A 72,089-nucleotide genomic window follows, 5' to 3' on the forward strand; every position below is an offset into this window, starting at 1 on the left:
ATCAAACAATATATAAAAAATAATATTAATATAAATAATATTAGCATTACTAATATAAATATTACTAATACATTTTACTTAATATTATTCTTATACACTATATCAAACGATCCATATATTCACTGACTTTTCCACGCAATAAAAAGAACACAAATGTTTTGTTTCTAAATCAAGTGGATCCATACTTCTTTAAAATGATGATGAGGGTAATTGGAATCCAAAGAGTGAAGTCTGAACAATTTTGAATAGGGTGCATTACATGAACTATCCCGTTTCATTTTTATTTGGGATAATACTCACAAGAATATTTGAACTTTGATCGGATTTTCAGTTGAGCATACTAAACTTTGCGGGAAGAGGGGGTTATTACCCCCTAGACTTTTTAAAGTGGATTTAATCCCCCCCCCCCCCCCCCCCCACCCAAATTGCGTTGTAATACACGCGTCAATCTCATTTTTACACGTACACACGCCAACCTCATAGTTACACGTGTCTAAGTGGGCAGATTTATGCCATTAAAATACGAAAAAGAAAGTATAGGGGGTAATAGGACCCCGCAAAGTTCAGTATGCTCAACTGAAAATTTGGTCAAAGTTCAAATATTTTTGTAAGTATTATCCCTTTTTATTTCATTCTTATATTTACAAAGAAATTAAAAAACGTTTTACTTGTTCATCTTAATAAATTAAAAAATATACATAAGTTCTTTCAATAATACTTTTGTCATTAAATTATCACATAAAAAACTACTAATCAAATTTAAATATTCAAAGCATAAACAAGAAAATTAATTTAATAAAATAAACTTCTAACAAATTTGTATCTATCTATCTATATCTATAATTTATATCTATAATCTATACTATATTAAAAGTGTGAAGGCCCTTAGAAAGTGATTTGAATTTTTTGCACGTCATTAAAACACACTACTATAGACAAAATCGTCTTTTCAGCTTTTTTCTTTAATTATTATATTATTAAATTAAAGACTTCTAAAGTATATGAAAGGAACCTGATAAAATAAATATATGAAAAGAAATAAGAATCTTAAACTACTTAAAAATACATGAAATTCTAAAATATATGAAAAAAAATTAACAGTCCTAAAATATATGTAAAGAATCACATTTTATTGTGATTGAATATATATACTTGACATATAAGTTTCAACCCGGTAGAATCCAAATATTTTTTTTACCTATGTCCATGCTTTTTTTTGGTCAAAATTGAGCTTTTCCCTCAGAAGATTTTTAAGCTTTGTTTGATGCTTTTTTTTTGTTTTAAATATATATACATTTTCAAAATAAGTTTCCATTCTGTTGTTGGTTAAAATCAGATTTAGTAAAATTGAAGATCAAGATATTTTTTTTCATAATTTTAAATATTTGTATTTGTCGAAGTTTTTATTCTTTTGTTGTTGGTTTGAATTATATTTAGTAAAACTGAAGATCCTTTTATTTTTAAGATATTTTTTAATCATAATTTTAAATATTTAAATCATTATTGGTTGATTCTCTAATATATTAGTATAGATGAAGAGAGATTTATGTGAAGCGTGTGGACGAGACTTCATACCGATTACGAGTGAATTTAAGATATATTTTTTCTGTTTTAAATTTTGTTTATTATTCATATTAGTTTTATTTCTTATTAAGGCATAATTCAAGTTAATATTCTTTTGTCAAAATCATACTTACATAAGAAAAAATATTGAGAGAAAAATAAAATAAAATTATAATTTATCATGATAACAAACAAATTATAGAGTCAAAGGAGTATTAAACAAAATCATTAGTTAGCTAGAAGATAAAAACAAAATAGGGATTAGATATTTCATGAGTTAGCAAACAAAATTTATATTCGATTTCATTCTTCTATCAGGTTTTTATAGATGGACGCTACGAATAATTTGAATCGCTCAATTTATGTTTTAGTGTCGTCATCAAGGCTCTAAAATATTTTTTGTCAAAGTATAATATTATATAATTGATATTTCAACGCATCATTTACAAAAAAATTGTCCATATATTTGTTTCATAAATTATAATTATTAGTCTTGGATGAGAAGATTCATGACATGAAAGTGTGATTTAATGTGATTATACCTGCCTTGGCGTGGGTGGTATGAAAAGATAGAAATAGAAGATCTTTTGAAAAGCTAACTTTTCTCTATCAATAAATTAGCCTCAAGTGACTATAAATGGACCCGATTCATAATAGCAGGATTTTTTTAAGGCGAATTAAGTATATTGTTTGATATAAAGAATAATAATTTATTCATTTATATATACTTATTATTATCATTGTATCCACGTGCGAAGCACGTACACTTAACTAGTATTTTAGAAGAATGACAGGTTAATATGAACCAAATATAATGAAATGAAGGGGTAATCTCATTATAAATTAGATTATTATTAGGAAAAATTACATATATACACAAGGTAATTTTACCTTATTACATAAAGTCCCATATTAGAAAAGAAATTATAAAAATCCCAAAGTAATTATTTAAATCACTGTTTTTTTTACTTTCTCTCTCATATCCCCTATACATCCCAAAATACCGTGTTTTTCTCCAACTTTGTGCTCCATATTTTTCGCCTAAAACCTTGCTACCGTAATTTGGGGTTTTCAAATTTCTTTTACTTATCAAGCATTAACTGATCAAGTAATTAACTTCATTACTTTCTTCATTTAAATAAAAAATTATTCTGTTTTTTTCTTTATTGCGTATGTAGTTCTCAAATTCTCCACTACCACCACCACCACTCCGCCCCACACCCACTAAGACTAAACTTTCCGCGATACATGATATATTGACCTGTCGTCTTTGCTTCGGATACTCATAAGGTAAACATCAGAAAAAATTAAGTTCCCAAACCAGTATCAGCCTCAACTTTCTTTTCAGATTTGTACATCTGTTAATTCAAAATCCCTCCTCCAATTTCGCCTCCTCTTTTCGACACATAAGCTTTGTTGGTTTTATGGTCACATTATACTTCAGATATATACATTATACATTAGAAAATACTTTTATACGTTGTTGGTTTTATGGTCACATTATACTTTAGATATTTACATTATACATTAGAAAGGTATATTTTTTATAATACTTTATTTACTTCAATAAATGATTTCTTATACATTAATATTTTTTTATAATACTTTACGTTGATATATTTTGATATACGTTGGGTACATTATACTTTACAATTGTAACCTTATACAATATAATTATAATACATTTATTTCGATTGTGTTCACCTCATACATTTATGATCACATTATACTTTAGATATTTATAGGCCAAAGTCATCGATAGGCACTCAAACTTGTGGCCAAAATTCACTTAGACACCTAAACTAAGGCCTATTCCTATCAGACCCTTAAACCCCCCACATTTTGTTTCAATTGGGCATTTTTGGCCTACGCGGCACTCCGCATGTTGTTTAGTCGTGGGTGGTACGTGACTTGTGAAAAAGATGTCTATGTGGCAAAAGTTAACGCTATTTAACGTTACTTTTGCCATACCCTTCAATTTTCCTCTATTTTTAACCTAATTCATCTTCTTCTTTCTTTATTCTCTCCTCCATAGCTGATTTTCCTCTCAACTTCTCTCATCTCACTATCAAATTTATCTCATAATTTCTCTTAAATTAATTTTTTCTTTCATTTTTCATGAGAATGTCGAAAAATTTCGTTAACATTGAGGTTCCCGATTTGTGTTATTGTTCCGAATTTTGTCAATTAAGAACTTCAAGGACTTTATCAAATCCTGGTCGTAGATTTTTTGGATGTAAAGTTTCAAAGGTTTGTATCATTTTGACAGATTTTAATTTTATTTTTTTGGTAATTTTTTTATTATTCTTCGATTTTTGCATTTTAGGAAAATGGTGGATATGGGTACTTTAGATGGATTGATCCAAAACCTTCAATTTTTGTGCATCAATATCCTGAGGTAGAATCGAGCTTAGTGATAAAATGCAAAGGTGGTGAAAATTCTATGATCAATTGAAGCAAAAGCTCAAAGACGTTGAACAAGAGAGGGACACTTTGTGTGAGAAATTGAAAGATAGTGAAGAGAAGTTGATTTCATTGAGGCAAAAACTCAAAAAAGTTAAACTTGAAAGAGAATGTGCTAAGCTCAAATTGAATAAACTTGTTCTACTTCTTCGCATTGTTCTTACTGTAAAGTGATTCTTTAATATAGAGTAATGGTTAGTTTATTGTAGTTGTTTGGTTAGTTTAGTTCGTAATGGATTTGTAATGGTTAGTTTGTAGTAGTAGTAGTTTGTTGTAGTTGCTTGGTTAGTTTGTAGCAGCAGTAGTAGTAGTTTGTAGTAGTAGTTTGTTGTAGTTGCTTGGTTTGTAGTAGTAGTAGTAGTTTGTTGAAGTTGCTTGGTTAGTTTGTAGCAGTAGTAGTAGTTTGTAGTAGTAGTTTGTTGTAGTTGTTTAGTTAGTTTGTAGTAGTAGTAGTTTGTAGTAGTTGTTTAAATGAATCAACATGTTTTGTATGACAATTTCATTGTCAATTGGCTACTTTGTGTCTAGTTATGCAGCTACTTAACCATATAGCCTATTTGTAACTACTGGAGGTATTGATAAAAATGAACTATATTAGAAGCAGCACATCCATCTTATTAAAATTGCTCAAGATTGAACTAAAAGTGCAAGCAGCTAGATATCATATTAATATAGCTCAAAATTGAGCTAAAAACTGCATACAGTAAACAAGGTATTCAAATAAAGCTCAACATTGAGCATAATAGTGTTCAACTACAGCACACCAAAATCATTAACTGCTACCTAAGAAAAAGTTGTTCATAAACTAGTAACACAATTTGTTCAAAGTCATTAACCCTGATTACAGTACAAATCATTTCTGAATGAACTACTTCTTTGAAGATCCAACTAATGAAGAAGACTTGGATGCATTCACTTTTTTTCTCTTATTTGCTTTCATTTGTTGCAATTGTGTGTTGGTGACTGCATCTTTTCCATTTCATTTTAGGCCAGTAGGTTTAAAACCAATATCTATATTGGTTGGTGAAACACTATTTAAATTTATACCCCCTTAAAGAACCCTCTCAGTTGATGTACTAGGCTGCAAAATTAGAAATAATTGTAAGACAATAAACATTGAAAACTTGAATGAAAACATTGTTATAGGTAAATAATGAGACAGAGAGAAATACATTGTACACTTGGGTTCCAGTTATTGGATCAGAGTAAACACAAAAACCAGTTGCAGGCCTTTTGTATGCAGTAGCAGCAGCAAATGAGGTAGCATTGTATGGCCTCTTGTTGGTTGACAAAAGTGGTACTTGACTAGAAGAAGTATTTCTTCCACTTTCAAATGGGGTCCCTCTTGCATTGGCTATTTTTCTTGTCAATCCTCTACCAATCCCTTCTTGACCTCTACCAGAACCACCTCCCCTCTCAATACCATATTGACCCCTACCAGAACTACCTCCCCTATCAGCACCACATTGACCCCGACCAGAACCACCTTCCCTATCAACACCACATTAACCCCAACCAGAATTACCTCCCCTATCAACATCACATTGACCCCTACCAGAACCACCTCTCATGTCAACACCACATTGGCCCCTACCAGAACTACCTCCTCTATCAGCACCACATTGACCCCTACCAGAATCACACTTACCTCTACTAGCAGCACCTTGACCTCTACCAGCAGCACTTGGTACCTTTTTTTAAGGTGGTCTTGGCACAGCAGCTGTGTCAGCACAAATAGATCCCGATTGATTTAATTGTGTAGTTGCATATGAATGAAAGGTGGAGCTTGATTATGAATAAATGCAACACAATATTTTCAACAGTTTTAATAATAATATTAAGTAGGATAGGAATATTAAGGTAGCAGGACATATATAACTTACTCTCGTTGTCTGAATTTGAGTGTAGGTATCTCTTGCCATTGCACTGGTCTCACCACAAATAGAACTTGATTGTGATGGTGGTGGATTTTATGAAGCTGCAGGCTGAGTTCTAGGTTGACTACTATTACTGCTTTCCATACCATTCTAACATACAAACATAAATATAAAAAGTTAAGAAATATGTTAACTTTACAAAGTATTATGAAAATTCATTTAAGGCTTACCATTTTGGCATACATAGTCTTGTTATGGCCAACTTGCATGCACCTTGAACAGGTGATCTTGACACCTTTTTTTGAGAGTTTGCCCCACTCTTTTGGCTCATCCTTGCTCTTTCTTCTGTTTTTGCCAGGTCTGTCTGGCATCTTTCTTGGTTTTGGAGATTCAATTGATGGGATTGGGGTTTTCGGCCATATTCTCATGTTGGTAATTGGTTACATGAAATGGTTATAAGACTTAAGAAAGGTTTCTTTACTATACCAGTGCTTGCTCTACATGTTGATCAGGATCTTCATTCAAGTAATAATAAGCACAAATGGCATGAGGACAAGGGATACCTCTTAACATCCATAACCTACAATCATAATACTTCTTGTCCAAGTGAACAACAAATGTGTAACCCCTATCCCCAATTTCAAAACCATTAACTCCATTCCATAATACTCTACACCTATTTGAATATTCCTTATTAGCTTTTAAAATAGTTCTTGCCATAGGTGCAATGTCTGAAATTCATGTTTCTGCAAATTTGATCATATCTACATGTTTATTCATCATTTTATGCCTGATATCCTCTAACATTGTGATTATGGATTTATGTCCAAAAGCCAAGATCCAAGAATTGAAAGTCCCACATATGTTATTTTCTACAACATCACATTTGGAATGTGTTTTGAAATATGCCATACACCAAGAAGTAGGAGAATTAATTAACATGTCCTCAGTTATTTCTTTCTACCTAGATTTGACATTGCTTGCATCTTCTCTCTAAACTTTACTTCAAATCTTGTTTTTGCACATCTCCAAAACTGCTTTCTTCTCTCTTCTCTCTTCTCCTCTTCAGTACACATGCTAATTGCTCCAAATATGTTTAGCGCACATTCTTCTCTCAGCATTTGGTAACAGATCCATCAAAACAGGAACAAGACCCTGTAATAAGTATTAAGTATTATTAAAACAGGAATATTATTGGAAAATAAAGTCAAGTTATGAGAAAAATAATTAAGTAATAGTACCTTTTATTGGTCTGACATTACAGTCAACCCTTCACCAGTTTCCAGATTTAGATCACCAATCAGATGCCTTATAAACCAATCCCAGCTATGTGTTGTTTCTGTATCCACAACTGCCCATGCAATAGGATACATTTGATTATTGTCATTTTTCCCCACAGCAACCAATAACTCACCCTTACAAGCTCCTTTTAGAAAGCATCCATCAAAACCAATAATTTTCCTACACCCATCTAACCATCCTTGCTTGAAGGCATGAAAGCACACATAGAAATAAACAAAGAGGTTTTTCCCTGGTTCAGTTTCTTTGTCAATTTTTATCCAACAAGATCTTCCAGGATTTGTTGTCTTGATCATATCTGCATAGTCACATAATCTGGCAAATTCCAGCTTTCAATCTCCCATATTATCCCTCATAACAATCTGTTTAGCCCTAAAACAAATAGTTTTACCTACATAAAAACTCAACACCTCTCTTACCAAATCCTAAATTTCCCAAATCCTAATGTATAGCTGAGAAACAATTCTCTCCTTGAACTTTCTAGCAACCAACTTTGAATCACACATCTTGTTCTTGTTTAGAGGTATACACTTGTGAATAGGGTTATAGTTTTTCACAATAAAATCACCTAAATCCCTATCAGTAGAAGCAAACAGCAACCAGTTGCAATTGGCTGCAATGCACTTCACCCTTCTATTTTTTTCATTAGGTTTTAACTTCAACTGTCTTCTATACTCTACATCATAATCTGCAACAGCTTTTCTAAATTGTTTTACACCCTCAAAAATCATCCCAAGCTCAAACACGGAAAACTCACAATTTTCATCATATCTAGTTTTCTTACTTCTTCTTCTTTTAGGTAGATCTACTCCTCTAACAGCATCCACATCTATATCTTCACTATCTTCACTCCAACAATCAGAACTATCAAGATATTCCTCATCTCCACCCAACTTTCCAGAATATTTGCTAGCCTTATTTTTACCAATATCCCCAAAGCCTCTATCTACACAACCAGCAACTCCCACAAGTACTTGTTCAGTTTCAACAGCCTTTTTTCTTGCTTTTTGATTCTTTCTTTCTTAGTGGCTTTGTTTTTTCTTCTTTCTTGTCTAAATGCCCTCAACTCCTCATCAATATCTGAGTCATCTTCTGAAATAATATCTCCAAGATCTGAATCACTACTCAAGTAATCTGACAACTCATTTGCTAGCCTATTAACATCTTCTGCATGAACATCATGTACATCAACCTTATCACCTCATTCTACACCAAAATCTTCTACGTTAATATCTTCTACATGGATACTTTCTATATTAGCCTTATCACCTTCTTCTACACCAACATCTTCTACATGAGTCTCCCTCTCTTTACCTAAGCTATCATTCTCTATCTCAACATCTTCTTGGTTAAAATCTTCTATATCAACCTCTCTCTCTTTCTCTACTCTAATATATTTTCTCTCTATGTTAGCACTATCATCAACACCAACATTTTTTCTTTCTAGGTCTGCACACTCAATAATATCAGGTGCAGGTAAAAATTCAGTGGGACCATCAAGGTCAAGAATTGGTTCATCGAAAACATGAGACATAAAAATCAATAGAGTCCTCATGTTTTAAGTCTTTAACTAGTTCAACAAGATATCTGTCACTCTTCACTAAGTTGAACTGCTTAGTTACTGCATCTTGATAATAAAACTCCCTAACAGTGTCATAACCTAATTCTTTAGTATAAAATAACAATTCCAGCATGAAAAAATGGTCTTTGTCAATATACCTTAGCTCTGGCACACAACTTGCAACATATGTAGGGACAACCTTGTTGTAAAAAGATCCCCCATGGTGAAATTTTGTGAATATCATCTCCATTTGTTACGTCACCTGCAACAAAAGGGTAAGAATTCCAAGTTAGTTAACGGAATATACTCAAAGTACACACCAATAAGCTAAAAGCTACCACCTTTAATGCATGTTAAGAAAGAGATGGAATATTCCCAAAATCACAGCCCTAACAGTAAAATTTTAAAACCCTAAAAACTGAAATATGCTAAAATTCAACAAAATTTAACAAACATAAATCATAACAACACTTACACGAGGAAGATCTGTGGAAAACCCCCAAATTTCTCCTTCGATTTGAGTGGAATTTTTGTTAAATTAAGGTTAATTTTAAGGTTATCTGAGAGAGAGTTAACAGGGCAGAGAGTGAGTTAACGGGGCAGAGAGAGAGTTAACAGGGAGAGAGAAACAAACGGCCAAAATAATTTTTTACATTTAAAATGTAATAGTATATGTGGATTTAGTTTATCCACGTGGAGAGTTTTATGTGGACAACTTTCCACATCAGCTGCATTTGGAGATGCGAGCGAACAAGCTAATGAGAACAGTGAAAAAAATGCCCAATTGGAACAAAATGTTGGGGGTTTAGGGGTTTGATAGGAACAGGCCTTAGTTTAAGTATCTAAGTGAATTTTGACAACAAGTTTGAGTGCCTATCGATGACTTTGGCCATATTTATATTATACATTAGAAAATTTACATTAAACATTAGTCTTCATGACATCCTTATAATATGTATAAAGTTACATTATACATTTAGAAAGCTTATATTTTACATTAGTTTTCATGATAACATTATATATAGACGAACTATGTATAAGGCGTACACATACATGTTGAATTATTGTATAAGGTTATGCTGATATGTTGCACCCTTTTTTTGTTTTTTATTTTTTTTCGTTGTAACTTGATTTTTTCGTGATAGTTCTGATAACTTTGCAAATATATTATTGCCTCAGGGCATGAAATATCGTATTGACAAAGTTCCGACTCACTCGTTGCATATTGATAGCCATGTAACCAGAAATTTGGAGAAGTTATGAAGAATTATTTTGGGGAAGAAATAATTTGGGCATTTAGAACAAAAAATGCAATTGCAAGGAAAACAATTGTGGTGATGTTTCAAAAAAATTTTGAATTTATATTGCGTAATTTCAAGCCTCCATGAAAATCAGCACATTTATTACTGGAGTTGATTGTGTGAGAAAAATAATGATATCTGATTTTACTTCCATAATTGTAGGCAAAACGGTTACCTCATACATTATAATAATGTAATGGGCAATGAGTAATGTATATTTATTTTTCTAAAGTTGGGAGAGAGAAAGTACATCCGCGATTCTATGTAATTACTTTCATTAAGGATGAGATTTATATTGTTTATACTTATTATTATTGAGAATGTCCATACCTTTTAGGTGTAATTCCTACCATTACTTTGCTAATTATCTCCCACACCTTCATGTCATTTCCCATGATCTTCTACACCTCCATGATCATCTTTCGTGAGCTCATATTTAATAGTATGCCTCTACGTACACCACAAATCGAGACATAAAAACTCATATTATACACATTTGAGATTATACTTAAAATACACTTGAAAGCATATGAAAAAAAAAATTCAAAAAAAGATCTTGTTTCTACTTGGATCTTTTGATTATTAAGGCGCTTTTAAAGGAAAGGCTGAAGTGATAGAAGTCAATAAACGAACTTTCTGTAGAAACAGAACTTGCACACGTGAGAGAACTGGAAAGTTAACAAGAACTGAGAAATCACCACTACATCCAATTTCACAAGAAAGAATTGATATTCCCACCAGTGAAACATTAGAACTTCGCAGTGCCAACCAAAAAGGAACAAGTCCATTGACTGAAATTACATCTCTGAATTCTACACTTTATATGGATTGACATCAAGCATACAAACAAAAAAACCACATATATGCCAAACCTCACTTGCCTAAAGAGAGAACACACAAACTAACAAATAGAATAAAGATATTGAAGGGACTTCTTCCGGCAATACAATACCAGCCCTTGGTGTTGACAGCGATGCTATAACCCAGACTCAATACCAAGTTTGGGACATAGATAACCAACCATTTTTAGTTCTTTTTATCTGATCCTTTGAGGTTAAGGTTGAACCATCTTTTCTTTGACGACTTCTCCTTGGAGTCTGAGATGCCATATTCCCCTGGAACATCAGTTTTATAATCTTCACCGAGGACTTTACTGCTACTTCCATTACTGAAATGCCCGCTTCCACTGCCACTTAGATTAGCAATTGACCTTGCAACTGTGAATGCAGAGTGGATGCTGTCTCTTTGTTTCAGCATCTCATCGACCTTTACAAATAGTGGTACGTAATCAGTGCTAGGAACTATCAGTCAGATAATACTTAATAGGATCAAAGTGAACTAAACAATAAATATATTCATTAATGATGGCTAACTCTTGAAGGGGAGCCTTGGAGTAACTAGTAAAGTTGCTGTCATGTGACCAGGAGGTCACGGGTTCAAGCCTTGGAAACAGCTTCGGGCAGAAATGCAAGGTACAATACACCCTTGTGGTGGGGTCCTTCCCCGAACCCTGCGCATAGTGAGAGGCTTTAGTGCACCGGGCTGCCCATTTTTTCTTTTTGATGATTGCTAGCTTTGGGAAGATCTATTGCTCTAATGGACACTTCCCAAGTCACTAATTCATGAGAAATAAACTTGCAAGTACTTCAAGAGGAATCAGGAACTAGATAAATATTATGAGTTGGACATACCATCTCCATACGAGGACATTTAAGTAAAATGATATCTAAACCATGAGACTTGCAGCAGAAAAACTTACAGATTGCTTCTCTTGGGTGTATCTATTGGTCACTTCCTGGAAATGTGCCAATGCCTGTGAACATCACATGGAAAGTTGTACAATAAGGATATCTGAATAATCAATCTCACATGATAAATATTGTCTAGAAGCAGGTTAACAACCTTTCTATATTCGATTTCGAACTGCCGAAGCTCATTTCTCTTCCTCAAAATCTGAGCCTCAATATCCTTGAGCTTAACAGTAGTATCTTCATATGACTTGGCACAAAGAGCCTCAATTATATAAGTAGCAGGCTTAAAGAAATTATCTCCTGCAGAAATCAGATCAAAATTCAGCCTTACGGATTTTGCATTGGACAATCAATAGGGGATCAGATGGGATTTTGCAGCAACAAAAACAAGTAGCAATATAAGTAGCTCCAACCATAAACAGCAAATATGTGAGAGCCAGCTTTTAGTTCTGAGACCTCACAAGGTTGAAGGCCCTCCAGCTTCTTAAAGAAAGCAGCTTCAGGGTCCTTAGCCATTGCTAACTACAATAGTTCAAATTAATTATTAGTTCTGAGTTCTGACAATACTGATGGATTAGACCAATCGGTGGATATGCACATACCGCATTTACAGTTGAATCTATTCTGTACACCTGAAAATGCAAGAAATACATTCCTGCTGACGTTACCTTACCCGTTTTCTCACTATCTTCCTGTATACAGAGACACTCATCAGGTTCATTAAGAAACTTTTGATCAGTCAATTGCCTGGTCAGAGCAAACAAGACATGCACAACATGTCCATATAAAATACAGTGCACTTGCTCACAAATCAAAGCATCAAAACTGAGTGGCAAAGAACAACTTGAAAGCTAATTGTGACCAAAAGAAACCCGGTTTGCAGGCACATTTAATGTAATTTCTGAACATGTTGAACTTATATATCTGAAGATAAAGAATAAGTCCAGTATCTGCTCTATAAAAGTGAGTTCACTTGTATATGGAAGTCTCACAGCTGATGCAGATTGCAGACCATGAAGAGCTTCAAAATCAGCAAACTTCAAGAATGAGGTCTAGTTTCCAAAGCAGCTGATTCATACTGTCAATTCATTACTTTAGTGAACTGAGATCTCTCAAATATACAGCATCAACTACACTGGCCCTGACCATAACTTCCTACTCCCTCATATAAGTCATGACTTATGAGCCATATGGCTAAAAGATTACATAACCAAGTATGCTTTGTTCTGAAAATTATCAAGCAAAATTCAACCTGATAAGCACTTGCAGGAAAATATAGATACTAAGATGGCATCACGGACACAATGCGAAAATAGTTACTATTTCCCTTTATACTACAGGGAAAATCATAAGCTTTTTGGATCAACTGGCAAAATAAACTTTTCCGAAAAAAGGAATTGGATACTTCTGGAAAATTTCATAAGCATCATCTTTTGTCAACATTATGAAAACTGAAAGAAATGAGAGGTGCATCACAAGATGTTATTTAAGACATCACATTTGATCAGTAAATGTGGGGAAGCTTTTTAAACATTAAAAGTTAAGTTGATCAGGAATTCATATCAAGTATGTAAATCCCATAGAGTGCATGTATAAAGAAACCGTCCGGCCTTGTTGTATGGAGCGGAGTGTTGGCCAGTTAAGAACTCCCACATTCAAAAAATGAAGGTGGCAGAAATGCGGATGTTGCGCTGGATGTGTGGACTGACTAGAGGGGATAGAGTTCGGAATGAGACTATCCGGGAGAAGGTTGGTGTGACTTCAGTGGAGTGCAAGATGCGGGAAGCACGATTGAGATAGTTCGGACACGTGAAGAGGAGGAGCATGGATGCCCCGGTCCGTAGGTGTGAGAGGCTAGCGTTGGATGGTTTTAGGCGGGGTAGGGGTAGGCCGAAGAAGTACTGGGGTGAGGTGGTTAGGCGGGACATGGAACAGTTACAGCTCACCGAGGACATGACCCTAGATAGGAAGGTCTGGAGGACGCGAATTACGGCAGAGGATTAGGGCCAGTTCGGGTCGCTAGTGTAGGGAATTACTTGGTGGAGGTTTTATTCTTGTCATGATTCCGTGTTCCGTGTTCTATGTTGTATTACGAATCTGTGTGCTTTCCCCTGCTTTCCTCTGCTTTATATTACTTATGGGTGCCGTATTTATGTTATGTAATCTGCTTCTGTGCTGCACTATGTGTTTGTGTGGTATCTCGTGCCTTGAGCCGGGGGTCTATCGGAAACAGCCTTTCTACTTCATCAGAGGTAGAGGTATGGACTGCGTACATCTTACCCCCCCAGACCCCACTAGGTGGGAATACACTGGGTTTGTTGTTGTTGTTGTTGTTGTCACTAGAGTGACAGCAGTAGTAGGAGATAAAAAGGAGTTTATCATAACAGTGAATTCCGGAATAAGCATGGACCCACATTTAATTAACCTAGTTATGGATGAGTTAACCAACAAAAATACAAGATAAACTCGGATGGTGCATGATATTTGTCAAATTGACAAAAACGAGCAAAGGTGCCCACCAAAAGCTTGAACTATGGAGAAGCACTCTGGGTAAGGATTTTAGGATAACTAGAAGTACAGCTGAATATGACTGCAAGTTAAGTCAGCATAAGAAGAGAGATGTTGAGGTGAGATTTAACAAGATAATGGTTACTAAATGCAAACAATTCAGACTTTTAGGTTCGTTGTTCCATGAGAATAAAATGATAGAGAAAAAGGTTACGCATGATCAAAATTGGATGACGGATGCTGAGAAGTGCTATCGGTGTGTAACGTGATAGGAGGCCTACCAAAAGAAAATGTAAGTTCTATAGAACAATTATAAGATTAGCAAATGTTATATGAGAATAATCTTGCATTGTTGAGATCGAAAACATCAACAACATCAACAAGATAAGGGCATAGAGATACGAATGCTAAGATAGATGTGCGTTCAGATTCAAGATTATACAAGATTAATGCTGATCACATTCGCAAGAATGAGCAAGTAGTACACATTGAGGGTAAGTCATTGAGATGGCTTGGTCATGTCCTGCGTCAATTTCTAGATGCACTGGTCTGTAGGTGTAAAACCATGGTGGTGGAGGCGTTAGAAGAGACTACGTAACCTAAAATCACATGAAAAGTATTGTCTTGAAAGACATACAATTTGAGACACAACAAAAGATAAGGCACAATGGAAGAGAGATCTAGAAAGGCAATAGCAATTAGCTAGGACTAAGGAATATGTCTTACTCAAGTTAACACTTTTACTTTAGATTTTGTGCATTTTAGGAAGTTTTTTTTGGCCCTATCTGGGATTTTTGTGCCAATCGAGATTATAGCAAAATTTGAGTATTTCTAATTTTTATTTGTGTATATTGGTCTGAGATGAATTTCAATTGGAAAATATAGTTAGTGAGAATTCAAATAGCAGACCCTGCTTGTTTGGTTGAGATTTAGAGGCCGTTTGTTTTTACCAAGATTAAAATGTATGGATGTGGATAATCCTCTGAATATTAAGATGTTGTCTTCATATTGAACACTGAATGAGATAGATGTGCGTTCAAATTCAAGATTATACAAGATTAATGCTGATCACATTCGCAAGAATGAGCAAGTAGTACACATTGAGGGTAAGTCTTTGAGATGGCTTGGTCATGTCCTGCGTCAATTTCTAGATGCACTGGTCTGTAGGTGTAAAACCATGGCGGTGGAGGCGTTAGAAGAGACTACGTAAACCTAAAATCACATGAAAAATATTGTCTTGAAAGACATGCAATTTGAGACACAACAAAAGATAAGGCACAATGGAAGAGAGATCTAAAGAGGCAATAGCAATTAGCTAGGACTAAGGAATATGTCTTACTCAAGTTAACACTTTTACTTTAGATTTTGTGCATTTTAGGAAGTTTTTTTTGGCCCTATCTGGGATTTTTGTGCCAATCATGAATATAGCAAAATTTGAGTATTTCTAATTTTTATTTGTGTATATTGGTCTGAGATGAATTTCAATTGGAAAATATAGTTAGTGAGAATTCAAATAACAGACCCTGCTTGTTTGGTTGAGATTTAGAGGCCGTTTGTTTTTACTAAGATTAAAATGTATGGATGTGGATAATCCTCTGAGTATTAAGATGTTGTCTTCATATTTGAAGACTGAATGACTAAGACTGTTTGTTTTCCAGTATGTGAATATATATATATATGAAGGTTAATTACTATGGGACAGTTTATTCCTTCCTTAAAGGTGGATTTAACCGTTATTTGGATTCCTCCAAGATGAACATAATTCATCTTTTTCCTATTCCTTTCTGGAATTTTTCTAAAAATTTGTTCGATCATAGGCTTTGTTAATTAGTTGAGCTTATGTCTGCTAGTAGTTTGAGTGATTTCAATCGCCTTTTCAAGTACTGAACATATAAATTCTAAAGCTAAATTCATGCCGAATAGACTCCGAGTAGGAGACACTGGATCCACCCAATTTCAGAACCAGGAGAATTTCTAGAATTATGGGCTAAAAACCTAGAACTATTCTTCATCTTAGGGAAAGGAACCAATTACAGCAGTGACGAAAAATACTCAATAGCCACAAACACCTTTACTGGAAAGGTAGACAATTGGTTTAGAAAAATATCAGAAGAAACTGAAAAAATATTCATATTAGAAGCTATAGAACAATTTAGCAAATCAATTCGAGCAGAAATAGATCACATAGTAAGATATGTAGGAGTTGAATTCCTAGCAAGTCAAGGAGATAATTTCTAAAGGAAAAGAAAAGCAAAAGTTGCTAGCCGCAGAATGGCTAAAAAAACTACAAATTTGTAAAATGAGTTATATTCAAAAATATACTTGCGAATTTGAAACATACTACTACAATTTATTTGATAGTAGTAAGGACATGACTCCATACTTGGATAAATACTATCAAAGCTATCAGGATATTGGGCTAGCTATTTTAGAAAAGAATATGCTAAAGAAGATCAGACGCATGACTCTCAAGGAAGAAGGATAGCCTTCCTTAACCAGCTTTGTATGTTACATAATATGCAAAGAAAAGCTAAAAGAAATCTGTAAAGACACAGAAGTAGCATCTCAGTGGGGATGTCATGAAAGAAAATTCTTTAAAAAGAAAAAGAAAAATCAAAGGATTAATTAAAAGGAAAAACATTTCCAAGAAAAAGGTACTCTAAAAAACGAAGAAATTTTAAAAAGAAATTTACTGATAAATGCAAGTGCTATAATTGTGGAGAAGAAGGCCACAAAAGTAATGAATTTAACAAGAAGGGAGTAAAAATATCAAAAATAGATAGAGAAGAAATTGAGTCAGACCTAGAGTCAGTTTCATCTATTAAAAATGAAGACTTTTGTATAGAACTCTATGAAGAATTCTCATAATCAAGTACTGATTCAGAAGAATGAATCAAGTTATTAAGAACATAGAAGAAACCACTCAGGTTATAGAGGTTGAAGAATATCAGCGAGGATATGCATCAAAGGCAACATTCAATGGAGAATTGCTACGAAAAATCCAAGGATTAAAATTTAATCTTCGAGCAGAAGATAGTATATTCAGCAGACTACAAAGAACTTTCTCAAGAAATAAAATCTCTTATCATGAATACCAAGAGATTAAAAAGGCGATTGAAAGCACTCAAACTACTGGCAAACAGAAGCTCAACTTATTAAAAGCCTATGATCGAACAAATTTTAAGAAATATTCCAGGAAGAAATAGGAAAGAGATGAATTATGTTCATCTTGGGGAATCCAAATAATGGTTAAATCCACCTTTAAGGAAGGAATAAACTGTCCTATAGTAATTAACCTTTCGAACGAAAGATTTATTAATACCAGAGTAGGAAATCTAGGTATTGTTGAAGAAAATTTAGCTTATAACAAATTACTATTCACCTACTACCCCAGGTATTGTATGTCATTAAAAGATGCAAATTTTAACGAAGCCTTAAATTTGCACTTTCAGGTAAAAAGAGAGGATTTATTCAAACCAGACAATCATATTATGAGCATCTATTATCAAGCTCTATATACGGTTACCAATTCAAATTATGGAAATGTCTACAAAAAACAAAAGCCTGGTCGAAATTGACCAAGAAAGCACAGGAATAGCCAGAATAGTTAAAGCAAAAATTCAACAACCAATTATTCCTAATGAATATGAAATTCAGGTGGGAAGAGCTATAGAAATATGAAGCTCCACTACTTTGAATCCAAGACTCTCAATAGAATATGGGAGAAACTCCATACGAAAAGGTAATTCCATGAGATTTAACAATGAAATTCAGGAAGATTCTTTAATGGAAGCGACTAGAACAAACAAGCAATCCTAATACAGTCAGGATCATCAGCAAATCATGTCAAGAAAACCTAGACGGATTAATTAGCTTTGAAGGTAAGTCTTATATTTACAAAACATTTGAAGAAAATAGCTACGAATGTTCGAAAATGGTAAAATTACCAATACAACTAGGAATAATTAAAATAAGAGTTCCTTGTTATATTAGCAATCATGAAAATGATTACAACATAATTCTGGGAGGAACATTTCTTAATAGCTTGGATCAATATAATATCCAAAAAAGAAGGAATCCAAATAACCTTACGAGATGAAACTTGTTTTATTCCTAAAATTTAATGCCTAAAGAAACCTCCTTTAGAATATCAGTATTCGTAGAATTTACAACCTACGGAACAAAACTGACTTCATTTTATCAAATAGATAACGGTTCCGAAGCCAATTTAGCAAAATCTTTTTTAATAAAAAATTGGGATATTAATAATGTTAATACCTCTGTTATTGGTATTACAGGTGACAAGGAAAAATTAACGCATGAAAAAGAAAATATAGAAATAATTTTAGGATCTAATATTGTTTCTATAAAACATGTTTTTGCATATGATAAACTTGAAACTGATTTATTACTAGGAAATGACTTTATTCAACAGTTTCAAAATTATCACCAAACAATATACATGGTAAGTTTTAAAACCCCATATAATCACTTTATAAATATCCCAAGAAAACATAATCCTTATATTTTAATAAAAGAAACGGGAATCTTTAAAATGTAATTTTTAGATACCCCTAAAAACTACTCTTGTAAATGTCTCAATCTCGAGAAAATAAAACAAGATTTACAAGCCCCTTATGGAGAAAATCCATTAGAAAAATGAAATAATAATCATGAAAAGACAGTCTTAATTCTTAAAGATCCTAGTATCATCATAAGAGTTAAGCCCATGCTTTATAACGAGGAAGATAAAACTAAATTTAAAATTCAGATACAAGAACTCCTTAACCTCAATTTAATAAGAGGAAGCAAGAGTTCACACAGTAATCTTGCATTTATGGTCAGAAACCATGCCGAATATGTGTGCTTTCCTCCGCTGTATATTCCTGCATTCCTGCTTTACTCTGTTTTATATTCCTTATGGGTGCCGTATCTATGTTATGTCATCTGCTTCTGTGCTGTACTATGTGTTTGTGTGATATCTCGTGACTTGAGCCGGGGGTCTTTCGGAAACAGCCTTTCTACTTCATCAGAGGTAGAGGTATGGACTGCGTACATCTTACCCCCCCCAGACCCCACTAAGTGGGAATACACTGGGTTTGTTGTTGTTGTTGTTGTTGTTGTTGAACCATGCCGAACAAAAAAGAGGAAAAGCTCGAATGGTTATAAACTATAAAGAGCTAAATAAAAATTGTGTTTTTGATGGATATTTTATCCCAAATAAAAAAAAATTAGTTAACCTTGCTAAAGGAAAAACCTACTTCTCAAAATTTGATTATAAAAGTGGTTTTTGGCAAATTAAACTTTCAGAGAAATCAGTCCCTCTAACAACATTTAGCACTCCTAATGGACATTATGAATGATTAGTAATGTCATTTGGGTTAAAAAATGCACCACAAATTTTTCAACGAAAAATGGATAGAATATTTTCTGAGAAAAATTTCCTAATTGTTTACATAGATGATATTTTGGTATGTTAAGAAACTATCAAGAACACTTATCACATCCATATGTGTTAAAAATGGAATTGTTTTAAGCCAAAAGAAAGCTGAAATAAGCAAAAATGAAATAGAGTTCTTAGGAATGATAATTTCAAAAAATGGAGTAGAATTACAAAGTCATATTTCTAAGAAAATAACCAAATTTCCTGACAAACTAACAATGAAACAAGAAATACAAAAGTTTCTTGGTTGTTTGAAGTATGCAGGTGAATTTATCCCAGATCTTGCAAAAAAAAAAAAAAATCCTTTGCAAAAACTCATTCGAAAGTCAAATCGACTTGGATGGACTAATGAACATACTCTGTGTTCAAAAATAAAAAAAAGAATGTGCTAAGCTACCAAAGCTTAGACTTCCAGAACTAGAAGACAACTTAGTCCTACAAATAGATGCCTCCGATTATCATTGGAGAGCATTATTACAAACAAATTTAAATAAAATCTGTAGATACACCAGTGGAATATTTAACGAAGCCGAAGTTAATTACTCCACAAATGAAAAAGAATAATTAGCGGTAATAAAAGGAATACGAAAGTTTTCCACATTTTTATTACCAAAACCATTTGTTGTTAAAACAGATAATACACAAATATCAGGATTGATATTTAGTAAACTACCATCAGAACCACAGTACAGAAGGTTACACAAATGGCAGGTAATATTGTCATTTTATACTTTAAAAATTAAGAATATTAAAGGATCTGACAATGTTTTTGCAGATTTTCTTTCAAGAAACGTCCAATAGAACTCAGGTGTTGATTAACAGAATATGGAGAAAAATGAGTAGCATTGACGACGCCATAAATGAAAAAATCATGATGTTGTTTAGCATCAGAGACGAACTTGTATCCTTGTCTGAAAAGACAAAGAAATTACAATTTGAATTAAGTCGGCTTAACACTGATCAAGCTGAAAATATGACAGAATTCTAACTTCTTTGCGAGCATCTGGAAACCAGACCCAAGGGATGAGAATTCCCTAACATAGTGGCAGGAGATGTTCCACTAGCACCTAGTGCCAAAAACATCTCAACGGTAAGCTCGGATATGCCAATGGCGGAGTCTTTGAACAAAGCCAAAAGTCGAGCACAAGGAAAATTCCTTAACAAAGTGGAAGGAGATATCCCATTAGCACCTAGTGCCAAAAACATCTCGACAGTAAGCCCAGATATGCCAATAGCGGAGTCTTCGGACAAAGCTAAAAGCCGAGCATAGAGAAAATTCTCTGAAGTAGTGAAATCAGTGAAAACTGAAATAACTTCTGATAAATCAGAAAAAAGAACTAATTTTTCTTCAGAAAAACAGTTTGCTTCTTTTTAGGTAAGAAAAATCCATCCTAAAGAAAAGAGTATCTGACATTCACAAAACAAATCTACCAGAAGTCTCCACCATTGGCATATTCGGGCTTACCGTCGAGATGTTTTTGACACTAGGTGCTAGTAGGACATCTCCTGCCACTTTGTTAGGGAATTCTTGTCCCTTGGGTCTGGTTTCCAGATGTTCGCAGAGAAATTGGAATTCTGTCATATTTTCAGCTTGATCAGTGTTAAGCAGACTTAATTCAAATTGTAATTTCTTTGCCTTTTCAGACAAGGATACAAGTTCGTCTCTGATGCTAAACATGTTTTTTTTCATTTATGGTGTCTTCAATGCTATTCATTTTTCTCCATATTCTGTTGATCAACACCTGAGTTCTATTGTCCATATTGGACGTTTCTTGATAGAAAATCTGCATAAACATTGTCAGATCATTTAATATTCTTAATTTTTAAAATATAAAATGACAATAATACCTGTCATCCGTGTAACTTCTGTATTATGGTTCTGATGGTAGTTTATTAAATATCAATCGTGATATTTGTGTATTATCTGTTTTAACAACAAATTATTTTGGTAATAAAAATGTGGAAAACTTTCGTATTTCTTTTATTACCGCTAATACAACAACAACAACAACAAACCCAGTATATTCCCACCTAGTAGGGTATAGGGAGGGTAGAATGTACGCAGTACATACCACTACCTCTAAAGAAGTAGAGAGGCTGTTTTCGATAGACCCCCGGCTCAAGACACAGGACAATATACAAAAACATCCAAAGCATGAGACATGATAAAACTAACATAGATACAATATCCACAAAATAATGTACATTACCAAACAAAAGACACCAAAACCTTCCTAACTACGGACTATGATTCATCCACCCACCTTATCCCTCTAACCTAGTATTTTTCCTCCAGACCTTCCTATCCAAGGTCATGTCCTCAGTGAGCTGTAACTGTTCCATGTCACGTTTAATCACTTCTTTCCAGTATTTCTTCGGTCTATCCCTACCCCGCTTCAAACCATCAACACTAGTCTCTCACACCTATGAACTGGGGCGTCTGTGCCCCCTCCTCATCACATGACCAAACCATCTCAACCTAACTTCCCGCATTTTTTCCTCCACCGATACCACGCCCACCTTCTCCCGAATAATCTCATTCTTAACCCTGTCAGCCCTTGTAAGACCACACATCCAACGCAACATCCTCATTTCTGCCACCTTCAACTTTTGAATATGGAAATTCTTAACTGGCCAATACTCCACTCCATACAACATAGCCAGCCATAAAATTTGCCTTTAAGCTTGGGAGGCACCTTCTTATCGCATAAAATCCCCAAAGCGAGCCTCCATTTCGTCCAACCTAACCCAATACGGTGCGAGACATCCTCATCTATCTCTCCATTATACTTAAAACTATCCCTCCTGCAAGCTGCCTGAGAATCCAACTTCACCACCACTTCCTCATCTTGCCTCGAGTCACTAAACTTGCACTCCAAATACTCTGTCTTGGTCCTACTCAATCTGAAACCTTTAGACTCCAGGGTTTGTCTCCAAACCTCCAGCTTATCAATAACACCTTGCCGCGACTCATCAATCAAAACTACATCATCAGCAAAAAGCATACACCAAGGCACTTTGCCTTGTATACTCCGCGTCAACACATCCATCACTACGGCAAATAAAAACGGACTAAGAGTTGATCCCTAGTGCAACCCTGTCAAGATCGGAAAATGCTCAGAATCTTCTCCCACCGTCCTTACTTGAGTCTTCACCCCCTCATACATATCCTTAATCGCTCTGATGTACACCACCGGAACCCTTTTCGCCTCCAAGTATCTCCAAAGAACATCTCTAGGGACCTCGTCATATGCCTTTTCCAAGTCAATAAACACCATGTGCAGATCCCTCTTCCTCTCTCTATACTGTTCTACCAGTCTCCGCACTAGGTGAATTGCCTCAGTCGTTAAACGATCAGGCATAAATCCAAATTGATTCTCTGAAATAGACACAATCTTTCTCAACCTCCACTCCACCACCCTCTTCCAAATCTTCATTGTGTGACTCAACAACTTAATACCCCGGTAGTTGCTGCAACTCTGAATGTCACCCTTGTTTTTATATAGTGGAATCATCGTGCTCCATCTCCACGCCTCAGGCATCTTCGCGGACTTGAAAATGTTGTTAAACAGGTTGGTCAACCACCTCAACCCAGCCCCGCTAAAAAACTTCCAAAAATCCACCGAAATCTCGTCGGACCCCGTCGCCCTGCCCCTTCGCATCTTGCGAACAGCCTCACTGACCTCCTCTACTTTAAAACACCGACAATAGCTGAAATCGCGACACTCCCCGGTGTGCTCCAACTCCCCTAACACACCTCCTCTGTCCCCCTCATCATTCAAAAGCTTATGAAAATACGACTGCCATCTTTTCTTAATGAGAGCATCCTCCACCAATACTCTGTCATCTTCCCCCTTAATGCACTTCACTTGATCCAGATCCCGACCCTTCCGCTCCCTAGCCTTGGCAAGCCTAAACAACCTCTTTTCCCTGCCTTTCTCCTTTAACCCCTTATACGAACTCTCAAAAGCTACTGTCTTAGCAGCTGTAACTGCTAACTTAGCCTCCTTTTTAGCTAACTTATACTCCTCCCTGCTTACCCGTTTCTCCTCTTCATCTTTACTCTCCACCAACTTAACATAAGCCGCCTTCTTCATCTCCACCTTCTTCTTAACATCTTAATTCCACCACCAATCCCCCCGATACCGGCCAAACCAGCCCCTCGAGACACCCAATACCTCTCTAGCCGACTCTTGGATGCATCCCGCTGCCCTATCCCACATACTATCCACGTCCCCCTATCCTCCCAAACCCCCATCCCCTCCAACTTTGTCCCTTTCTCCAAGGCACTAGCTGGAGTTAGGCCACCCCACCTAACTCTAGGACAACCCACCCCACCCCGTCTCTTCTTGCCCTTCTTGATAACCAAGTCCATCACAAGAAGTCTATGCTGGGTCGCAAGATTCTCACCCGGAATTACCCTACAATCCTTACACATTGCTCTATCCCCTTTCCTAAGCAGCAAAAAGTCAATTTGAGTCTTGGCTAGCCTACTACGAAAAGTAACCAGATGCTCCTCCTTCTTCAGAAAGCTAGAATTCACTACCACTAACCCAAAGGCCCTCGCAAACTCTAAAAGAGCCACTCCCTCAACATTCCTATCCCCGAACCCGAAACCTCTATGCACATCATCATAACCCATCAGCAAAGACCCGATGTGCCCATTAAAATCCCCTCCTATGAAAAACATCTCTGAACTAGGCACGCCTCTTACCACCTCATCCAAAACCTCCCAAAATCTCTTCTTCTCCTCCTCGTCCAGACCCGTCTGTGGCTCATACACACTACAGATGTTCACAGAAGACCCCCCAATGATTAACTTAATAGTCATCACCCTATCACTAACCCTTTTAACCTCCACTACCTGCCCCAAAGTACCACAACTTGTACCCATCTACATCCCTAGCCTTAGAACCTACCCACTTGGTCTCCTGGACACAAAGCAATATTGATCAATCTCTTCCTAAGAATCTTTACCAGTTCTATCGACTTACCCTGAAGGGTCCCTATGTTCCACGACCCTACCCTCAACCTATCATCTCTCTTATCCCCTTCCTTAATACCTCGCACTCCGCATCTCCAACCTAATCCAATCCCGGACCCCGACCCCACCCCCAGCCCCCCAGGACATGACCCTACTCCTCCATTAGCCACCCAAGCCACCACTCACGAAAAACACAGAGAAGGCTAAAAACAGCAATAACTATAAAAGGCAAACGCAAAGCACACAATGCAACACAATTTCAAGAACATATGCTAGAAATAACTAGTGAAATTCTTTTTTATTTGTGGAGTAATTAACTTCGGCTTCGTTAAATGTTCCACTGGTGTATCTACAGATTTTATTTAAATCTGTTTGTAATAATGCTCCCCAAACCTCACTATGTGGGAATACAGTGGGTTTGTTGTTGTTGTTGTTGTAATAATGCTCCCCAATGATAATCGGAGGCATCTGTTTGTAGGACTAAGTTGTCTTCTAGTTCTGGAAGTCTAAGCTTTGGTAGCTTAGCACATTCTTCTTTTAATTTTTGAACACAAAGAGTATGTTCATTAGTCCATCCAAGTCGATTTGACTTTCGAATGAGTTTTTGCAAAGGATTTCTCTTTTTTGCAAGATCTGAGATAAATTCACCTAAATAATTCAAACCAAGAAACTTTTGTATTTCTTGTTTCGTTGTTAGTATGTCAGGAAATTCGGTTATTTTCTTAGAAATATGACTTTGTAATTTTATTCCATTTTTTGAAATCATCATTCCTAAGAACACTTTCATTTTTGCTTATTTCAGCTTTCTTTTGGCTTAAAACAATTCCATTTTTAACACAAATAGATGTGATAAGTGTTCTTGGTAGTTTTCTGAACATACCAAAATATCATTTATGTAAACAATCAGGAAATTTTTCTCAGAAAATATTCTATCCATTTTTCGTTGAAAAATATGTGGTGCATTTTTAACCTAAATGGCATAACCAACCATTCATAATGTCCATTAGGAGTGCTAAATGTTGTTAGAGGGATTGATTCCTCTGAAAGTATAATTTGCCATAAACCGCTTTTACAATCAAATTTTGAGAAGTAGGTTTTCCCTTTAGCAAGGTTAATTAAATTGTTTTTATTTGGGATAAAATATCCATCAAAAACACAATTTTTATTTACCTCCTTATAGTTTATAACCATTCCAGCTTTTCCTCTTTTTTGTTCAGCATGGTTTCTTACCATAAATACAGGCCTGCTGTGTGGACTCTTGCTTCCTCTTATTAAATTGAGGTTAAGAACTTCTTGTATCCGAATTTTAAATTCAGTTTTATCTTCCTCATTATAAAGCATGGGTTTAACTCTTATGATGATAGTAAGATCTTTAAGAATTAAGACTGCTTGTTCATGATTCAACAACAACAACAAGCCCAGTATATTCCCACACAGTGGGGTCTGGGGAGGGTAAAATATACACAGTCCATACCACTACCTCCGGAGAGGTTGATTTTTCATGATTATTATTCCATTTTTCTAATGGATTTTCTCCATAAGAGGCTTGTAAATCTTGTTTTATTTTCTCGAGATTGAGACATTTACAAGAGTAGTTTTTAGGGGTATCTAAAAATTTCTTTTTAAAGATTTCCTTTTCTTTTATTAAAATATAAGTATTATGTTTTCTTGGGATTTTTATAAAGTGATTACATGGGGTTTTAAAACTTACCATGTATATTGTTTAGTGATAATTTTGAAACTGTTGGATAAAGTCATTTCCTAGCAATAAATCAGTTTCAAGTTTATCATATGCAAAAACATGTTTTATAGAAACAATTTTAGATCCTAAAATTATTTCTATATTTTCTTTTTCATGCCTTAATTTTTTCTTGTCACCTGTAATACAAATAACAGAGATATTAGCATTATTAATATCCCAATTTTTTTATTAAAAAGGATTTTGTTAAACTAGCTTCGAAACCATTATATATTTGACAACATGAAGTCAGTTTTGTTTCGTAGGTTGTAAATTCTACGAATACTGATACTCTAAAAGAGGTTTCTTTAGGCATTAAATTTTAGGAATAAAACAAATTTCATCTCCTAAGGTTATTTGGATTCCTTCTTTTGGATATTATATTGATCCAAGCTATTAAGAAATGTTACTCCCAGAATTATGTTGTAATCATTTTCATGAATGCTAATATAACAAGGAACTCGTATTCTAATTGTTCCTAGTTGTATCGGTAAGTTTACCATTTTCGAATATTCATAGCTATTTTCTTCAAATGTTTTGTAAATATAAGGCTTACTTTCAAAGCTAATTAATCCGTCTAGGATATTTTCCTTGACATGATTTGCTGATGATCCTGACTGTATTAGGATTGTTTGTTTGTTCCAGTCGTTTCCATTAAAGAATCTTCCTGAAACTTCTGTAACATTGTTAGAGTTTTCATAGTTAAATCTCATGGAATTACCTTTTCGTATGGAGTTTCTCCCATATTCTATTGAGAGTCTTGGATTTGAAGTAGTGGAGCTTCATATTTCTATAGCTCTTCCCACCTGAATTTCATATTCATTAGGAATATTTGGTTGTTGAATCTCTGCTTCAACTATTCTGGCTATTCCTGTGCTTTCTTGGTTAATTTCGACCAAGCTTTTGTTTTTGTAGACATTTCCATAATTTGAATTGGTAACTGTATATAGAGCTTGATAATAAATGCTAATAATATGATTGTCTGGTTTAAATAAATCCTCTCTTTTTACCTGCAAGTGCAAACTTAAGGCTTCGTTAAAATTTGCATCTTTTAATGATATACATTACCTGGGGTAGTAGGTGAATAGTAATTTGGTATAAGCCAAATTTTCTTCAACAATACCTAGATTTCCTACTATGGTATTAATAAATCTTTCGTTCAAAAGGTTAATTACTATAGGACAGTTTATTCCTTCCTTAAAGGTGGATTTAACCATTATTTGGATTCCCCAAGATGAACATAATTCATCTCTTTCCTATTCCTTCCTGGAATATTTCTTAAAATTTGTTCGATCATAGGCTTTTAATAAGTTGAGCTTCTGTTTGCCAGTAGTTTGAGTGATTTCAATCGCCTTTTCAATCTCTTGGTATTCATGATAAGAGATTTTATTTCTTGAGAAAGTTCTTTGTAGTCTGCTGAATATACTATCTTCTGCTCGAAGATTAAATTTTAATCCTTGGATTTTTCTTAGCAATTCTCCATCGAATGTTGCCTTTGATGCATATCCTCGCTGATATTCTTCAACCTCTATAACCTGAGTGGTTTCTTCTATGCTCTCAAAAACTTGATTCATTCTTCTGAATCAGTACTTGATTCTGAGAATTCTTCATAGAGTTCTATATAAAAGTCTTCACTTTTAATAGATGAAACTGACTCTAGGTCTGACTCAATTTCTTCTCTATCTATTTTAGATATTTTTACTCTCTTCTTGTTACATTCATAACTTTTGTGGCCTTCTTCTCCACAATTATAGCACTTGCATTTATCAGTAAATTTCTTTTTGAAATTTCTTCATTTTTTAAAGTACTTTTTTCTTGGTACATAATTTTTCTTGGAAATGTTTTTCCTTTTAATTAATCCTTTGATTCTTATTTTTCTTTTTAAAGAATTTCTTTCATGACATCCCCACTGAGATGTTGCTTCTGTGTCTTCACAGTAAATCTGGGTATTAATTCTTTTAGCTTTTCTTTACATATTATGTAACATACAAAGCTAGCTAAGCCTTTGGTTAAGGAAGGCTATCCTTCTTCCTAGAGAGTCATGCGTCTGATCTTCTTTAGCATATTCTTCTCTAAAATAGCTAGCCCAATATCCTGGTAGCTTTTGATAGTATTTATCCAAGTATGGAGTCATGTCCTTACTACTATCAAATAAATTGTAGTAGTATGTTTCAAATTCGCAAGTATATTCTTTCAAGAAATGTCCAATTGGACAATAGAACTTAGGTGTTGATCAACAAAATATGGCAAAAAATGAATAGCATTGACGACGCCATAAATGAAAAAAGCAACATGTTGTTTAGCATCAGAGACGAACTTGTGTCCTTGTTTGAAAAGGCAAAGAAATTATCAGTATTCGTAGAATTTACAACCTACGAAACAAAACTGACTTCATGTGGTCAAATAGATAACGGTTCCGAAGCCAGTGTAGCAAAATCCTTTTTAATAAAAAATTGGGCTATTAATAATGTTAATACCTTTGTTATTGGTATTAACAGGTGACAAGGAAAAATCAACGCATGAAAAAGAAAATGTAGAAATAATTTTATTTCTACATTATAGCTCACCAGCTAAAATAAGCAATTTTATTGAAAAGGCTGATAATCTTAATAAAGAATTAGGAATGGAATCTTCATTCCAAGAATTTCCAATAAAGGAATCTATCAGAGAGTTAGTCTTGATGAAAAATTATATCTAATTTTCTCGAAAAAAGACAGAGAAGAATTAGAAAAAATTTCTAAAACTAAAGAATTAGAAGAAGCTTCTACTTTGTATATATATATATACAACAACAACAACAACAAACCCAGTGTATTACCACATCATGAAGTCTGGGGAGGGTAAGATGTACGCAATCCGTACCACTACCTCCGGAGAAGTAGCAAGGTTGTTTCCGATAGACCCCGGCTCAAGATAAGGAATAGTAATGAAATCCGTACAAAAGGCATGGAACAAGATGAAAAGGCAGTAAATACGCCACGTATAGAGAATAGTGAACAAAGAATAGTAAGGAATCGTAACACAACATGCAACAAGGTATCATAACAAGAATAATACACCGACCAAGTAAAGCCCTACCCTACCGAACCAAACTGGCACTAACCTTCTACCCTAATATGCGTCCTCCAGATCTTCTTATCATGTCCTCAGTAAGCTGAAACTGCTCCATGTCCCGCCTAATCACCTCTCTCCAGTATTTCTTCGGCCTACCCCTGCCCCGCCTGAAACCATCCAAAGCAAGCCTCTCACATCTACGAACCGATGCATCCGTGCCCCTTCTCGTCACGTGTCCGAATCATCTCAAACGAACTTCTCGAATCTTGTCCTCCACCGAAGCCACTCCAACCTTCTCCCGAATAGTTTCATTCCGAGCTCTATCACCCCTAGTAAGCCCACACATCCAACGTAACATCCATCATCTTCAATTTTTGAATGTGAGAGTTCTTGACTGGCCAACACTCCGCTCCATACAACCTGGCCGGACGGACCGCCACCCTGTAGAATTTGCCTTTAAGCTTGGGCGGCACCTTCTTATCACACAGCACCCCCGAGACGAACTTCCACTTCATCCATCCCGCCCCAATACGGTGAGAGACATCCTCGTCAATCTCACCATTCCACTGCATATATATATATATATATATATATATATATATATATATAATTTATTAAACAAAGTAATCTATAATTCTCAAAATGCAAATTTGTAGTACAATCTTATATAACCTAAATCTAACCTAAAATGTAAAGAACACAAATCTCTGCAAAATCTCTCATCTTCATGTTATCACCTGATGCAACCACTCCCCTTCCACAACTAATCCTAATTCTCTGCATCACTTTCCACAAATCTTGAAGGGGAGGCCTTGGAGTAACCGATAAAGTTGTTGCCATGTGACCAGGAGGTCACGAGTTCAAGCCTTGAAAACAGTCTCTGGCAAAAATGCAAGCGAAAGGCTGCGTACAATAGACCCTTAAGGTCAAATCCTTCCCGAACCTTGCGCATACCTTGCGCATAGTGGGAGCTTTAATGCATTAGGCTGTCCTTCTTTTTTTTTTTACATTCCACAAACCCCACCCCAGCAAACAATCCAAGTTCATCCTTCTTTCTACCTGAAAAATCCTCTTGTACCACCCCTCCTAGCACCACTACTATCTACTAACCAACCTCACAATTTCTGGAACTCCTTTAGGATGGAAAATGCATAATCCTGCTTATTCACCATCACAAAGTGGAGCTATCAGCCCATTTCAAAAACACCCAGATAATTTCCTCCCTACTTTCTGATGCCCCAAATTATCCAAATGTTGTCCCTCTTTGGTTGGTTCAATATTTTTGAATTCAACCTCAACAAACAACTAAACATTTCCCCAGGTCACCTACTTCACTAGGAATAGCCACCACAGCAAAATTGGCATTGTCAATTCCTCAGGAGATTTCAGCAAATGCAAGACACATGATGTTTTTTATGTAACGTCTGAGTCGTGAGGTTTTTTAGCATAAAGAAATACAGGCATGACTTTTGCTTTAAAAAAAAAGAAATTTAAGACCATGGTGTTAGACTTGATTATAGAACTGATTCATTCAGACCCATTTAACTCCATTAAGAGATTTTGAAACACGAAACAAAAATGCACTACAACAACATACCTATTGTATTCCCACATAGTGGGGTCTGGGGAGGGTAATGTGTACGCATTCAATACCACTACCTTAGATGAAATAGAGAGGTTATTTCCGATAGACCCCCGGGCTTAGGACAGATAAAAATATAACAAACAAAAAATATAAAAGCACACAACAAAATGGGATAACACACTACTAGCTAACACAGGAAACAACCACAAGATAATACTATAAATTATCTATTCGAAATCATAGACATAATCAAAACACCACAAACAAGAAACTCCAGATGCAGACAAAGCACTTTTCCCTACTTCCCTACTGTTACGGACGAACTCCTACCTACTAATCCGTTCCCTCCACACCTTCCTATCACGAGTCATGTCTTCCGTAAGTTGTAACTATCTATATCATTCCTAATCACCTCTCTCCAATATTTCTTCGGCCTACCTCTACCTTGAACGAGCCTCCATTTCAACCCCCCTACACCAATACGGTGAGTGACATCCTCGTCCATTTCAACCACCTGCACCAATACGGTGTGCAACATCCTCGTCAATCGCACCATTCCCCTAAAACATAGACCCAAGATACTTACTCTCCCTCTTTTGAATGACCTGAGAATCTAACTTCACTACCACGTCAGCCACATGTGACACATCACCAAACTTACATTCCAAGTACTCCGTCTTTGTCCTGCTCAACCGAAATCCTTTAGACTCAAGGTTACGTCTCCAAATCTCCAACTTATCATTTACTTCTCCCCGAGTCTCATCAATCAGTAAAACATCATTAGCAAATAACATACACCAAGGCACCTCCTCTTGAATAAGCCGCATCAAAACATCCATCACCAAGACAAATAAAAATGGGCTAAGAGTCTATCTCTGGTGCAACCCTGTCAAAACAAGAAAGTGCTACGAATCTCCTCCGATCGTCCTCACACGAGTCTTTGTGTCATTGTACATGTCCTAAATCGACCTAGTATTTGCCACAGGCACCCCTCTAGCCTCTAAGAACCCCCACAAAATCTCCCTGAAGACTTTGACATATGCCTTCTCAAGATCAATGAACACCATGTGCAAGTCCTTCCTCTCACAAAACTGCCTCACTAATCTTCCTCACGGGGTGAATGACCTCAATAGTCGAACGTAATCGAACAACCTGGCATGAAACCAAATTGATTTACCACCCTTTTCTAAACCTTCATAGTATGACTCAACAACTTGACACCCCTATAATTGTTGCAACTCTGAATGTCCCCCTTGTTCTTATATAATGGAATCATCGTACTCCATCTCCAAGCTTCGAACATCTTCGCCTCCCTAAAAATGATGTTAAACAACCTAGTCAGCCACTCCAAAACTGCCCCGCCAGTGCTCTTCCAAAAATCCACCGAAATCTAATCTCTTCTGCCAGTCGGCTTGCCTCTACGCATCTTAGGAATAGCCCCTACGCAAGCAATAGGACCTTAGTAGTAGTAGTTCATAAAAGTTAATGTTGGTCAAAACAAAAACATTGCAATTCAAGACTAAGCTTCAACTTCTCAACGTAAGTTTTAACTTGAGTTTAAAACAAAAAAATCACGAGACTAATTTCAATCCCGGGAATATCCCATTCAAGCCACAGAGGTACATCAAAACAAGTGCTTAACCAAAGAGGAACTAAAGTTGCTATTCAAGAGCACTACTTTATTACAATTTAAGGAGTGTTATTTTCTGATTCATTTTTTATTTTTGAGAAAACAATAGGTGCTTCTTCCATCAATGCATAGATACTAATCAAGCAACAATCCTAGAGAAAGGTATATTTGCACGCTCAAAATTTCTCGCAAAATGAAGTATGGGACGAAGAGTACATTTTTTTACTAATTAAAGTCATCTTTCCTTCGGTGATAATTTCTTGTTTAATGGGTTGATCCCATCCACTTCCCTAAGCTGGACTAACTCGCTTTGATTTTGTTTCCAAAATAAATGTTTTTATTAGAAGCTGAATGAATCAGTAACAACCCTGCCACTTCAAATCAACCAGGACTCTAGATCAATTAAAAATATCTTGAATTCTCAATGGAAACGAAAACTGTAAAATGCAGTACCTGCAAAGCCAGGCCATAACCCCCATTTGCATCTTGTTCAAAATAGAGTAACTGAAATTGCATAAAATTAAGTTTTAACATCGCAAGTCATGGAAAGGTAGAAAACACAAAAACCATGAGACATACATGCACTGCTTACAAAGTATAAAAATAGGACGCACAACTACCATTAAAATTCTATAGATCTGGATTCTGGAGTGTACCTTAAACTTGCTTTGAGCCGCTGAAGTAACTCTAACTACAAGTCCTGCCTCCGCTAGTTCATTGCTAATCGTTACACCAAAAAAATGGGCAGTTTGCTTTTCAACCTGCAGCAAAACCAAGCTAAAAACCGATATATTTTATCCTGCTAATTGAAAGAGGAAATCAAATGCTACCTTTCCACTAAGTGATGTCCCAATTGGTAGAGGCCGGATTGTGACAGTTCCATTCAAAGCTTCTTCAAGAACATTAGCAGACACAGTTGTTTTGATGGGAACGCCCAACTTGCTATCAGAGAGGAGGAAATTCAAACACCAATAATCTACTAGAAATACAAAGCTGTGTATGATGATTACCTGAACAATGCTGCAAACATTGTGTTGACAGTTCCAAGATTAGACAAATCAATTTCCATATCTGTTCCTTCAGCATCAAGAGCCTTACAATTTTTATGATCAAATGTCAGATATAGGTGAACACTACATGCTTCTGAGCAGTTATCTAGGAACTATAATCAGTTAATGGTTGCCACAAGCATTAGTCAATTGGGAGTGTGTCTAATACACAAATCATTTGATCTCTCATTAAATGATTTTGATACAATGGACATTTAGAGTTTATTTTATTTGACTTCTTGAATGACCCCACAAAGTTTGCTTTCAAACTTCGAACAACAGATGCCCATTTTCATTTTTGTTTGAGACAGTTAAAAAATCCATGAACATGGTAGCTCAAAACATAATAAAAAGACGTCTATTTAAAGTCATTAATCTAGTAATAAACCACTTTGCATGAGAATTATGTAATTGACAGTGGATGTGACAAAGTACCTCAAAACCTGCCATATCATACTGCCTCCTTTTTTCTGGATCAGATAGAATACCATAGGAATATGCAACCTCCTTGAAGAGTTCTGATGCCTCAGGATTATTAGAATTCTTGTCAGGATGATACCTGCCAATAAGTCAGGTTGTGTATGGCTACTGTATTAAAGATTTTTTTTTCTAAAGCAACTAATATATAAGAGACTATTAAATCAAGAAACTTCCCTCTTTATCATAATTCTTTTTTAGCTAATGCATAGAGGCAGGCAAGAAATCAACAACTTACACACCCAATTATATTGCCTAGTGGTCAATGAAGTGGGTTGAGCACCACGAGATCTCAGGTTCTCAGTTAATTTCTTTCCATCTTTTCTAGCCTTGGTGGACAGAGTTACCTGCACCGAGTGTCCAGGGAAGCGTGCATATGCAGAAAAAAAGTGACAAAGCTCCACATAACGCCTTACATGAAGCGATGCGAGTGCATCATTGAAGTGAAGCAATGAAGAAGAAGAAGTTGTCGTAGTGGTAGCCACACAGTGAAGAAGAAGTTGCAACAGTGGACTTCAACTTCAAAGTAACCTTAGAAAATTGCAGCAATCACTGCAATAGACTCTTTTTTTCTTAATGTAAAATTGACCCTAAATATAAAATCAACATGAAGTGACTCTTTTTAAATTTAAAATTTACCCTAAAAATAAAATCAACATGATGCGCTCACATCATCTACATGCCGCGAGAGGGTTCTCGCATTTAATGAGATGATGCGAGCGCATTCCTGGACACTGCTTGCACCTAATACCTATTGTTGGTGGGAGGTGGCACGTATCCTGTGGAATTATTCCATGTGCACAGGAGCTACCCTGGAAACCATGATTAATTAAAAAAATCAACAAACTTCCCCACACCTTCACCCTTAAAAGCCATGGGTTCCCAACCCAACCTAGCTTCCATCACAATTAAACTTTCCATGTAAGAAATTCTAGATTCCAATGAAATAACTTCCATAAACTATTACACAAGCATAGCCATCATATATCTACTACTCAATTCTCACACCACGTCAACCTTCAAACTACTAACTTCATTTCTTGGATAGCTAATAACGAATTTCACGCTAAAGCTAACTTTATCCTCAAAATTCCTGATAAGTCAAAATATAAATCCTAAATACGTACATAGAGGAACACGTCACATTTCTATTTAGGTACACCACATGTAAGTACATACATGCAAAATTAGCACCACAACAGCTCAATTAACCAATCAACTACACCTCATAACCACATTTAAGTACAATAACATATACAATATAATCCCTCACACTACAGCATTTACCCCTACCTCAGAGGTATAGAACCAGAAACTACAACTACTAGTATGGCCAGATAACAAGACAACGCATTGCTAACTACTAACCTTCTACCTTAATCCGTGTCCTCCAAAACCTCTTAACTGAGGTCATGAACTCAATAAGCTAGAACTGCATCATGTCCTGTCTAATCACTTGTCCCCACTACTTCTTCGGTCTACCTCTACCTCTTCTAAAACCATCCATAGCCTGTACATTGTCATAGTATAACTTCAATCAATCAACTAAACCTCCATGCAAAACTATCCAAGGTCACCTATATGAATCCCCTGGATACTTATTCCAATCTATGCAAGTCCATATCACAGCTCTATTTGAATCTATGACAATCAAGAGCAAATATCTAATGACACTATCAACATTTTATCCACATTGGATCCTACTTATTTAGCAAAAAGTCCATAAAGGTGTACTCTTCCACTTAAAAAATTAATTTATATTAAAGGTAGCTTTGGAATACTGCAAAGTCTTCCCAAATTTCTTAAAACTCCATGTCCAGTCATAAATTGAGACGGACAGAGTATAAAACAAAATTCTTTCGAGTAGGGCAGGGATGACTTACTTGAGAGCAAGCTTTCTGTAAGCACTTTTAATCTCCTGATCAGATGAATCCTTCCTCACAGACAGTACCTCGTACGGGTCTCGCCTTACAGCTGGAGCCGATGACCCTTCCATTTTCGAAGGTGCGATAACTCCTCCTAATCACTGTTATAACGCGAATAGATATCTATTGTATTGTTTTAAAAAGTTTTCTTGTCTGCAATATAGAGGCAGGAGGAAGCTTATACACGCAAAACAACTTTCAAAAAGTCACAAACCCATCAAAGTAATTGAGGGGAATTATGAAGATTTTTCACAGAATTCAAAGAATTGGATCGTCTTTTCATCTTTATTGGGATTAGTGCAAACTGTGTAACAAAAAATTGGGAAAAACTAGTGGGAAATTAGCAAAAATTGGGAAAACTGGATCTAATAGAAGGATTTTGAATAAATAAAGGTGTCGGAAAAGGGAGAAAAGTGGGGGTTTGGGGGGAAATTTAGAGGATGTTATGGGAAAAAGGAAGTGTTGTCAGAGAGAAAGCAAGGCTCAACACAAGGGAGTTTTGATTTGCTAATGACTTCTGAGTTCCAATAAAATTACTAACTCCCCCCCTTCAGCAGTCGCTCCCGTCCAATTTATATATATATATATATATATATTTTTTTTTTTTTTCATACAACCTTCGACCTCTCTGAACAAGGGAATAAGGGTGAAGCAGTCCATTCGGTGCAACATAATTTATATTATTTATTTTTTTTAATTTTGAAATATTTAATACTAGTATTTATCTAATTTATTAAATCAATTAAAAAATTATTTATTTTATTTATTTTATTCTTAATATTAAATATAATTATTATTTATTATATAATGATTCTGTATATTTTAATACTCAACCAAATTTACAAGTATCTTTGACTGATGTAAACATTCTTCATGCTCTAACATTAAATGTTAAAACCCATGGATATGATTATACCCCTGGATCTGAACTTATAGGATTATCTTACCGCATATATTATCGATTATTATCAACTCTAAATCCTCGATGTAAGTTGATTGATGATAATTCTGACTGCACTATGCTTATTGAAACAAATTTTATAAAATCTAGGGTTACTACCCGAAAGCCTATTAGATGGGATGAAATTGATTTTCCCCAAACTTGGATATTAAATTCAGTCACTTCCCTAAAACAATTGGCGGAGGACGTGACTAATTCAGAGTTAACCCAAGTAACTCAAAACTCTGATGGGCGAGTTTGTCTACAATTCGATAGCAATCCTCCTGTCTATAGAAATTCTTTTTCTTTACCACGAAGGCTCCCTTCAATACATCATATTTCTCCGATTGAACCTGCTGAACCCACTTATGGACCGGCTAGGAATCGAGCGGCATCTTTGCATACTATTAATTCTGCAGATTCGCATATTACACCTAAAGGTGTAGAAAAGATAAAAATCAATTCAAAAACTAACATAGTTCAAGATTTTGATAATGAAAATCCTACTCCATCCGAAATGGATTTTGACATAAATTCTGTTTAACCATGATGACACAACTTATTGATTTTAGTCCTGGTTCTCAGGCAAGAAAATATATTCAAAAGGAATTTTTTTCTGAGAAATGGAAAACCTTTAGGACATGGTTTTTTGAAACCTATACTTCTGATAAATTAAAAAATATTTCAGAAGAATTCTATGAAATTTGTGCTTTACATAATAAAATCATTTTCTTTGTCCCATGGTTCATGTCTGCATATTTACCGTCCTATGTCAAAATAATCAAAAAATCTTATCAAAATTCTGATGGATCGATTACTCAAGCACTCTACCCTCCTCAGTCTTCCTTTATCTTACCCAATAATACTGGCATGACTTTTTCTGCTTTTCAAAAGTTTGTTAGTGAGGATGTGGGAAAGATTACTGTTTCTGAAATAAATAACCTTATTGCCCAAAACAATTATTTAAGTCTTTATGTTAAGGTTTTAGGCGAACACATTTCCTCTCTTGATAAAAAACTTGACGAATTAATTGAGCTAATAAACAAACTTAGCTCTCAGATGAATTCCTCTAACATTCCTTCTACTTCCAAAATCACTGATAAAGACGAATATATTCTATCTAAACCTTGTATTCAAAGACCTCCTGAAATAGACGGATTTGAAAAGGTTTCTCAATTAGACCAATTAGAGAAACTCTTAGATAAAAAATTTTCTCGTTTAAATATTACACCCCTCAATATTTCTGATGATTTTGTACAAAATCTTGAGTCTAATTTTGCTGAGAATATTGATTCTGCTGAAAATCCTGGCATTATAATCTCTTCCGAGCTTAATAAGCTCAAAGGTTTGATTAAAAAACAACCTGGAAAGAGGTACGCTGATATTCCCCGTATGTCTACTGCATATTATCCACGCCCAACTCCTCAAGATGTTCTGATAGAGGAAAGAGAATGGAATCAGACAAATACTTCTTATAGCGGAGAAGCCATTTATGAATGGAACATTGACGGATTATCTGACTGACAAATCTCCATTCTTATTCATCGAATGTCTATGTATGCTACTATTGCCACAGCCACTACTTCGCCAGAAAATAGGGCCACTCGTACTGACCGAACAATTTGTAAAATGATTGTTGCGGGATTTATTGGCCAACTTCGCGGCTGGTGGGATAATTTCCTTGATGATACTAAACGCGAGGCTATTTTTAACGCCACCAATGATCAACCCGGAAAAGACAATCTAGGGCGACCTCTTCGGGCAGGACGTTCGGATGCTGTCTACACCCTTATGCTGACGATTATTGAACATTTTGGAGGAAGATTTACCAATCAATATGAAAACATTAGAACTCTGCTTAATGGTTTAAAATGTCGTCACTTAGGTGAATTTAGATGGTATAAAGACACCTTTCTTAGTAGGGTTTTGGATTTACCCGAAAGTAAATATGACCATTGGAAAGCTAAATTCATTGATGGTCTTCCCCCTTTATTTGCTGAAAGAGTTAGAAAAACCCTTCAAGGATCTTATGGAGAAGTCCAGTATTCAGAAAAAACTTACGGTCAGCTTATTGTAGCTTGTATTCAAGAAGGCTTAGCCCTCTGTAACGAGTTGAAATTAGCTAGACAAATTAAGCTTGACAAACTCAGAGAAAAATCTCAATTAGGAGACTTTTGCGAGCAATTTGGTATGGATAAACCCTTTGTACGAAAACCCCAAAAGTATTCTAAGTCCTCAAAATCCTATAGAAATAAACGTTTCAGGCATAGAAGCAAGGAAGAACGTGAGGCTAGAAAATCCTTCCGTAAGTCTACTAGATTCACCAAAAATCGATCAAAAAGAGATTTAGCCAAAATTAAATGCTATAAGTGTAACCAGTATGGTCATATTGCTCCAAATTGCAAATTACAAAAACTCAAGTCCTTAGGACTTTCTGAAGAAGTTCATGACCAAGTCTATAATTTGTTATAATCCTCTGCTTCCGAATCTGATTCTACTTCTGCAAATGATTTTGAATTACCTAATTCGGATAGTGAGCTCGATCAGGATAATAAATGTAATGATTGTGATAATGATGTTTGCAATTGTGATGAAATGATGTATAAACTGCAAGCGCAATTCGAAGATCTTGATTTGAATGTTCAAACTCTTACTGCTGAAAATGTCCTTGAATTACTAAAAGAAGTTACTGATGAAAAACTACGTGAAAAAATCCTCAAGTTTGCTACTCAAAAGACTTCTGCTAATACTAGTACTTCTAAAGATAACTCTTTTGATAATCATCCCATGTCTTATTCCCTAGCTGAAGTTAATAGACATCTTGCTTTAAATAAAACCCCCGGTAGAGATACCACCTTTAATGATTTAAAAATCGAAGTTGAGCAATTGAAAAAGGAGATTATTTCCTTAAAGCAAAACCAGATGATTTCAGATCATAGAATTTTAAAAATTGAAGAAAAAATTATTGATGTTCCCGAAGTATCTTTTGCTTCAAAAGGAAAAGAAAAAGATTTTGAACACTCTGAAAATTCTGAAATTGATAAATTCAGTCCAGCAGAAGATTTGAAAAAAGATTATTTCTTGGGAATGATGCAAATTGTTACTGCTCATAAGTGGTATATAAACTGCACTATTTTGATAAATAAGGAATTTTCTGTTACCAATATTGCTATGATTGATAGTGGTGCTGATGTTAGTTGTATTCAAGAAGGATTAATCCCAACTAGATATTTTGAAAAAACCACTCATATAATAAAATCTGCATCTGGTCATGCTCTTGATATTAATTATAAATTACCAAATACTCATATCTGCCGAGACAAAGTTTGCATTCCACATTTTTTCTTTTTAGTAAAAAATCAGCTTTATCCTCCTATTATTTTAGGAACACCTTTTATAAATACTATTTATCCTTATACTCATATTGATGCAAATGGTTTTAAGGCTACGTACAAGGATAAACAAATTTCTTATCTTTTTGTTACTCGGCCAGTAACCAGAGATATAAATGCCCTTATCAATATGAAACAAAATCAGCTTAATTTCTTACAATTAGAATTAATGAGTATTAACAACTTTGATACCATTTACAGGATCTCTTAGGCTGGGGTATGCCACTCAGCCTACTAGACCATATAATAATATCGGATTAAGCCAAAGTCGGAAGACCTAACCAAAGCACCAACCGAAATAGAAAAGAATCATAAGTAATTTTATGACTGTATGGACGATTTTTTTTACCCAAACATGGGGCCTGTCAGAGATTTAATTAACCTTATGTTGAACCTGCGTGTCTAGAAGTTCTAATTGTGCGGAAATTCGCCCTTTCCTCATCATCAATACGGGCTTAGAAAGGCACAACTTACTAGACGGCGTCACAGAGACAAGGTTAACATAAGTCTATTGAACTCGACTGTACCTCCATTTTGGAACTAAGTCAAGAAATTAAAAAGATTCTTTCATATTTTGATAGAGTCTGGAGCTTTCATAGTTAACTTGTCAGCGAAGTTAGATCTTCAGCATAGATATAAGATACTTGTTTAGCCGGACATAGTCACGGCCAGATTATGGTAGAAGTGTGTAATGAATGACTTCAATTAAGTAAAAAGATATGTACCTGAGTCGCCGGGAACCCAACGGAAATAATAGTAAACAAGTAGCTTCTTCTTTATTTATTACGGGAATGGATTACAAAGAGAGAGAGAAAAATAAAGGAGAGAATTTTAAAAAACTTGATGCCTCTCTTCTGAGAATGAGGCTTCTATAAATAATAGAAAAGAGAATCTTGCACAGTAATATGTGGGGTCCTGTGCATAGTGTTTTTTACTGTTATAACTTACTGTTACAACAGAGAGTTTTATCAACTAGTCATATCTTGTCTTGTCATGTCTTGTCTTTTCCTTTCCATTTTTTGATGAATGCTTCGGCCTTTTCAATCTCTTCTTCTTCTATCAGAGCTTCGGGTGGTTGTGAATCGGTAATATCTTCGGTATTTGCGTCTGTGCTATTCATTGAAGCATCCGAATTTTGCTCAACAGTTTAAAGTAATTTATCTCGAACTTCTGATAGATATTCTTCTATTAATTGCATTTTATTACCCTCATGAGCTGAAATTCTTCTGGAAACATAATTAAGATTTTTGTCTTCAACTAAAATTGATTTTTTGGGAGTTTTTTCATATTCGGCAATCTTCTGTATTATTTCCTCCCGTTGATCATGGCCATAGGCGAGCTTTGTTTTCGGATCTCTGCGAAGCAGCTTATCCCAAAAATTACAGTAAAATGTTCGGTATAGAGCAGGAATTTGGTGGGTGTCATAACCGATTTCTACGGACCATCGATGAATCCATGGAATAGAAAATTCGATATAAAAATACATTTGATCAATAGTGTCAATTTTACAAATGTGATCAGAAAGATATAGTTCTGTTAGGAAAGGGGAGGCTTTTTTCCATGAATAATATAAAGAGGAATACTCTGGTGGTAATATTTTAACCGTAGGCCCGTGATGAGTCCACCACTGAACGAACCAGTTTGGAATAGGTTTTTCAAATACTTTAGAACAAATCTTGATGAACCAGGTGTGTTTGTGTTTATAGTTGTTATAATATAAGACTTGAGTAAAGGCTTTGATGTAATCCCAATAAGTGAAATTGGCAAGAGTTTGTCCCATCGGCCCCATTGGTATAGATCGTTGTGTCATGGACGAAATGCCCCATTCTTCAATAGGAATAAGTTTTTTGATGACCATCTTGGAATATCCATGTACACCCGGGGTACTTTCGCCGAGGGGGCTGTGGTCAAAAGTGGCACTGAATGTTTGTACGAGAATGTGCTCATAATAAGTGCGAGTTTTGTAAGATTCTCCAGTAAAATAGACATTAGCAGTAAGATAGTTCTTAAGTATTCGCCAGGCTTCTTCTGAATTTTCTTGCGCAGGAATATGCTGATTTTTAATATGTAAAATAAGTTCTCTAGCCTCTAGTTTTTCATATGAAGGCTTATCGTCAGTGTTTTTTTGAACCATGGATGCAAAGGAATCTGCAGTTTTTTGTTGATCAGATAAATAAGATTGTAATTGTTTGAATAATGGATGAGTTTCAGGGATATCTTCTAGATGTATAGAGGAACCAATATTCGGAGCTTTTGATGAGGATGATACATCACCATGAATTTTTGAATTGATCAAAGTTCTATTTCCTTGTTGTAAAACAGGAAAATTAGAACTGGCAGAGCTATATGCAGAGTTTTGTCGATCAAAATATGAAGGGTTTGTTCTTCTACCTCGATATGAAGAATTTTGATTTCTGCCACCTCGTCCTCTACCTTTGGCAATTTGCCAAGGAGGATCCATACTGCATTAATTAAGAAATTGGATCAGGAATTGGATCAGCATACCATGACATATATTCGATGAGATCTTCATAAAGTGTATCTGTTGTAATAAGATCGTCAATAACTTTCCGTAAGATGAGCATGTGTAAATCCCTATTCAGAGGAACTGCCTTTATAAAGGTGAGTAAGAACTTTGCAGAGAAGAAGTGTAGAAAGAGTTTCATGATATCTGTAAACATTAGTCACTTAAGTCAATGTCAAACCAATAGATTTCGTTATCAATGAATTCATTATGATTTGCAAAAAATTCTTCTTCTATTAAGCGATGAATTAGAGTTTCTAAGATAAGAAAATGAATATCTTCCTTCAAAGGAATGCATTTGATGATAGTTATAATAATTTTTTTAGAGAGGAAATATGTGTAAAAACTCATATCAAATATTCTCGAGATAAAAAATCTGGCAAAGAATTTTCACTACCCCTTTTATATTGTATTTCATAAACAAACGGGGCTAATTGAGCTTGCCACCGCGCAAATATTAATTTAGAAGCATCATATTTGAAGTCTTTATTAAACATAAATTTAACTCATTGAGCATCAGTACGAATTATAAATTTTTGGTTATACAAATCATCTTGGAATTTTAAAACACATTTTACAATAGTTAGCATTTCATGGGCTACCGTTGCGTATTTTTTCTGACTTTCTGTCCATTTACCAGAATAAAATCGAATCAAACATTCGGTCTTTGTATGGGGATTAACTTGTTTAAGTATTCCTCCATAGCCGATATTTGAAGCGTCAGTTTCAATAATTTTTAACCAGTTAGGGTTTGCAAGAGAAGTACAAGGAAAGATTTGAACTCTATTTTTTATTAATTTTACTAAATCAGTGTGTGCTTGAGTCCAAGGAGTTTTGTGATCCTTTTTTAGTCTATCATATAAAGGAGCTAAGTCTCTAGACAAATTCTTGTAAAAAGGGGAAATATAGTTAAGACTACCGAGAAATCTTTGAAGCTGTTTTTTATCAGTAATAACATCAGGGAATTTTTTAGCAAATTCTAGAACTCGTTGTATAGGTTCAATAGAACCTTGAGAAATATTATGTCCTAAAAATCTAATGCTTGTCTGAAATAAACTTATCTTAGGTTTAGAGATCACTAAACCGTTTTGAATAATTATTTGTTTAAACGTATGTAAGTGTTTAAAATGAGATTCGAGGGTTTTTGAAAATACTAAAATGTCATCAATATAGACAATGATAAAGTCCATATAGGGATTAAAAATATCATTCATAATTTTTTGAAATTCGGAAGGAGCATTCTTCAAACCGAATGGCATGACATTCCATTCATACTGTCCGAAAGGAACATTAAAAGCAGTTCTATAAGTATGATTTTTATCAATTTGAATTTGCCAATATCCATATTTTAAATCAAATTTAGAAAATATATTAGCATCATATAATCTGGAAAGTAAGTCCCTTTTATTTGGTATAGGGTATCGAATCCATTTTAAAACTTTATTTAGAGGTTTATAGTTGATAACTAGTCGAGGTATGCCTCGTTCCTTTTCAGCAGCATTATTGACATAAAAAGCGGTACAAGACCAAGGAGATTTTGAGGGTTTTATAAGACCTTTCTGTAGAAGATTATCAATTTCTGTCTTACAGAATTCTACTAATTCTGTATTCATTTGACAAGGTCGAGATTTTGTAGGAATCTTTTCTTCACTGAAGTCATCTTCATAAGGGAGAGAAACAATATGCTTTTTTCGATTCCAGAAAGCATTTGGATGATCCGCGCAAATATCCAGAATCAATTGATTAGAAATTATTTTTATTTTTTCTTGGACCTTTACTGACTTTATTTTTCAAACCATTAAATTTATTATATTCAAAGAGTAATATGTTAAAATTACTCATATCCTTCTTGATTCTTTATAGTAAATAAATATAGTGAATAAAAAAGAAGTAAAAGTAGAATGGTTATTGATTATCAAAATTTAAATGCAAAAATTATGACATATAATTATCCAATACCAAATAGGATATTAAAAATAAGATAAATACAAGGATATAACTATTTTAGTAAATTTGATTGTAAATCGGGATTTTACCACTTAAAGTTAGATGAAAATTCTAAAGAATTAACTGCATTTACGGTACCACAAGGATTTTATGAATGGAATGTATTAACATTTGGATATAAAAATGCACCAAGTAGATATCAACATTTTATGGATAGTTATTTTAAACAATTATCTAATTATATAATATACATAGATGATATACATATACAAAAACTAAAGAGGAACATTTAAAATTATTAGAACAATTTACAGATATAATAGAAAAATCGGGAATAAATTTAAGTGAAAAGAAAGTCGAAATGATGAAAAACCAGATAGAATTTTTAGGAATACAAATAGATAAAAGTGGAGTAAAATGCAACAACATATATTACAAAAAATAATAAATTCAAAAAAAGAATTAGATACAAAAAAAAAATTACAATCATTTTTAGGATTAGTAAACCAAGTAAGAGAATATATACCAAAATTAGCAGAGAGAGTACAATAATTGTCCGCTATTGAATTAGACATATTCATCTCACATTGCTTGACATATTTATTTATTTTTTCACAATTCTTAAAGAGAAATTAATATGAATGGCAAGCTGGCGTTATCTATTTAAATTAATTACTGTTCCATTAAATTACTAAAGGTAAAATTAAAATAAAATATTTAATTGTCTCATTATTCGTTAAACATGCCAACTATTTGGAGATAAATTTTTTTTAACAAACATACTAAGCAATATGAGGCAAAGGGTGTAGTAAGGATAAAATAAATATAAAAAGGGTAAATTATCTATTAATTTTTAAAAATAAACAAATATAATTATATATTTATTTTTAGTACCCTTACACAAGTATTGCTAAAAGCAGTACTACAAAGGTTTTTTGAAGAGGAAATTAAGTTTTATGCAAATTCGAAAGGGTCAATTTTGTACAAATATGAAATTGTTAAGAAATATAATGGATATCATGTGTCTAAAAGTAATGTCATGTGGCTTATTTTAGATTGGCTCATCGCCAAGTCATTACTCACCCCTTAAGTTAAATAAGTTTACACTTTGACTATAAATAACCTTGTTTCCTTAAAGAAATATTAAGAATAGATACAATATTATATTATCCCGTTTATATTTTTACTCTTTATTACCTTTTTTTAGATAATTTTATCTCAAAAATTGCTATTTCCTGATATTCATTATTCCACCTCTAAGTTGAGGAAGTAGTCTCTTATCATTACTTATAATCCAAATAAAGGAACATAAAGAGTTAAATTTATTCCTATATTAGGTAAAATAAAATAAATTTATTCTTCATTAATAGTTCAGATCAACTATATATTTATCATTACTAATTGAAGTCACAATTGAAAGGAATAAAATTGCTTTTATTTTTAAATAGTATTAAGAAAAAGGTAAAGTTTAGGAAAAAAGACACCACATGACTACTTTGAAAAATTATTTCCACTGAAAAACCATTTTAAAGTTATCCCACACTATGACCAGTCGGCCTTTTTAATTACTTGGTTGATCATTTTTAATTTTGTGTCATTTCGGCCTATTTTTTAAAAGATAGTTTAATTTTTTTTTTGTTTCGCTTCATTTTTTTGGATTAAAAAAATCTATTATGTATACATATATATATATATATATATATATATACACATATATGTATATATATGGGAGTAGTTGAACATTCACATTTTTTTTCCGGCGAGTTCTAGTATGGAATCCCGATCTGCGGTTTTTGTTTGTAAGAATCTTTTGCATTTGTTGATTTCTCCGGTTGCTTTGCTTATTTTTCGACAACTAAGTACAATACTGATTTTTTCGATGATTGATTCTCCATTGTCGCCGTTATTCATATTTTTCAAACATCCAACTTCAACCACCGCAATCGTCGACTGATTTTCATCGGAAGCCACTACTTTGCCGAAAAACTTCATCTTTTTTCAGTCTCCAGTTAGTTTCTTGAATACCCCCGGCGACATTATATTTTTCAAAACAGACCTTTATTTCGTTCGGCGATGTCATATTTTTCACCAACGTCATATATTCTGACGATCAGTTTTTTTAGGAGCAGATCTGAACATTAAACCGTCCTCCAGCAACCTTGCCGGCGATTAGATCTGCATTTCTCTTTCTTTTTCTTTTTTGTTTTGCTCCTTTTTGATTTGAAGGGTTTGAAAAACATTATTTTTCAACTTTTTAAACTATTTTGAAACCTTAAAGAAAAGTTCGAAACAATTTAAGAAATTTCAGAGTCGCCACTTGATTTTTGAGAAAATATCAAGAAAAACTAAAAATATTATTTAAAAGATTCAAAACAGAAAAAACCTTTTAAGTTTAAACATTCCGAGTAAGTGATTCCTATTAATACTCTTGAAAGGTTGTTAAGGCACCAAGAGTATCTGCTAACTTGCGGTTATCCGGACTTTGAAAACAACTTTCTGACTAACTTTAAATGAAAAAGTTGATTTTTGAAAAGAAATCAATTAAGAAAAAATTTATTTTCAAGATTTATGCAAAACGAGTTCTGACGACTTAGCAAAAATTTAACAAAGTCTAAGAAAATTAAAAACAACAACAACAACTAGCATATAAAGGAGAAAAAGGGAGACTAAAAGACGTAGGTCATTAGGCCCAAATCATTCAAATGAACTTGTCCTAATCTAATTGGGCTTTTGGCCCACAACCTATCATAATCTAATCATTTAAGCTTTTGGCCCATAACCTGTCCTAAGCTAGTTTTTGGACCTTGAAGGCCCAAATTTACTTCACCTGTATTAAATTACAACTTTGTCTTCGAGGCCAAAATGAATGAATAAATAGATAAATAAATAAATGAATGAATAAAGAATAAGACAATAATAAAAATTGAGACTTTCAAGTCTCTTAGCGACCTGATCAATAGGTTTTGACCCATTTTCCTTCTTCATTCATCTTCTTGCACCCGAACGTCATATAATTGACTTTGACTTTAAACTCCAAACTTGACTAGAAGAGGTGGGCCTCATTGGCCTATTACGAAATGTAAGAGGAAAGGAGTCTATTTGGACTCCAAAACAGATTCATGCAAAGAAAAAAATAACAGAAAAAGAATTAATATGTGTTCGAAAATTCTACACTTAATAAATAAATAATGAGATGAAAAATAGTATTCTCAAGCATAAAGAAATAGTATACTATGATATCAAAAACAAATCAAATTATCCAACAAAAAGGAAATTAACCCATTTCTCAAACAATAAAAAAAAATCGAACCTAGCACAATATAATCAATTAATTCTTGAAAAGAAGATATTGACCCACAAGAGTAGTTGCTTAAAATTTGGACAAATATTTTCTATAGATTAACACATATTTGTACCAAATACTATGATATGATATAGCCTAAGACATGTTTTCATTAAAGAAAGAAAAGGGGAATGAGCATAAGATGAGAAAATCTTTTTGTGACATCTCAAATATGAAATACAAGACATACTAATGCAACAATACTTTTTTAATACCAAATAGAGTCAATCAACATATTTGAAGAAAAATTCATAGTAGTATGTGAATAACAATGATACGTCTAAATGCACAAAAATACTTCAAGAAATGCACAAAAGTGTCCAATTATGCCAACTCCTATTTTAGTTTTACATTGTTTCAACAAAATCTATAACCCTAACAATTTTTCAATCTAAACAAGAGAAAATCAAAGACAGTTTTGACCACGAAAATGAGTAAATCATGGCTGCAAATATATATCAAAAGAACTTAGCATTTCATCGTGTCATATAATCATGGATAAAAATAACTCTTCAATCAAAAGAATTAAGGATCGATAAAGGAGTTAGATCTTAAAAGTAGCTCTTGAATTACAATTTCTACTTGTGAATGAACCAACTATCATGTGTATGCCAAAGTGGTCAACTTCAACCTTAAACAATGATTTTGCAAATTGCTAGGCCACAAACATAACACGCTATGATATGTCTTTCAAAAATAACACCAAATTCCTAAATGCGGGTAGCTCGCTACTTCAAATTGAGAAACAATTTCACAAACCCTTAACAATGGTAACTATTATTTTCGACATAAAGGAAACAACTTTACATGCTAAAGGCAAAAATATCCACCAACAACGAATTTAAACAAGGCATGAGTACGTATTTTAATCAAGCAAAGGTCGAAATTTATTCATCTAATCATAATAATCAAAGAATAAAGCCAAAGAAACACGTTCAACTATTGTTAGCTCATTTTATAATAAAAATAGCCATAATATTGATATCACAAAATCCTATGGCCTTTATGGCCGTCTACAGCAAATAATTAAAGCAAACAAAATTACAACTATGAAACTACAAAGAAGGAGATGAAGAAGAAATTGATAACAAAACTAAAAGGAAAATATGTGTTTACCTTTTTCAGAGCAGCAAAATGGGACTTCAAGCTTTCTTTGAAGTCTTGATCACCAACAGAAAGCGATCTTTTGAGAACCTCGATTAGCCTACCGCTTGAAAAAAATTTACTAAAAAAATTTAACTTTTTGCTCAAAAGTTTTTCCACTCCTTGAGACTTGCTTTCCACTAAAATGGTAGTAGTATTTAAAGGAAAAGATAGAGATTGAATTCTTTGAATCCACCAATGTGGGAGAAAGAACTTAAGGGTGTTTTTGAAATTTTAAAATTGAGGATAAGGTTTGTTGGAGGATAAGGTGAGGTAGAATTGTACAATCTAGTACAAATTTTGAATTTCAAAAATGAAAAAAGGACAAGATTGAGGTGGAATTGTACAATATAGTATAAATTTTGAATTTCAAAATGAAAAAAGAACAAGGTTGAGGTAAATTTGTACTATCTAGTACAAAGTTTGAATTTTAAAATTTAAATTTTTGATTTTTGAATTTTCGGTGTGGGTTGAAGGTTATTTTGGATTAGGACTTAGTAAATTAAATTTAAATTTTGGTCAAATTGAATATAATTGGCCAATTGTATTACAATTGTGGCCAATTTCATTTTAATTGTGGCCAAATTTAATATTTTGACTAAATTGAGTCGCAATTCGAGACAAATTAAAATCCAATTTATTTTTGAGCTTCTTGATTTAATAAAACCAAACAAACATATTTCCAAATAAATTATTTTGAGGCAAAATTATATTTGAATCAAGATTTTAACCATTTGAATCATTTTTCAAGAAAACCCTTGATTAAATATAATCGTCACTTAAAATGACAAAATTGTCCATATAAATACTTTAGAAAGCTTTTATCCGGATAACATAAATGTTATAATTTTATTTAAAATTGAATAAACTCAAAATTAAACTTAGTCGTGGAGGGAAAAAATTAAGCGTCAACATTTTAACCCCTTTTCAGATATTTCAAGTCCAGTGAATATTACATTCTCCGGCGACCAATACATTTTTTGATGATCAGTATATTTTTTCGGCAATCAAGTTCAGGGACTTTATCAGCAGTAGGGAAAGGTGACGACAATAAAATTTTAGCGATTAATTTCTCCACCAACTTTTCAAAATCTGACAAACCGATCAAGAGACCGGTATCACTCCATCTTCTCCATAGATTAAGTGCACTTATTTCATCCCCTCTAGATTATCTGGTCTAGGTTGCCTCACTATTTCTATCTTCTTTGTTGGTGTCTTATCTGATTATCTTGGTTGTTCTTGCGGGATTACTGATTCTTATTTCTTTGTTATGTGATAGGAGTTAGTTGAGATTAGCATATCTATTTACAGTGGGGTGTTATATTTTTTTCACTTGTGGGTAGTCAAAAACTTATTGCGACTCAGACGCACAAGCAAGTACACGTGATCGTATAAGTAATATAGTGATTAGACAATCAGATATCGTTCCCACGAGGACTAACCAACTAGAAATTTAACCAACTTTTAGCTTCAGACGATGAGTATTAGGTGTTGTATAGTATCAAGATGATCTTGAAATTGAGAATAAAAATGTAAATTAATAAACAAGAAATAAAATTTTATGACTAAAGCAAAGCAAGCAATGGTTGTAAACAATTATAATAAGAATTCTAGGGTTGAGGCTTCTCGAACAATCATACAAATCTCTATTCTTATAGTAGTCTAATTGGTTATCGGGTTGTTGGTTCGCAAGGTTTAGGCAACGATCTTGGTCTGCCGACCTAAAATCTTTTATCTATTTAATATTGCAGCTACAACTCCCACGGAGATACAACAATTCTTCTAGATTCATAAAGTTATCTTCTTACAATTAAACCAAACAGGGCTTCTAGGTATATCTTTATCCTAGATGCTAATTCAAACCCCTTATTTTATAAAAGGATAAGAACCTTGCTCCTTAATTTCCTTATTCTAATCTATGATTCTCATCCCGGATTCACATAGAAATATAAATTTATTCTAATGGAGGCTAAGCATTAAAATAGTAAGCTCAAGAAATTAAGAACAACCCAGGTGATAATCCAAAAAGAAACTACTATAAAGAATATCAAAGAGTAATCATGTTCTTGGCCTCAACCCCAGAACAAGGGTATTTAGCCACTCATATTTGAATTCAACATCCAAAATAAGCAATTAATCATACCAAGAATGAATGTTGAAGTAAAAAAGTTGAAAAGAATCTCTAAGAACCCTAAAAGAGAGAACTTTTTGCTTTTCCACCGGTGCTATGCTTGCCAAAAAGTCCCCAAAATTGTTCTGGATTTTTCCTTTTATAGTTGGGACAAAACACTAAAAATCTTCCCATTTTTGCCAAGCGGCGCGTCGCGCCATGCCTTCAAATGCCATTTCCTATCAAAATCTGGTCAATCACGGAATTTAATTATTTAGTGAAAATTTGTGAAATACACCATCACCGTGATGCGCCACTATCACGGTGAGCCACTGGATTTAGGCACTTGTGAAATATCCTTCATCCGCGACGTGCTAAACTTCCAGGTCGCATAAATTAACAATTGGGACTGCACCGCGACGCGGTGGTATCGCGAACCTACACTGAAAAGTGATATCTGTGATTTCCTTCCTCTCCGCGACGTGCCATAATCGCGGACCTTCACTAGAATTTGATCAATGTCATTTTGTTGGTTGGCGCCACGCGGTCTCTCCAAATGAGAATTCCTGACTTCCAACTTGCTTTTTTGAGCTATATTTTAATACCTTGTATTCCTTCCATCTTTCCATATCATTAGTGTATCCAATTGCGTCTAATTCTTCAAGATTTTAGCCTGAAAGCACTAATCATTTTCATTAGGCATGAAACGGAATTAAAGTTGAAATATACTTAAGAATTTATACAAAAGTTCTTAAAGCAAGTCTAAATCTGGGTGCATATTGGTGCTTTGAGCATATAAATATGCCCAAGATCACCACCCCACACTTAAAACCTTGTTCGTCCTGAAACAATTTAATTCAAAAGCACAATCACTTTCTCTTTACACCACAATCTAAAAGTTATGTTACAATAGGCTCTTACACTTTGCAATATTGTATACTTACCTAAGCATGTCATTACAATTTTAGCACATGGGATAAGTTGGTTCAATTTTTTCTATCTCAATAATGGATTTCTAATGTGTCGGTGAACTCAATCAAAGTACTCAATCCAAAAAAAACATAATAAGTAATCCGACTTTCATCCGTATGCATTCTCACACAAAGAAAACTTCCCCATGTTAACTCACAATGATATCTATGCAAACATAGGGGAGTATGAAAATCAAATCATTCTTTCTCAACAAAGAATTCATACATGCTAGTGAATGAACCATAAGCTTGCTCTTAGTGTACTCATCCACTAATAGTCGGATGTTGAGGTGAAGGATCAACTAGGTCTTTTCGGGTTGTAATGAAGGCTAGGGGACAGGTAGGTACTACTTAGGAAATAGTGACTATTGCTCCTAAGCGATTTAATACAAGAACTATCAATTAAATTGATTCTCCAGCACCAATTTACCCTACTATTATCTCCCCATTCTTTTATTTTTCAACTCCTCTTTCAATTAGCCTATTCACTTAAACCATGGTGGGAGTATAAATTTTTCTTCCAAAATACTTTTCTTTTTTCCGCACCAATTTTATGCTATGCACCCCTATTATAGCAACTCTTAACTTAAGCAACTTGCCTTTGTTAAGGTGCATATTATCCAACTGGACCAGGGCCAAAACAGGTTCATTGTAATATTTTTGGCTCAAATTAGAAACTTTTTAAAGAAGAATTTCATTTTTACTAACTTCCAACCATACCAAGAACTTTCAAAAACCAATAACCACTATTTTGGGGCTTTAATTTCACCTTTTCCTTCTTCTTTTCAAAATCCTAATCACCTCTTAATTTTATATTAAAACACTTAGGAGCTTTTGGATCAAATTAAGATTTATCAACGAAAGGATAGGGCTACATATATGGCTACTAAAGAAATAGGCTAAAGGCTCAACGGGGCTGACTAGGACTATGCACCATGGTAGGTATATTTAGGCTAGTAACACGGTTATCAAAGAAATGCCTACATCACTTCCTATACCCAACACCTTTTATTGTGCTTTATAAGAACACCGGACAACTTCTAGACATTTCTATTCATGTAAAATATACACAAATCCTCACACTCAAAGTGCATGCACGGAATCAAATCTAGTCCTTACGGTTCCCGATCTTGTTTTTTATTGAATTCAAAATTAAGCCAACACATCAGATTTCACTTATTAAGATTAAATCATCTGTACTTAAATCCCTTCTTAAAATCAAGACGCTTTTATGCTTTTTAAATCCAATTTAATTCACATTACTACAAAGATGGTCTATTCCACACACTCCTCTAAGATAGTGATTAGGTTCTTGTTTATTATTTACTTTCTACGACCACTCCCCTTAAGATGGTCGTCATCCATCTGTCATAGGGGATGGCAACTAACTATGACTTTTTTATTCCTAATCGCCAAAAAGGGAAAAAGTAAGTACTTAAAACTAAAACTTGCCAATGAGGGCGAAAATGGCAATAAAAACATACTATGAACTAAAAGCAACATGCGATAAATGCCAAAAAAAGTAAATTGCAATCCATAAAGTTACTAACTATTACTGAACAGTGTTTCGAATAGCTAGAACTTGTAAAAATCAACAAAAAAAAATAAAAATTATTCAGCTAGAAAAAAAGTAAGATGAAATAGCAAAATACGAACCCACCACCCACACTTAAATAAAGCACTCTCCCTAGTGCTTTTAAATAAGCCTATGGTAGGGTAGCAGTATACTCCCTGGTCACTCAAATAGAACTATGGCATTCATGTCCTCAGTAGTCCCATCCACGTCATCAGCATCATCATCAGCTACATCATTAGACTGGTCCTCCTCATCCGACTCCATATCTGAATCCCTGTACCTCCGCTCTTCATCAATCGGCATATCATCATCAATCGGCTTAACAAAATTTGGGCCAATCTGCAATAATGTCCTAGCATGGTGCCCGAGTGGGTAATCTAACTCTACAACATGGTGCTCTTCTAGTGTAGCTGGTCTGCCTCCAGTAGTCCACTGCAACATCTGAAGGCCATACATCCTAGTCAAAATCTCATCATCCCGATTTTTTCGCTCAACCATGGTCAAAATGGGGCCATTTACCCCAGATGCGGTCCTAGCGGTAGTGATATCCACCGGGGAAGTAATAACTCCAGGCTTATAGTCCAGCTCCTCTTCATCAACCTTGTGCCTTTGTAAAAAACTGGTGACCAATCCTCTAAAACCAAAGCTACGTCCTGCCTGGGTACGCACCTTTTTTATAGCAGAAAAAATTACATGCCCCATATTAATATCAACATCATCACACATCAGCGTATAAATCATACATACCCTATCCCGAGTAACCTCCATCATATGCTTGCCCTGAATCAAGCAAGAATAGAAAATGTAACCCCACATCCTGGCTTTCTCGTCCATCTGAGCATAAGGAAAAGAAGAGTGCAGGCCAGTGACACGATGCCTAGTCCAACGAGCTGAGAAGCGGGTACCACACAACAGATGTCTGATATGTACATAAGAAGGTAAAATAATAAACTGCTTCAAGAAATTCGGGTTTACCTCTGGTATACCCAATAATTCATTAATATTAGCAGCAGTGAAATGAATTAACTTCCCACAAACCTTCAACTCATGATCAGGGTTATTTGGGTCCCAATTGGCATAAAATTCCCGAATTAAGTGCAAATTGGACTCAGTAGGCTCATGGAAGATGAAATTTATATTTATTGCCTTAATTCTTTGTACCATGGATGGAAATTCTCTCAGTAGACTTGCACGATCAATAAACACCTCAGGAATATTGTAATACCCCGTACTTTTTCCTAGCTTGAAATCGTCTAAACAATATTAGGATCTTTCTTTGAAAGATTAATTAACTTTTGTACACGTGGTATTTTTAAGATTTTCACTTTTTGTCATGTGGGAAATTCAAATAGTTTTCCATTGATATAAAATTTGCCTAAATCCAATAACCAGGTAAGAAGTGCTGACTATTTTAAGTTTCTACCGTAAAATAACTCCATATTGGTCAGTGGCGCGCCGAGCCAAAAGCTAAAATGGCAATTGTCCTTTTCAAGTATCTCAGCGTGATTTCTTCTGCGTCGCGCCAAAGTTCCAGGTCGCAAAAGAAGGGGCAACACGATGGCTCCACATTGCGCCATCCCTCAGTTTCCCAATTGTCAAATTCCAGTGACATGGCGTGATAGCGCCGCGTCGCGCTGAGGGTCCGATTCAGAAATTTTTTACTGAAATTACAAAACACGTCCAGGGTTAAAATGGTCAATTTCCTACCCTAATTTAAGCCCTTTAACACGTGATTCATCCACTTTTCACCAAATACTCTCTCTTCTCTAAAAAATTTCTCAAGAACAACCTAGGACTTTTCATAGAAGATTCAGAATCAAGAATTTCCTCCGTCAATCTTTGTGTATTTACTAACCAAGGTATGCATAGTGTTCATTCATGGACTCCTTTTGTCCATGAAACCCAAGAATCCCTTTTCTAAATTCAAGTTTATGGATTTTTATATGAATTTCGTGATTGGGATGCTCTTGTTCATGTGGATAATGAGAAATTGAATTCTACTCCATGTTGGGTGATAAATTCTATGTGAGTTAAATTATTATAGATATAGATTCATGCAAACCAATGACTAAACCCTTGAATGATGAAATTAGAATTGAACCATGATGTTTAATTATTGTACAATGATGTTTACATGTACCATACCTACAATATGTTTGATTAAATGGCTAGATGAAGGAAAAGTGCCTAACTAGCATGATGCTATGAAATTCCCATGTATGTACAAGTTATGCCTATCATATGTTTTGATGAAATGCTTCTATAAATGTATTATGGATTATGATGTTAGTTATATGTTCAAGTAAGTTATGTTTGGTCAGTTTCCTTTTATCGAGTCCTGGGGGTGCTCGTACCCGAAATATTAGCTGTGTGCCTAGAGCCATGTTATGTTTTCACGATACTCTCAGTCAAGCTATGAATCCTTAGATTTCAGACAGTCATATGACATAAGAAATCTCCATGATCACATGAACTCAGTCATTTATCAGGTATCAGTAGTATTCCGTCAGTCAATGGAATTCAATAACTCAGCCCATGTTCAGTTTAGTAAATCATGTTCAGAGTCTATTAAGATGGGAGTAGGAATTAACATCGAGTAAACCCAAAGATGGAATCACACACTATCAGATGAGGGTGTGATTCTTAGAAGTCATCCTTATGTTTCAGAACTATGTAGTCAACATAGGTTGAGACGTCAACACTGTCTGATGAGGGTTGATGAGGTAGATAAGCACTGTTAGATAAAGGCCTCACCATTCTTTTTTGGGGACACAATCAGATGAGGGTCACCCACAACTTGTCCTTACCAGTGGTACGATATTGATACCCTTCCAATTTAGGTGACAAATTGGACCCCAACTCAGCCATAATGGTATATTAGGGGCATATCAGTTAGATAACTACTTGCCATAGTTTTATGTTACAGAATCAGGACTATCAGACACAGTCAATCAGTCTCAGTAATAGAAATCAGATAGTTCTTTAGATTTCAGGACTGTCAGATATAGTCAACTCAGATACAGTACGGGACTCAGCTAGTTCTATTAGATTTAGAACTGTCAGATACAGTCACTCCTGTTATCAGTTATATCAGCATCAATATGTCATGTTATCAGTATTCAGATTCAGTAATCATGTTTTCACGGTATCAGTGTCAGTTATTATATCTCATGCATATATTCTCACAATCATGATAGTCAGTCTGCTATTGTTATTGTTCATGCATATGAACCCATGCATTTAGCCTACCTTACATGCATACCAGTACATTCAAAGTACTGACATATTTGTGCTATGGTGTCTTATACCATAGGTTTAGAGACACGAGCTCCAGAGCTTCAGTAGATTCCAGTCTCAGCTATCAGAGTTAGTAGTCAGTCCTCATTTTTCGAGGACATGATTATCATTTTATTATCTCAGTAATTAGTTTATTAGTTAGAGTTAGTTGGGGATATGTCCCAATAACTTCTTATTCAGACAGTTATATTTTAGAGGCTTTCCAGACTACAGTATGTTCAGATAGCTTATTTAAGTTATTTTGGGTTTTTTATACCCCTTCCAGATATTACATTTTTATCAGATACTATTTCTCAGTTTTGAACCTTATGGCCTTTCAGTTCATGTTTTCCCGTTATAAAATATTTTATGTAGTATACAGGTATAAATCTCAGCCATGGGTTAGCTTGTGGTCCTTCAGAGTCATGAGTACCGTGTAGCATTTCGAGTATTAGATTTGGGGCGTTACAAACTAAGTATCAGAGCCTAAGGTTCAATAGAGTCCTAGGAAGTCTAAAAGCCGTATCTAGTAAAGTTTTGTACATGAGTGTGTTGCGTGCCACATTTATGTACAGGAGGCTATAAGATGTTTTAGGAATAGTTTCCCCAATTTCAGTATTCATGTCGTACCAGTAAGCATAATCTCAAGTCAATCTCTCAGTCTAATCTGTTTCTCCCTTTCTTCTACAGAACATGCCTCCTCAAAGAAGAAATAGAAATCAGCCAGCCTCTCAGCCCAAAGAACCTTTGGGTGAACATGTTTCTCATACAGAGTTCCAAGCTGCATTCACTACTTTTGCTAACTCAGTTACTGCTCAGAATAAATGACCAACTATCATTCTAGCCAATCTAGTGGCCAATTCAGCTACAGCCAGGATTAGGGATTTCACCCAAATGAATCCTCTATTCTTTCTCGGGTTTAAGTCAGATAAGGACCCTTAAAAATTCCTAGATCAGGTGTAGAAGGTTACAAACATAATTGAGGTTACTTCTAGTGAGAGTGTTGAGCTAGCTATATATCAGTTGTAGGATGTTGCTCACTCTTGGTTTAAACAGTGGAAGTCAGAAAGGCCAGATGATGCAGGACCTATTGAGTGGGGGGAGTTTGCTTCTGCTTTCCTTGGTAGATTCTTTCCCCTAGAGCTTAGAGAAGCTAAGGTGTTAGAATTCATCAACCTCAGGTAGGGTAATATGATGGTGAAAGATTATTCTCTTAAGTTTACTCAATTAGCCAGATATGCCCCTCATGTGGTTGCAGATAGCAGGGACAAGATGAGTAAGTTCATTTTAGGGGTGAATGATAGCATGGTTAATAAGTGCAGATCTATATGTTTAATAGTGACATGATTTTAGCCAGGCTCAAGACTCATGCTTAGCAGATAGAGGATAAGAAGATTAAGCAAAGGGAGAAGTAGAATAAGAGAGCTAGGATAGGTAGTTTTAATTTTAGTTAGCCTAAGTCAGAGGGAGGCAATCGCTCTCAGATTCATCCTAAGTCATCAGTTCCAGCTCCTTCATCAGCCAGTGCCCCAGTTCTTAAGTTCAGAGAGGGTAAAACAGATAGAGCACCAGGCTCTAAGTCTCAGGGCAGTGTTAGCAGTGCCCGAACTAATCCCTTTTGTCAGCCTTGTGGTAAGAACCACAAGGGTGTGAGTAGAGCTAGCAGCAATGTCTATTTCAATTATGGTAATCCAGGCCACAGAGTCAGAGACTGCCCTCATTTAGGTTATCAGAGTTATCTCCGCTCCTCAGTTCAGTTCGGTCGCCCAAATCAGTAGGGTGCCACCTTCAGTGCTACTAGTGGGCAACGCCCAAACAAAATCTATGCTCTTCAGTCCCGACAAGATCATAAAAATTCTCCTGATATGGTTACTAATACGTTACAGATCTTTCATATACATGTTTACACTTTGCTAGATCCAGGTGCTTTCTTGTATTTTGTTACTCCTTATATTGCAGTTGATTTCGGAGTCAGTCCCAAAATTCTAGCAGAGCCCTTTTTAGTCTTTACCCCAGTGGGTAAAACCATCATAGCCCGGTGGGTATACATGAATTATCCGGTTATGATATTTCAGAAAGTCACTTCAGTAGATCTGGTCGAATTAGAGATGATTGATTTTAATGTCATTCTTGGCATAGATTGGCTTCATTCCTACTATGCCACAGTCGATTGCAGAAATAGGATAGTCTAGTTTCAGTTCCCAAATGAACCTGTCCTTGAATGAAAGGGTAGTGTATCCATTTTCAGTGGTCAACTTATTTCCTACCTTCGGCTAAGGAAAATAATATCTAAGGGATGTGTCTATCATCTTGTTTATGTTAAGGATTCCAATTACGAAACTCCCAGTCTTGCATACATTTCAGTTGTAAATGAATATTTAGATGTCTTTCCCAAAGATCTTCCGAGAATTCCTCCCAAAGGGAAATAGACTTCGACATTGATCTTCTTTTAGATACTAAGCCTATCTCTATTCCTCCATACAGAATGGCACCAGCAGAACTCAGAGAATTAAAAGAACAATTGAAGGATCTCCTAGATAAGGGATTCATCAGGCCCAGTATTTCCCCGTGGGGCGCACCAGTATTATTCGTGCACAAGAAAGATGGTTTTCTCAGAATGTGCATAGACTACCATCAACTTAATAAGGTAATGGTCAAGAACAAGTATCCTCTTCCCAGAATCGATACTTGTTTGGCCAACTTTAGGGTGTCAGTTATTTCTCTAAGATAGACCTCAGATCTGGCTATCATCAGCTCAGAGTCAGAGAATGTGACATTCCAAAAATAGCTTTCCATACTCGGTATGGTCACTTTGAATTCCTAGTTATGTCATTTGGTCTTACCAATGCCCCAACAACTTTCATAGACTTGATGAACCACGTGTTCAAACAGTACCTGGACATGTTTGTTATAGTCTTCATAGATGATACTCTGGTCTATTCCCGCAGTGCACGAGATTATGCAGACCATCTCAGAACAGTACTTCAAACTCTTAGAGATCATCAACTATTTGCCAAATTCAGTAAGTACGAATTTTGGCTAAGGTCAGTAGCATTCCTTAGTCATATCATTTCGGGTGATGGTATTCGAGTAGATTCTTAAAAGACCAAAGCGGTAAGAAACTGGCCCAGACCTGTCTCTCCATCAGATATCAGGAGTTTCTTGGGTTTGGATGGATATTACAGATGGTTTTTTGAGGGATTTTCTTCTATTTCATCCCCTATGTCTAGATTAACTCAGAAGAAAATCAAGTTTCAGTGGTCAGATCTTTGCGAGAAGAGTTTTCAGGAGTTGAAGACTTGACTCACCTCAGCTCTAGTTTTAGCTCTTCCAGATGGTCCAGATGGGTTCGTAGTGTATTGTGATACATCCAGAGTGGGTTTAGGTTGTGTCCTTATATAGCATGGTAAGATCATCGCCGACGCCTCCAGGCAGCTTAAACCTCATGAGAAGAATTATCCTACTCACGATCTTGAGTTAGCAGCCGTAGTCTTTGTCTTGAAGATTTGGAGGCATTATCTCTATGGAGTTTATGTAGATGTCTTCACAGATCATAAGAGTCTTCCGTATGTATTTTCTCAGAAAGATCTCAATCTTCGTCAAAAAAGGTGGTTAGAGCTCTTGAAAGATTATGACATGAGTATCTTCTATCATCTAGGCAAGGCCAATGTAGTGGCCGATGCTTTCAGTAGACTGTCTATGGGTAGTGTTTCTCATGTGAATGATAGTAAGAAGAAGTTAGCTCAAGAAGTACATCAGCTTGCCAAACTAGGCATTCGCTTAGTCGATACAGATAAGGGTGATATATGGGTTTAAAGTAGTTCAGAATTATCTCTAGTTTCTAAGGTAAAAGAAAAAAAAGATAGAGATCCCACCCTTGCCAAGTTGAAACAGTCAGTTCAGGATCATAAAGTAGAGGTTTTCTCCCAAGGGGGAGATGGTGTTTTACGTTATCAGGGTCGTCTCTGTGTTCCAGGTGTAGATGACTTAAGGCAGCGAATTCTTGCAGAAGCTCATGGTGCGCGCTACTCTATTCATCCAGGGGCCACAAAGATGTACCGTAACTTGTTGGAAGTTTATTGGTAGAGTGGGATGAAGAGAGATATTGTAGAGTTTGTGGCTAAGTGCACTACATATCATCAGGTTAAGATAGAGCATCAGAAGCCTAGTGGTCATATGCAGGAGTTTATTATTCCTACTTGGAAGTGAAAAGAAGTGAACATGGACTTTGTGATGGGTTTTTCTCGAACTCGTCATCAACATGATTTGGTTTGGGTCATTGTAGAAAGGATGACCAAATCAACCCATTTCCTTCCAGTTGATACCTCTTATTCAACTGAAGATTACGCCAGACTCTACATTAGGGAGTTAGTTAGATTACACGGTGTTTCATTATCTATTATTTCAGACAGAGGTACCCAGTTCACCTCTTACTTCTGGAAAGTGTTCCAAAGGGTCTTGGTACCCAAATTTATCTTAGTACAACCTTTCATCCTCAGATAGATGGTCAAGCAGAAAGGACCATTTAGATTTTAGAAGATATGCTACGGGCGTGTTCAATTAATTTCAAGGGTAGTTGGGATGACCACTTGCCTTTGATTGAGTTTGCATACAATAAAAACTATCATTCCAGTATTCTGATGGCTCTATTCGAAGCTCTTTATGGTAGGAGATGTAGATCTTCGATCGGTTAGTTCAAAGTTAGTGAGGCCTCAATCATAGGGCCTAACTTAGTATTTGATGCCTTAGAAAAAGTCCAGTTGATTAGAGAAAGACTCTGGGCTGCTTAGAGACGACAAAATTCTTATGTAGGTATTCGTATAAAAGATCTCGAGTTCGATATTAGTGACTATGTCTATTTAAAGATCTCTCCCATGAAGGGAGTAAAGCGGTTCGGTAAGAAAAGGAAACTCAGTCCTCGATATGTCAGTCCCTTCAAGATTCTCAGTCGATTCTACGAGGTAGCTTATGAGCTTTAATTGCCTTTAGATCTAGCCTCAGTTCATCCAGTCTTTCTTGTCTGTTTGCTCAAGAAGTGCATAGGTGACCCAGTAGTTGTAGTCCCTATTCATAGCATTGATGTTCAGAACAGTCTCTCTTATGAGGAGATTCCAGTCGAAATCCTAGACTATCAGACTCATGGACTGAGGAACAAAGAAGTCCCACTAGTTAAAGTTCTTTGGTGAAATTAGTCTGTCGAGGGGGATACTTGGGAAGCAGAAACAGACATGCGTACCAAGTATCCTCACCCTTCTTCACCAATTCAGATCAAGCTCAAGGTAACAGTCCTCTTTAATCTTACTCAGTTTCATGTTTAGTATTCATCATAAACTTGGTATCAAGTACTATTGCATATTCAGTCATGCATTCATGTATCAGTTAAGTTATATAATTATGCATCAGACATGCATTCTCATTGTGAGAAACTTCGTTCCTCAGAACACTCAATCATGCATTCATGAATCAGTTACGCATGCATCAGGTATGCGTGTCCAGTATGATATATTCAGTTATCAGTCATGTCAGTCATGAGATTATGTTTCAGTTATTCATGTTCAGTATGTATGTCAGTTTATGTTCTTCCCCTTACTCTCAGTTTCATTCGAGGACGAATGTTCTTAAGGGGGATATATTGTAATACCCCGTACATTTTCCTAGCTTGAAATCATCTAAAAAATATTAGGATCTTTCTTTGAAAGATGAATCAACTTTTTTACATGTGGTATTTTTAAGATTTCCACTTTTTGTCATATGGGAAAATCAATAAGCTTTACATCGATATAAAATTCGCCTAAATCTGATAACCAGGTAAAAAGTTATGACTATTTCAAATTCTCGACCTAAAATAGCGCCCTATTGGTCAGTGGTGCGCCGCGCCACAAGATAAAATGGCAATTGTCCTTTTCCAGTGTCTCAGCACGATTTTCTCTATATCGCGTCAAAGTTCTAGGTCGCAAAAGAAGGGGCAATGCGATGGCTCCGCATCGCGCCATCCCTCAATTTTCCAATTGTCAAATTCCAGTAACATAGCGCCGCGTCGCGCCAGCGGTTCAATTTGGGAAATTTTTACGGAAATTACAAGACATGTCCAGGGTTAAAAGGGTCAATTTCCCACCCCTATTTAATCCCTTTAACACGTGATTCAGCCACTTTTCACCCAAAATACACTTTCTTTTCTAAAAAACCTCTCAAGAACAACCTAGGGATTTTCATAGAAGATTCAGAATCAAGAATTTCCTTCGTCAATCTTTGTGTATTTATGAACCAAGGTATGCATAGTGTTTAATCATGGACTCCTTTTCATCTATGAAGCCCAAGAATCCCTTTTCTAAATTTAAGTTTATGAATTTTCTTATGAATTTCATGATTGGGCTTCTCTTGTTCATGTGTATAATGAGAAATTGAATTCTACTCCATGTTGGGTGATAAATTCTATGTGGGTTAAATTATTATAGATGTAGATTCATGCAAACCTATTACCAAGCCCCTGAATGGTGAAATTAGAATTGAACCATGATGTTTAATTATTGTAAAATGATGTTTACATGTACCATGCCTACAATATGTTTGATTAAAAGCCTAGATGAAGGAAAAGTGCCTAACTAGCATGATACCATAAAATCCCCATGTATGTACAAGTTATGCCTATCATATGTTTTAATGAAATGCTTCTATAAATGTATTATGGACTATGATGTTATTTATATATTCAAGTAAGTTATCCTTGGTCCGTTTCCTTCCATCGAGTCCTGGGGGTGCTCGTACCTGAAACATTAGCTATGTGCCTAAAGCCATGTCATGTTTTCACAATATTCTTAGTCAAGCTATGAATCCTTAGACTTTAGACAGTTTTATGACTCAGGAAATCTCCATGATCTCATGATCTCAGTCATTTGTCAGATATCAGTAGTATTTCATCATTCAACGGAATTTAGTAACTTATCCCATGTTTAGTTTAGTAAATCATGTTTAGAGTCTATCCAAATGGGAGTAGGAATTAGCATCGAGTGAACCCAAGGATGGGAACACATACTATCAGATAAGGGTGTGATTCTTAGAAGTCATCCTTGCATTTCAGAACTATGTAGCCAACATAGGTTGAGACATTAACATTGTCCGATGAGGTGGATAAGTACTGCCAGATAAGGGCCCTACCATTCTCTTTTAGGGACACTATCAGATGAGGGTCACCCACAGCTTGTCCTTACCAGTGGCGTGGTATTGATACCCTTTCAATTGGGGTTACAGATTGGACCCCAACTCAACCATAATGGCATATTAGGGGCATATCGGTCTACAGTTTCATGTTACAGAATTAGGACTGTCAGACACAGTCAATCAGTCTCAGTAATAGAACTCAGATAGTTCTTTAGATTTTAGGACTGTCAGATACAGTCAACTCAGATATAGTACGAGACTCAGCTAGTTCTATTAGATTCAGGACTGTTAGATACAGTCACTTATGTTATCAGTTATATCAGTTATCAGTATGTCATGTTATCAGTATCTTGATTCAGTAATCACGTTATCACTGTATCAGTGTCAGTTATTATGTCTCATGTATGTATTCTCACACTCATGATAGTTAGTCTGCTATTGTTATTGTTCATGCATATGAACCCCATGTATTCAGCCTACCTCACAGGCCTACCAGTACATTTAAAGTACTGATGCATTTGCGCTATGGTCTTTTATACCATAGGTTCAGGGACATGAGCTCCAGAGCATCAGTAGATTCCAGTCTTAGCCGTCAGAGTTAGCAGTGAGTCCTCATCTTTGAGGACATGATCATCATTTTATTATCTCAGTAATTTGTTTATTAATTGGAATTAGTTGGGGACATGTCCCATCCACTCCTTATTTAGACAGTCACGTTTTAGAGGCTTTGCAGACTACAGTATGTTCAGATAGCCTATTTCAATAGTTTTAGGTATTTCATACCCCTCCCAGATATTATATTTTTATCAGATACTATGTCTTAGTTTTGAACCTTATGGCCTTTCAGTTTATGTTTCCACGTTATAAAGTATTTTATGCAGTATATAGGTACAAATATCAGTCATGGGTTAGCTTGTGGTCCTTCGAGGTTATGAGCACCGTGTAGCATTTTGGGTATTAGTTTAGGGGCATTACAAATATACTTAGAATTCATATGCTTGGATTACCATTGCTTCCTAGCCTTGCTGACAGCTTTGAATCCAAATTTTTGAACTTGCCTATGCTGAAGTGGTGGAGCCCAAGGTACCTTAGTGAGTTGACTTTTAGATGGCCTGCTCCTTTTCTTTCCCGATGTAGAAGTACTGGCCTTTGCCTTTTCTTTGAATGATTGGGGCTCCATAATACCTTTATCAAACAATGGATGCAACACACAATTAAGTAAGTGAAATAACAACGCTTTAACTAATTGTGGAATGGGGGTAAATGACCACCCCACACTTAGTTGTTAGCTAGGGCATATGTATAGAAATACAGGGTACTCAGACTTCCCCATTTTATAACACCAATTGCACTCACTACGAGCAATCAACTCAGATGTATCACAAATATGTAGTCTAGTTATAATTAATTCCAAATAAAGATGGAACTTATACTTTAAGGAAATAATCATTTCTTCACTACACAGTACTTTCACATCTATTCAAATTGAATTACTAAGGAAGAGGCTATGAACCTTACTGACTTGAAAAAGTATTTAACATATAGAGGTATTCGCATAAAATTTGACTGAATCAACACAATGCCAACATTCCTGAAATTGAGGTGCTACAACGCAAGATAAATCAAAAGCAATTTTAAAACACAAGAGCCAGTCCCTACCTTGTTACACATTAGTATGCATCATTACAATTCAAATAAGTGAAAAGCCTATAATAATGTAATGAAAATTTTTCCTTAATTAGCAAATCCGATAATATACATCCAAACTCGACACGTTTAGTATAATCAACAAACTTTCATTCTAAAAACCCTAAATCGAAATACCCCTAATTTCTAACCTTCATTGCTTCATACATCTACTGACACACACCCCTTCATTCACACATCTCTCAACAATTACTCAACCTATTCAATAAAAATCTCCCAAATCATACCTGAATATACCCATACTCTACCTATTCCATCGTCTGCTTACCCATTCATCAAATAAACATGAGATTGTAAAGACTATAATGAAGGATTCACACCAATTTTAAGAAAAATTGGAGCATGCTTGGCTATTGTATAAGACTAAAGTCACAAAACCAAATTTTCATTGCAAAAATATCAAATATTCCCAATACAATGTAAGAAAAATTTAAGCATGGATACACTTACTTAGCTGGTGAAAGGAAAATTGAAATTCTTGAGCTTAGGAAGAGAATTTAGAGAGATTTTAGAAGAGGGAATTAGGGGGTGGCGCTAAGGAGAAAGAGATAATAGGGTTTAGGAAAGGTTTATATAGAGGCTGGTCGGGTTAGGTCACATAGAAAGTTTATACCCGATTTTTACTTACACCGCGATGCAGTGGTATCACGTCGTCCCACTGGAAAGTACCAATTGCCATTTTACCATCCATCGCGATGCGGTGTTATCGCATCAAGTCACTGGAATTGGACTACTGTTAATTTTACAGGTAACACAATGCGGTGATATCGCGCCAATCCACTGGAGTTTGACAATTGTCAAATTACCCATTTTCGCATTGTGATGAAAATCGCGAATCCTAATTAGAATTTGACAATTGTCAATCTACCCAGTTCTGCGATGCACCATTCTCACAAATCAAATTTCCAGTATATTTTCCAACTCTTTTCTTACCTGAGGAGAACCCCAACTTACTCACATTATTTTGTAAACCTGATTGCTCTCCTTAAATATGGTAATCTTCTTATTTTCACTTTGCAAATCCCTGCATCTCAAACAAAGACAATAAATAGTGTAAGAAAAAGTGGGTTGCCTCCAACATAGCGCCTTATTTTTAGTTGTGGCATGACTCATCTTTTTGTATTTTGATAACGCTCAAATTATACTCTTGAATGGGTGTAAGCGATCGTTGTCAATATAAAACCCAACTAGGTTGGGGTCGAATCCCACAGGGAATAGAGTGTGAACTTTGATTTGTTTCCGAAATGCTTTACTGATAGTTTACTATTTCCAAAAGATGGGGGTTTAAGTTTCACAGAAAGTCAAATGACACTTTCAATACTTCAGTGTTTGTAATCAAGATAAATGGGAAACCAGAGTTATGTTCACCATGGCTTTTGGGAGTTGACAGATACTAGGTAATGATTGGGATTCTTGAAGTACATAGAACAGCAGACTATCCTTGACTATGATACTTTTTGACTTATCTCTTGACCTCACCAGACAATTTATTATCTAATTCTCTCGAACTTAGATAACTTATCTATTTCCAATAGGATGTTATCTGAGGTAGATTAATCCAGTTACAACATCAATCACTAAACAGAAGGTTGGTAGCTTCCGAGTCCCTGTTAATAATTCACGACCTTTAGTCTATTTCTCCGTTAGAAGAAAATAAAACCTAAGGTATAATCTAGTGTTTGCAACCACTAAATTTCAGTTAAAACAACAGAATTTCAAGATGTTTTACTACTCTTTGAATCCGTTAAACACCTAGCAACATATCAAACCCTAATCCATGGATCCTATAACTCCGGCTAATGAAATTAGCTGCTCATGATTTGATGAACGAAATAACAAGTTGATATGATAAGGATCAACTTACTAATGGATGAAAAACAACAAGTAGTTCCTTCAATTTAATCATAAGGTGGAAGACTAAAAATAGTTGATAAAAAATAAGAAGAATAATTGATGAAAGAGAGCAATGTATGTCCCTCGCTTCTCAGAGTTAATGTCTCATAGATAAATGACCAATACCCTTTAAAAGCCCTAAAGGAAATCTTTAAATAGTCAATCCTAAATAAGGAAACAGAATTAAAGTTTCAGTTTTCTCTTCGAATTAGACGACGATGCTTTTGACGGCGCATCAGACACTTGACGACGTGTGCAAGATGTCATTAAAGATTCTAGTGAATTCTTATCTTCTGACTCTTCAGATGGTAATCCTGATGGCGTGTCAAATATCTTGATGGTGCTTTCAAACTGGCATCACAACTTCACTGGTAAACAATATATTCTGCCTTAGGTTGACAGCAATTTTGATGAGATGTCAAATGTTTGACGGCCCTTCCGAATAATCGTCACAGTTCATCTAATCTTATCAGGTTCTGTCTAATCTTGACGGTGACTTTGATAGCCTGTCCCATGTATGATGGTGCTTCAAAATGACCGTCAGATACATTTCAGCTTATTTCCACTAGATTTCAACTGTTTTATTCTTCTTTTCTTTGGTTTCCTCCCCGATCACTTGTATCTGCATTAACACACAAAAATGATAAAAAACAACAAAAGTTGCTTAAGACTTTTCAATTATTCAGAGTTAAAAGCTTCAAATGTGTTAGCATCGGGTCACACATCAACACCCTCAACTTAAACAATTGCTTATCCTCAAGCAACTAACACATAACTAAGAGTAAATAAAGTACAATTCAACAACTAACTACTCTTATCAGTTTAGAATACATGCACCATCTCCATGATCAATCAAAATAAAATCAATTGTGTCTAATATTTGAAAACAACCATGTAACTCACAAGCATCTAGATATGGAAAAAATCTCAGCAATAACAACCTAGCACATACCCCAAATTATATTTTTTGAACAAAGCAGTTAATAGCAACATACCTGGTGTGCCGTCACAATAAAAAATCCCCTTTTCACTTAGATTTACATGTACTAACATAGGGATGAGCGTAAGACTCACTCTCAGAATGCAGTTCCAACATTGCGCATCGAATGCCATAGTCTTGCGCTTATAGTCAGTACCGAAGTCTTCAGATAAGTTAGTTAGGATCATTATAGGGCTTTTCTAAGCTTGTAACGTAGGATAGAGGCTGGTATGACATTCAAGGGTATTTCATGGTGACTACACCTCCTTGGCACTACATTAACTCATGGGGTTTCAACTTTTGACCTTCTTTTCTTACCTCTTATATTTGTCAAGTATTCTCCAGATGGGTGCTATTTGTTCAAGCATTAGATTAATTTTTTTAGTTTTCTCTTTTCTATTTGCTTTTTCACTACACCCAACTTGTTATTCATTTTCCTTATTTTACCTCTCTTCATACTCACAATGCATTAGCACCCCTATAGTAGCCACCCTTAACTTAGGCTATTTGCCTAAGTCAAGGTGCACAGTGTCCAAGGAGAACCAGGGCCAAAATAGGTTTATTATGATAAAATGGGAAGGTGAAAGGTATACAAGAAATAATTAGGCTATGTAGGCTAAAAATGGGATCAAGGGATATTGTTCACACTTGGATGGTCATTTAAGCTAAAATGGGTTAACATGCAAAAACGACCAATGATCCTTTCCAAAACGCCTATCCTATGACTATGGCACGACAAACTGGGTAAGTTCTACAATGGGAACTTAGTAAGACCTCACACGCACATGGCACACAAGTATATAACACATCACTACTCATTCGTTTCATGCATTTGTTTTCTACAGGTTATTTATTTGCCATGCTAGTGCCACAAACAGATACACAGTGGTCACACTAGATGTACTTCACACAGTTCACAGCATATCAGAACATTGGAGAGGTACTCCAAATTTACAAAATGATTTAACTGCCTCAAGTATTTGCACTACTCCTAATTATCCACAGAATGTGTTACAACAACAGTTTCCCTATACCCTCAACTTAAAATCAAGAAATAAAAAGCACTAAGGGTTAGGATATACCTAAAAACAGTCAATCCTATGGGTCCTGGGTCTCCGACCCTGCCATCGCATCATCAGCTGTCTTTTCCCCACTCGTAGCATCTGCCTTTATAGTAGCTGGAGCCTGGCTTGATGAAGTACCTACAACACTAGCTCTGATGGCTGCTTTCCATTTCTCTGTGTCATCCAGAGACTCTAGTCTTGCCCTTTTCAAGTTCTCATTCTCTGCCTTCTTCTTTGCCTTCTTTTTAGCCTTTCTCTCTTCTTTATTATCAGGCTAATCTCTTTTGCATTTTCCTTTCTTTTCCCTCTTTTTATTCTTTTTCTTTGGGGAATCCACAGTAATATCAAGTATAGGAATGTCTTTATCTACATCATGCATGACTGATCCTGTTGGCACCATAATTTGGTGCTGCTGTAGCATCCCAACCTCAGCCTTTACCCTGTCCAATGCAGCCCTGAAAGTAGCGAGATCAACATCTGTCATCTCTCTTGCCTGAGCATCAAATCTGTTCTCAAGATCTGCCACCCACCCAGGCAAGGTCATGAAAGGTTCTAGTGCAACATCGAGTGCAGCTTTGACTCTTTTGTCTATAGCAGTAGAAAATTATTTGGCGAAGGCCTGTAGTTGCACCTCACACCAATTTGCTTGGTTGGCCACCTTCCTGATATCAATCGGCTAAAATGCTGACCTTTTTGTTGTTGGAGAAACTGAAACAGTCGGCTCACTTTGAGGCACTGAACCTGCCTGAGCTGAATTTGCTGGTGGTGGTGGTGGTATAGTTTTGGGGCTTTGCACCCCCTCATCTGGTGCTGAAACAGTCTCAGTGACTGGAGGATCTGCTGCACCAACTGCATCTTGATCAAGTTACAAGCCCGACCAAATTTTATTTTTGCTGACAGGGTTGTGAGTCTTCTTGGCATGTATCTCATTATCAATACCTGAAATCTCAGGTACATGAGCTGCTTCACACAACCTAGTAATCAGACATGGAATTGATATGCAGCAACGGGTCTTGCGAGTTGAATCTTGATCTCTTCCACTATAATTTCTCCAAAATCCAAGGGGGTTTTATCTATCAAGCTTGCAACTAATATTGCTCGATCATCCACTAATATGTTGTCTCCCTCGATGGGTATCATATGAATCTGTATTAAAACCCACCAAAATCTTGCCTCTTAATTTAGAGATGCTTTGGTAATCTTTTCTGCCAGATTTTTCAACCACTCCGGTTCCCCATCTGCTATGAGAGTTGCTAGCCTATTGTGCTGATTTTCCCGATGCTTCAATCGGGTATAGAATATAGGTCAGGTGGCTTATGGGACGAAGGCTAGACCATGAAGAAACCTGTTTATAGTGGCATCTGATACATCTACCCTCACTCCACGTACTGAAACTTTGGTTAGAAGAGGCTTATTTGAAGTTTTAGCCCCTTCTTTGCACATATTTTCCACCGCAGCCTGGTAGTTTGTGTAGAACTCCCAGACCAACAAAGGACAGTAAACACAGCTTCCCCTAGTAGTCCACTCTAGACCATACTCCTTGAGTTTATGCATCACCTCAGGGCATTTGATCAACCCTGTAGTGATAATTTTCTTTTCCTCTAGAATTGGCCTTCTGGAACTTCGTCGATCTGTTCTGCGAAGTCCATCCAAATAGATTATTTCAGCCCCAGGGATTTTCCATCTCACATTGTTATTAAACTCGAGGTTTTTCCATTTCACCAAAGTTCCCCATACTGGAGAATCCTTATCACCTTGCTGCTTCGAAGATGGTGATTCAGACTCAGTTTCTTTAATTGCAGGCCTCTCAGAATCTTAAGTTTCAACTTCTTGTTCAGTGCTCTCAGACCCCTACTCA

At 35.4% G+C, this 72,089-nt stretch overlaps 2 protein-coding genes across 3 annotated transcripts; both read right to left on the reverse strand.

Moving 5' to 3' along the window:
• Positions 1-5,077: 5,077 nt before the first annotated feature.
• On the reverse strand, positions 5,078-8,757 carry LOC124898485. Its single transcript, XM_047412128.1, has 8 exons — positions 8,472-8,757; positions 7,771-8,148; positions 7,166-7,500; positions 7,009-7,058; positions 6,390-6,483; positions 5,582-5,717; positions 5,199-5,512; positions 5,078-5,107 (listed from the first exon to the last, which is right to left on the reverse strand). The coding sequence occupies exons 1-8, from the start codon at positions 8,755-8,757 to the stop codon at positions 5,078-5,080; spliced, it is 1,623 nt and encodes a 540-aa protein (XP_047268084.1).
• A 1,994-nt stretch (positions 8,758-10,751) lies between these two features.
• LOC107870577 (chaperone protein dnaJ 15) lies at positions 10,752-36,767 on the reverse strand. 2 transcript variants are annotated; one of them, XM_047412992.1, is made up of 12 exons: positions 36,167-36,309; positions 35,652-35,793; positions 34,242-34,365; positions 33,768-33,850; positions 33,588-33,699; positions 33,414-33,518; positions 33,211-33,261; positions 12,418-12,507; positions 12,229-12,337; positions 11,967-12,115; positions 11,824-11,877; positions 10,752-11,330 (listed from the first exon to the last, which is right to left on the reverse strand). In XM_047412992.1, the coding sequence occupies exons 3-12, from the start codon at positions 34,254-34,256 to the stop codon at positions 11,091-11,093; spliced, it is 1,008 nt and encodes a 335-aa protein (XP_047268948.1). In that variant the 5' UTR covers positions 34,257-34,365; positions 35,652-35,793; positions 36,167-36,309; the 3' UTR covers positions 10,752-11,090. The 2 variants fall into 2 exon arrangements, with proteins under 2 accessions (XP_047268948.1, XP_016572633.2); XM_016717147.2 differs by lacking the exon at positions 35,652-35,793 and having other exon boundaries at positions 36,167-36,767.
• Between the last annotated feature and the right edge of the window lie 35,322 nt (positions 36,768-72,089).

Source organism: Capsicum annuum, chromosome 5 (assembly GCF_002878395.1).
Source record: "Capsicum annuum cultivar UCD-10X-F1 chromosome 5, UCD10Xv1.1, whole genome shotgun sequence".
Taxonomy (NCBI): Eukaryota; Viridiplantae; Streptophyta; class Magnoliopsida; order Solanales; family Solanaceae; genus Capsicum; species Capsicum annuum.

Bases quoted from the DNA above. Each gene is read 5' to 3' on its own strand.
- LOC124898485 (XM_047412128.1), bottom strand. From the start codon at position 8,757: ATGAGGACTCTATTGATTTTTATGTCTCATGTTTTCGATGAACCAATT. The intron at 8,149-8,471 runs GTGATAAGGCTA...CTGGTTGTGTAG, and splicing joins AGATGTTGGTGTAGAAGAAG to ATAGAGGCTTTGGGGATATT. The intron at 5,513-5,581 runs GTAGGGGTCAAT...TTGATAGGGAAG, and splicing joins TGACATGAGAGGTGGTTCTG to GTGGTTCTGGTCGGGGTCAA.
- LOC107870577 (XM_016717147.2), bottom strand. From the start codon at position 36,279: ATGGAAGGGTCATCGGCTCCAGCTGTAAGGCGAGACCCGTACGAGGTA. The intron at 33,262-33,413 runs GTACACTCCAGA...ATGCAATTTCAG, and splicing joins CGGCTCAAAGCAAGTTTAAG to TTACTCTATTTTGAACAAGA. The intron at 12,116-12,228 runs GTTGGAGCTACT...TGATTTCTGCAG, and splicing joins TCACATATTTGCTGTTTATG to GAGATAATTTCTTTAAGCCT.